At 38.9% G+C, this 65,024-nt stretch overlaps 3 protein-coding genes and 1 long non-coding RNA gene across 11 annotated transcripts in view; 2 read left to right on the top strand and 2 right to left on the bottom strand.

The window, feature by feature from the left end:
* Positions 1 to 1,703, bottom strand: part of LOC135205454 (uncharacterized) — a 66,065-nt gene extending 64,362 nt beyond the window's left edge. Inside the window, exons 1-2 of the long non-coding RNA XR_010312541.1 lie at positions 1,496 to 1,703; positions 662 to 845 (exon numbers count right to left, since the gene is read on the bottom strand). This is a non-coding gene — a long non-coding RNA (uncharacterized LOC135205454). The remainder of the gene's footprint in view (positions 1 to 661; positions 846 to 1,495) is intronic.
* A 2,631-nt stretch (positions 1,704 to 4,334) lies between these two features.
* Positions 4,335 to 23,830, bottom strand: LOC135205448 (UDP-glycosyltransferase UGT5-like). Of its 5 annotated transcripts, none has more exons than XM_064236043.1 (11): positions 23,810 to 23,830; positions 19,945 to 20,127; positions 17,106 to 17,378; positions 15,656 to 15,849; positions 12,203 to 12,298; positions 10,508 to 10,601; positions 9,382 to 9,473; positions 7,704 to 7,837; positions 6,551 to 6,770; positions 5,332 to 5,475; positions 4,335 to 4,846 (listed from the first exon to the last, which is right to left on the bottom strand). In XM_064236043.1, the coding sequence occupies exons 1-11, from the start codon at positions 23,813 to 23,815 to the stop codon at positions 4,714 to 4,716; spliced, it is 1,569 nt and encodes a 522-aa protein (XP_064092113.1). In that variant the 5' UTR covers positions 23,816 to 23,830; the 3' UTR covers positions 4,335 to 4,713. The 5 variants fall into 5 exon arrangements, with proteins under 5 accessions (XP_064092113.1, XP_064092114.1, XP_064092116.1 ...); XM_064236044.1 differs by lacking the exon at positions 23,810 to 23,830 and adding an exon at positions 20,683 to 20,781; XM_064236046.1 differs by lacking the exon at positions 23,810 to 23,830 and adding an exon at positions 20,657 to 20,753.
* Positions 23,311 to 33,343, top strand: LOC135205449 (UDP-glucuronosyltransferase 2B13-like). Of its 3 annotated transcripts, none has more exons than XM_064236048.1 (11): positions 23,311 to 23,402; positions 23,550 to 23,730; positions 23,862 to 24,134; positions 25,207 to 25,400; positions 25,756 to 25,851; positions 26,789 to 26,882; positions 27,722 to 27,813; positions 28,639 to 28,772; positions 29,443 to 29,662; positions 30,835 to 30,978; positions 32,140 to 33,343. In XM_064236048.1, the coding sequence occupies exons 2-11, from the start codon at positions 23,572 to 23,574 to the stop codon at positions 32,270 to 32,272; spliced, it is 1,539 nt and encodes a 512-aa protein (XP_064092118.1). In that variant the 5' UTR covers positions 23,311 to 23,402; positions 23,550 to 23,571; the 3' UTR covers positions 32,273 to 33,343. The 3 variants fall into 3 exon arrangements, with proteins under 3 accessions (XP_064092118.1, XP_064092120.1, XP_064092119.1); XM_064236049.1 differs by having other exon boundaries at positions 23,321 to 23,390; XM_064236050.1 differs by lacking the exon at positions 25,756 to 25,851.
* Positions 33,344 to 39,406: 6,063 nt separating this feature from the next.
* On the top strand, positions 39,407 to 51,616 carry LOC135205447 (UDP-glycosyltransferase UGT5-like). 2 transcript variants are annotated; one of them, XM_064236040.1, is made up of 11 exons: positions 39,407 to 39,545; positions 40,397 to 40,563; positions 41,600 to 41,872; positions 42,617 to 42,810; positions 45,881 to 45,976; positions 46,433 to 46,526; positions 47,083 to 47,174; positions 48,430 to 48,563; positions 49,495 to 49,714; positions 50,246 to 50,389; positions 51,356 to 51,616. In XM_064236040.1, exons 2-11 carry the CDS (start codon positions 40,405 to 40,407, stop codon positions 51,486 to 51,488), a joined length of 1,539 nt encoding a protein of 512 aa, XP_064092110.1. In that variant the 5' UTR covers positions 39,407 to 39,545; positions 40,397 to 40,404; the 3' UTR covers positions 51,489 to 51,616. The 2 variants fall into 2 exon arrangements, with proteins under 2 accessions (XP_064092110.1, XP_064092111.1); XM_064236041.1 differs by lacking the exons at positions 39,407 to 39,545; positions 40,397 to 40,563; positions 41,600 to 41,872; positions 42,617 to 42,810 and adding an exon at positions 43,841 to 43,975.
* The last annotated feature ends 13,408 nt before the right edge of the window (positions 51,617 to 65,024 follow it).

Raw genomic sequence — 65,024 nt, 5'->3', positions numbered from 1 at the left:
CTTGGAAAGAATCCGCTCTCGAGAGGTTCGTAGGGTTGCTTGCTAACTCTCATAAACGAATAATAATAATAATAAAAAAAAGTCATTAAAAGAAGGAAAACATTTGGATGTTCATGTGAATTAGAAATAGTGCAATGACTTGTACATACGCACGCATATATGCATACATACACACACATATATATAAGATATTGTATATATATATATATATATATATATATATATTAATATAATATATATTTGTATAATGTATATATATATATATATATCTAAATTTGATCCCAGAGGGGCTAGTACTAAAAGATTACGGGTTGCTCTATGAGCAAAAGCCCGTGTTGGCATAAGGCCTGCTTAATCTCAAATAACAACAACCTTGGTGCTACTTTAGGGACATTTGACCCCCGACGGGCTAGTACTAAACACGGCGAAACAGTGTAAAAACAGGCAGGTAGACCGCCTACTAAAGTAACATATATATATATATATATATATATATATATATATATATATATATATATAGTGTGTGTGTGTGTGATACACTAAAAAACTATTTGACATTCAATTACAGTACATTTCACCATGGGCAAGGCTAACTTGTTCTAAAAGTTGTACAACAAAAAGTTCAGATTAAATTTCATACTTTCATAATAAAATAACTTACGTGGTGTCCGCTGTCCGCAAGAGCTTTAACGATGCCTATGTAGAAGTTCGTATGGCTTTTAGTACCAAGTACTCCGATGAAGAGTACCCTATAGGCATCAGAGTCTAGGGCGGTTAAGGCAGCAACCGTAAACAGCAGTAAATACCTCGCTCTCAACATTTTCCCAGGTGGGTGTCCTTAGCTACTGCAATGAGTGAAGATGGAAAAGGTAAACAAAGTTTACAGAATGAAAAGAACTTAAAGGAGTCTCATATAATAATCTAATTATATGTGTATAATTATATCTATAAATACATATATAAACAACCATACTGCATATATATATATATATATATATATATATATATATATATATATATATATATAATTATATCTGTAAACTAAATACATATTTAAACAACCTTACTGCATATATACACGATCTAAATTTTGTCGAGGAAGCCTGCCTCACTAACAAAGATGCACAACTGCTATTGCTTTTAGACTCATTGCAGTGTGATTATGTATGTCTCGGTGTCCATCAGCCGTGTATCTTCATTATAACGAAAGACATTCTAAATTGAATGGCATACTGATTGAAAACCATGTCAACTAATCCAAAATTAATTTACGGCATCACCAACAATAAGCAGTAAGAAGAACACGAATGATCTTGGATTAATGCATAGAGAAACTTCAGTCTGAAGTAGAGGAAACATGGACACTTCGTCACCACACACACAAGCACACACTGAGAGAGAGAGAGAGAGAGAGAGAGAGAGAGAGAGAGAGCAATTCCGTTCCGTATTGTAACAGATCATGAAAAACGCTCGTCAGGAAAAAAAATTAACTTGCCTCATTTACAGACGAGAAATGCCCCATCAATCCACAAAGGCGTTTCCAACAGACTAACAGAAGACGTTGAACTGTGTTACGCTTTGGTAGTGACGAGAAATCATTCAAGTTTACCCATTAAGGGACCCCCACGCTCACAAACAAGAAACTGTATGTGACGAATCTCTCGGGAGACGGTTAGAAGGTTAATCAGAATGTGAAATGATAAGATTGCATCACTGGTAGCTTTTGTGAGACGGGACCATCTCGGTTACAAGGTCAAGCCAACAAAACAGATAGCAATTCTCGATGAGATATCTATCTCTATCTATCTATCGATATATATATATATATATATATATATATATATATATATATCTATATATATATATATATTATATATATATATAATAATCAAAGGAGCTCATAAAAAAACACCCAAAATATAGAGGGAAAATACTATATTTCAGAGACTGCTGCCTCCCTCTTCCCCAGAGATTAATACAACACAAACAATCAGTTAGGTATGATCAACTGATCTCAGCTATTTTCAACCATATAAATGAACATAACCACAGAATAAACTGGAATTTGTCGTGTATAATTCATAGCAGCAAGTGCTACTAAAAGAGTCAAATGATGGAATCGGCCTTGATTAAACAGAGACAGGTAATGAACATCTCAAAGGGCGCATGGGATACAGATGTCATTGACAAAGTTTTCATTCAACCAATGCTTAAGAGGATCAAAGAAGATTATCAGCAGGAGTGACCTAAATTGGCTTACCTGTGGATGGATCTCTTTGCATAAATACTACCTTTTCTGTAACTTTTCTCATTCATCTACCTGAAGAGGGAGACAGCAATCTCCGAAATTTAATAATTTTCTCTCTACATTTTGGTGTTTTTATGGGCTCCTTTTATTACATGGAATTCTGTTGTAACGGAACATTTTTACTGGTCATATATATATATATATATATATATATATATATATATATATATATATATAATATATATTATACACCATAAAATTATATATGTGGATATATACGTATATAGTGAGTGTTATAAAACCTACTGCTCACTTTCACCAGGTACAAATGTATTTTTATAGCTACAATAATCTATGAACTACCATATTTCTCTCTCTCTCTCTCTCTCTTCTTATACACTTAAAACTACTAGACTTTGACCCATGTGAACCAAATGAAGCAGAACCAACCTCAGGGCCTCAGTAGCGGAGTCTGAAGCCACATAGGCTAGGTTAGGTAGAGTACTACTTTGTTATTTTTTCGCTTTGCTCTCAAGCGTATAAAACTGCGTGTATCCATGTAGCCTACGGAAAACCATATGGCTTACACCTTCTGGGATCATTTAATTAAGAAACAAAGTGATAAAGGTAATAAATACGGTAATTATAAATATCAACTTGTCAAGGGATAGATCGGAGAGGTTTAGTCCCGTTAGCTGAAAACTAGGGTGGTAACAAGAACAGAATTTGCCAGAGAAAAATGAATGTTTATAATCAAACCTGTTTTAGTTACGAAAGTTAGTACTAGCTACAATGCAATGGTGGAAAAATTAACCATTAATACCACAGTTAATGATAATCATCTCTACTTACAGTGCGACAGGTTCTAGTGTGACATAGAGGCTATACAACCAGATTAAAGCTTCTACTGCCACACAGGCTGCTTACTTTTTAATACCAGTCGTCCGACATGTTATGCAATAGGCTAGACAGTAAGAACGATGTTTTCCGATTAACCCTGACGGAGGGTCGCGAGATCTTTTTGCGTACTCTCACATAGGTAGGCCTGACCTGCATTTTTACGTGTAAATGTAGCCTTGCTTACCTTTGCCGTTGTAATAATCGATTGATAAAGTCCAGTAAACCAAATCCTGGGCTGCGAGACATTATGAATGATAGTTAGGTAGGACAAACCAGCCAGGTTTCCCACTAGCTAGTAACAGTAGCCATATACCTACTACTAGGTTAAACGTATGCCTAGGCTTGCTTCTAGTAAATATAATGCTTTCAGACAGCGATCTAAATTACTCTATCGATCTTGATGCAAGTTATATTTTAACCTCCACTACTTTAACGCTGTTCCACTTTTCATTCAAGTCACGTTATCACACCTGATGTTTACACCGCGTCCGCGATGTCATTTCAGATTCAGGCGCCAAAAGACGACGTCATTAAAGACCGCGGGGTTACCATAATATTCATTTAAAATGAGTTGATCATAATCATCATGAAATGTTTCGTCACTGTTGTTGCTTATTTATCAATAGGACTTAATGGACTCAGACTTTTATATTTGCATTGATCTTTTCCCATCCTTCAAAGAATGCTACATTTCTAAACCACTTTTTTCTTTTCTTTTTTAGCTGTCGTCAAGGTCCATCAAACCTTAAGTGTCACACGGACGGTTCATATAATTGTTTATCTTTTTATTTATTTATTTTTCCGGTTTTTTTGCTTTCTATGAAGCCATACCAACCAGAGAGTCGGATCGCGTCTCTGGCTAGGCTATTCTTCCTGCACGAACCAGAGTCAAAGTATACTTCTACTTTGACTCTGGCACGAACACGATCGTCTCCATTTCTCTGAAGAAAATAAACTCATGTAACTTGTGTTAATGTAACTAGCGCTCTAGATGCTGATGCCACTAATATCAGCAGCTTCCGTCGCATAGTAATACTTACCTATCTTCACAATTGTCCCATAATTTTGGTCAGTGAAAGAAATGTTAAGTTGTTAACTCAATGAAAAAGAGAAACATTCAAATTCATACGAACTGTCAAAGAAAATAATGCAAAATTCAAATTAAATTCAGGAAATAAAAAACAAATCCCCACGAAATTTAATCAAATAAGACAAATGAATTAAGAAACATGAAAGGCATTACGTAGAAGAGAACTGAGAACAAATGTGCTCTGAATAAAGACGAAAATGTTTCAAGTTAAATAAGGCTTTGTACACACACACACACACACACACACACACACACACACACACACACACACACACACACACATATATATATATATATATATATATATATATATATATATATATATATATATATATATATATGTATACTTCCAGTGAGAGAGTTGGTTCTTGTGGAAAGCAAGATGAGTCGTTACCAGCTTAATCCTTTGACTTAATAACTGCATGGTAACGCTATCTTTATGGTGTTCATAAAATCCTCTTCTTTCATCCTCAACTCAGTCTTGTTTAGCTTTCACTTTCCTGATAAGGAATCTCGTGACTGTGAGACCTATTCTGCTAAATAGCCACGTGAACGCCACAGAAGTCATCACGAACACCAGCCACACATCTGTGTTGTAGACTTTGTACCTAGAATAAGAGAAGCACGAATAATCAAAGGTTTTTACGCAGCGGCTAAGCCAGCCTACCTTGAACAAACCACCCGCTAGTACTAGGCTAAGCCGCAGTGTTACAGCTTTCTCACATCATTACTTGTGTGATTGATTGATTGATTTATAGGTTTTAGGCATAATGCCAAGCACTGGGGCAACTAAGGACATTCAGCGCTGAAATGGAAACTGACAATGAACAGGTTTGAAAAGTGTAAGGGGAGGAAAGCATCTCAGTCGCACTATGAATCAATTGTTAGGAAGAGGTGGAAAGTAAGATGGATGAAAGATAATATGTAAGGTGGTACAGCAAAAGGAAAGGAAGTAATTGCAGCTAGGGGCCGAAAGGACGCGGCAAAGAACCTTAAAAGTAATGCCTACATTGCACCGCATGAGGTGCATTGACGGTACTATCTTCCTACGGGGATACTTGTTTGATAAATTGGCCAGTTGGGGGCAACGTACCAGGGCATCTCAGCAATTGGGCTTCGGAGGTGCACGGCTCCATTGTGGCGGACGATGTACTCTGTCCAGAACAAGGCCGTTTCCCTCGGAGTCAATGGCTGATCTCTCATCAGACGGTGTCTCGACTGTACTATTTCATGCATTCTGTAAAGGAAGAGAACTTAACTTACGTGCACAAAGATTCATTTGTATGATATATTTAGTTCTACATTCATCTATTCACAGTTTAGTGATTGGCAGGATTAGATAATAGAAATTATACTGGAGTGAGTGACAAGCAAGCTCTGTGGGAGGTACACAGGAAGGCTAGCCTAGTGGATGAACAGTGTGGTCTTAAATAACATAGAGAGCAAGAGAATCAAGTCTAAAAACAGCCATGTTAAGTGAAAGCACAAGAAAAAGTGTGACGCACTCGGAGCTAGAAAAATATATTGATAATATGATAATAGTTATGATAAGAATTATGTTAAGGATGAGCAGTGCAGATAGTTGTCTGTCAAAAGCACTATAATACCAATATTCTTGATGACGGCAAGGTTTGGTTCGAATGTAAGGCAAAATGAACTGTTAGGATAAAGAATGTAGAAATAAGTACTTTGTAGTAAAAGGGTAAAGTCGACAAGGCTAGTTCCGAGTATTTTGATAGTGCGAGATTTTTAGAACTGAAGGGTCTTAATATCCAGAAATCCTCAGAATGCTTGGCACAACGTTTATAATGGAATTTAAGTATATTCTGGAGAAGCAAGAAGCCGTTCTTGGTTAAGGATGACTTGAGCATAGTGTTTATTTTTCAAATCAGTGTTTATGGGAGAATGTGGCAGTGGCCATTGTCCATCCAGGTTTTTCATTGGAAGAACCACATCTCAGAGTAGGTGATTTGTTGGCGAATGCAGAAAATTATACTCTGATTTTTTTCCATCTGTCCACCCGCTGGTGGTGTGCGCGTGTGGTAACACTGCGTCCCGGGCTTCAGATGGTTACGCTATGTGTAAGTTTTAGGTAAATAAAGGTTATCTGGGTGTACATTTGCAACTGAAAAGTGCTTTGATAATTTACTGTATGCGAATTACACCGTTAATATTCGAAAAAGGATATTGTTATTATTGTTGAATGTAGCTGAATGTAACTATTTAAAGCCCGGGACGCAGTGTTACCATACGCAAACACCACAGGCGGATGGACAAATGGAAAAAACGGAGTATAGTCAAGTGGGAGTTACGTTCTGTTGTTCATGACCGAGATGATTTCCTTGAGGAGTCTTCCCTCTGTGAGGTCATCCCACAGGAGCGTCTTTCCCCACCCCTGACGCTCCACGTCTTTCATGTTGGCCATCTGGTCCCCAAAGACGGGTAAACCCAGGACGGGTCTCCCGTGGTAGACTGATTCAAGGGTGCTCAGGAGACCTCCGTGAGTTATGAAGAGGCGGAGTTTGGGGTGACCTGAATCAGTAAGGAATCTTTTTTAAAAGATTATATATATATATAATATATATATATATATATATATATATTATATATAGATATATATATATATATATATACAGTAATCCTTCAGTTATCCGTAAATCAGTACTGTACATATCCTTTAATTAATGAAATATCAATTGCTGTAAGATAAACATAACAACACGAAGCTAAACAAACCCAGGAAGTTCACGACACCATCGAATGAGTGTATGCATACATAGGTACATTGTTTGCCATATTTCCTTGCTTTGGTCTATTGTTTACTAATATATATATATATTATATATATATATATCTATCTATATATATATATATAATATATATATATATATATATATATATATATAGATTATATATATATATTACATATTCATGCATGTGCAATGTTCTTTCTTTTGAATACTAATATGAGGTTTTTTCTCCATTTTACAAGTTCTCTGAAAATTTTATTAAGAGCTATTCAAATTAACAAGTTTTAACTTTTGTCAAGTCTTATCTTTAAGATTATGTGGTAATGCCACTTCATCCTTCGGTGGGAAATCTTTTTATCCATAGGATGACAATTTTAACATCAACTCATAAAGATACATCAGGAAAATCACTGCAGGCACTGGATTACGGCTGGGGTTCGTTCCCGGCAGGGCGCTGTAAGCCGAAAACCGCCTTAACCTGAATCATCATAATTATTATGGGAATAAATAGGAACGGCCCTGTAAGTCTGGGTTACAGGCCATAAAGCAGATTAAAAGCGGCATGAGGCAAGCGCCTCAAGTCTGGAACGACTTAACCTGAATCTGATGTAACCTGGGGACTGCCTGTATTATACAACAAATGCAAATCATAATCATAAAATGAGAATACAAGTGAATGAATGATCAAATTTCTGAAAGTGCTGATTTCACTAACCAAGAATATCCTGCTGGGGAAGCCATTTTGCCACCCGCACATTTGGGGGCATTCCAGGTATAGATTCGTCGTCCCATTTCCAGAGTATTCGTTGTTTCAGGGAACCGAAAGCTCCGACCAACATCTGCCTGTGACTGGAGAGAAAAATGATAGAGGAGTAACATCAGTTTAGCTTCACTCTTTCACCTCTTCAAAATGCAGGGCATTATCGTTCGTTTCCTGCTCAGTCGGTATCAGTGGCGTAACTAAGTGAGGGCGGGGGCTGTCCACCCCGGGCGCCACTGTCTGTGTGGCTGGCACTCTGATATCTTTTGATGTTGTTATTAGCGTAATCGCTTCTAACGAAGCTCGTAGGGCTCCATTGTAAAAAATCTGCTGCGTTTTTTTTTTTTTTTAGCTTTATGAAATAAAGTAAATGACTGAGATGTTAAGGCTTAAAATATGCGTTTAATTTTCACCACTTTAGTATTCTTTAGCCCAGGAATGGGGCAGCACTTTCAGAGTCCACCCCGGATTCCACTAACGTTACAATATGGCCTCTAAGTAAAAAGAGAAAATGGATCTCTTCTCCTAGCCAACCTTTCAAGAAGCAAGAGGGTCAAGTGATTCTTCAACCCAGTTATCATCAGAAAATTCTGCAAACGTACAGGCCCATAAACCGTCAGTAAGAATTGTTGAATTTCATAAAAAAAAAAAGAGAATTCCACTCTGCTAAGGTTTTGTTACATGCAGATTTAAATAACTTGCCATGCACAAGTGGTTGGGTTTTACTTAGCTAACTTCATTACCACGTGTTCCTCTCGAGATTATCTTACCTCAGTTGAGTTAGAAATATTTCACTCTAACAGTCAAAATAAGCATTTGTTGAAACAGAAAATAAGTTTTCTTACTGTTGTGTCAGCTCATTTTATTCTTCAACTATGGAACATCTTTTACTGTGCAAGAATGCAACTGCCAAGATACATACACTGGCACAGTCAAAATATTACTTTAGTAGATTCACATCAATTGTGCATCTGATGTCTAGGCCAGTCCCTTACGAGGCTCCTGATTGGCTGTTGACAAGCCAATGACAGGGCTGGAAACTCTCAGTCTCTCTCGAGAGTGCACATAGGCAGGATGTATGCTCCACTTCTCCTGAGGGATACTTTTGAAAGACATATCCCTCAGGAGAGGTGGAATATAGATCCTACCCATGTGAACTCTCGAGAGAGACGAGAGTTCCCACCCCTGTGATTGGCTTATCAACAACCAATCAGGAGCGTCGTGAGGAACTGGCCTAGACACCAAATGCACGGTTGATGTGAATTTACTATGTCAAGTATTTTTGGTTCTGATGTAATAAATGCATTTTCTTATCATTAGGACGCTACGTATATCTTAGTTTAACCAGACCACTGAGCTGATTAACTAACAGCTTTCCTAGGGTTGGCCCGAAGAATTAGATATTTTTTACGTGGCTAGGAACCAATTGGTCACCTAGCAACGGGACCTACAGCTTATTGTGGGATCCGAACCACATTATATCGGGAAATGAATTTCTATCACCAGAAATAAATTCCTCTGATTCAACGTTGGCAGAGCCGAGAATCGAACTTCGGATCACCGGATGGGTAGCCAAGCGCGAAAACCACGTGTCCGATGAGGAACTTCATCAATAGGAAACTATCCTACCTACCTCTCTGGGAGGTCCACTGACTTGACGGCTGTTCCAAGGCTGAAGAAAATGAAGCCGTCTTCACCAGACTCTTCCGCCCACTTGCCGAGATCCTGAAAAGTTCAGATTTGGTCGTGAAACAGCGGACTACACAGAACCACTGATGCTCGTAAGCTCACCTCCACCAGCCTTTGATTATGTTACTGAAGCTCAGCTCCATTGACCTGTGGTCTTTTCACAATGTCACAGCCACTAAAATGTCACCCACATGGGACATATTTTAGTCGAACTGTCTATGACAATAAAAAAAAAAATAAATAAAATATGCTCAGCTCCGAAGTTTCTTCATCACAATCAAGTTCTCTGCACAGCGTCTAATGCTGTATGAGCCGCGGCCCATGAACCTTTGAGCCACGGTCCGCTGGTGGTCTGTCCTATAGCGCTGCCAGAAACATGATCATGGGTAAATTTAACCTTAGATAAAATAAAAACTAATGAGGCTAGAGGGCTGCGATTTGGGATGTTTGATGATTGGATGGTAGATGATCAGCATACCAATTTGCAGCCCTCTAGCCTCAGTAGTTTTTAATATCTGACGGCGGACATGAAGTGCAGACGGACAGACAAATAGCCATCTCAATAGTTTTCTTTTATAGAAAGCTAAAAAGGGAGAATTAATGGCAGATAAAAATTGTCATTCAATGTTATTCTATATAAACACATTCCTCCATGTTAATTCATGAATTTTTTTCTGCAGTCAGCTGGACTTAGCAACTAATTAATGAATCGAGGCATGAGATGGAAATTAGCACAAATGAGCAAGATGATAACAAAGACTATTTGTTGAGGGGTTTACGTATATCAGTGAAGAAGGAGGTATATTTTTTTATGCAATGGTCTTCTGAAGATAACAGACCTCAAAGGACGTTTGTAGTTCCACATTCTGGGAAGCAGTTGTAAAATATGTTTCATTCACCGAAGACCAACCTTCGAGACATGATCCCTTGGGTGTTATGAATCGAACTGAACATAGAATTTAGGCAAAAGGCTACTAAGAATCAATTGTTAGGGGAGGGTGTGGAAAGTGTGATGTTAGAGAGAGAACATGAAAGGAGGTACAGTAAAAGGAACGAGAGGGGTTGCGAACCTTTGGGAGTTGCTCAGCAGGCCGACAGTGGATGCCTCCCAGATGAATGACGGCGGGAACGTAAGGGCGCGTTGGAGTCTCCAGTTCTCGCACGCTGCAATTTTGGGCGAATCAGGGATGTCATGACAAGTGAGCATTTGGCATATTTTCTTCAGAATAATAAACGTATATCTACTGGACAATAAAGGCCTTGTCTAATGCAACACAGGTGATGGTCAGCCGTTGTATTTGCAGTGTATAGTAAAATATTATACAAGGTATTTAGATTCGCCTCCGCTTACTTGGGGAGTAAGCCTACAAACTACTCTATTGTTGTTCTTGCTGGGGGTTAGGAAAGGTCTATGGAAAAGTCTAAAAAGGTCTAAAAAAAGTGAGTTAAAGATACAGGAATTTTAGGATAGGATATTTATAATCTATTCATTAGAATGAAAATGTAAAAAACAAATAATGTGCATGTTAAACAGTACAGAATAATGATTTCTAATAAAATATAGCGTATTTATTTTAATTTTTGCTGGTGGAACAACTGTATTTGAATGTAAATTTTAGCACGTACCATGAGAAAGCTGGAGGTCAGATCACACCTTTTTTTATTTTAAATATAGCTTGAATTTTTAATCGGAATTCTGAAAACTTTTGATGCAACAGTAACGCGAATAATTTTAAATTGGACTAATACCAAATTTCAGCATAGTACACAATTTATATAAGTTATGGCATACTATAGTAGATTCACATCAAGTGTGCATCTGATGTCTTGGGCCAGTCCCTTACGACGCTCTCTGATTGGCTGTTGATAAGCCAGTCACAGGGCTGGAAACTCTCAGCCTCTCAGGAGAGTTTACGTAGGCAGGATGTATGTTCCACCTCTCCTGAGGGGTACTTTTGAAAGGCGTATCCCTCAGGAGAAGTGGAACATACATCCTGCCTATGTGAACCCTCTCGACAAACTGAGTTTCCAGCCCTGTGATTGGCTTATCAAAAGCCAATCAGGAGCGTCGTAAGGGAGTGGCCTAGACATCAGATGGACGGCAGATGTGAATATAATATTGTAGATGCGTACCAATCCAATGATTCCTATATTGCAAATATTGTCAGATGTATGTTTAGGTTAAGATTAATGTATTTTTATTTGTGTGGCTATTTTTATACATAACATTATCGTATAAGGTTTCAAGGGAAAACAAGTTGTATTAAAATTAACCGAATTTAATTTCTTAAAACTTGTGATTGTTTTTTCATTGGCATAAGGTTACTTGTGAAAAAACAAGGCGTGATCTGACCTCCAGCTTACTCGGGTCCCGTGCTAAAATCTGCATGCGGTTCAAATAGAACGTCGTTTAATCAACGAAAATTAAATTAAATGAGCTAGATTTTATCAGAAATAATTTTTCTGCACCTTTTAATATGCACATCATTTTATTTTATTTATTTTACATTTTCATTATGATAATAAATAGTAAACACCCTATCCTAAAATTCCTGTATCTTTAACTAAACGCGAACATCTTTTTCAAACCTTTATAGGCTTTGCTAACTTCGTCCCCAACACGAACAACAACAACATCAACAAAGTAGTTTGCAGGCTGACGTCCCGAGTTCCGTAAAAAAAAAAAAAAAAAACAACAACAATAATAAAATGAAATAAAATTTTTAAACTAGATTCCCTCAGCTTGAATGAAACGCGACCAATACCTGTTCAGAAAGACCAGCGAGACGTTCCGACGAACTTCTTCGAACGGAGGCAGACCTTCAGGACAGAGTCCACTGTTGCGAAAGTCCTTCTCCATTCTGAGAATGAAAATTAAGTCACTGGGGATAACTCAGCAGAAAGGTGAGTTTAAAAAAAAAAATTATTTTGGTTATGGAAAAAGAAACTTCGCAGTAATATGTTATGTACAGTAAGTTCCAGAAGTGAAGCGACAGATTTCAGAGGATTTCGTTCGAAATTCACTAACTGGCAACTACAACACGTAGCTGGAAAAACTTATCTTTTTTCTACAATGAAAGCTCTATCAAGCAAAGTAAAGCTAACATATGATGCACAAATATCAAATCTATGATATTTATAACAATCATAAGAAAAAATTACGGTAACAGTAATTATTTTAAAGTATAGTAATTACTTCAAATTATAGAAACGAAACAATTTGAAATTTCCGTTCAACACAGGATTACCAACATTACCAATGTATATTTCGAGCAATGTGGAAACACATATTTAATATCATAGTGTATTATAAATGATTTTAGCGAATATGCATAAAACCATGCTAGTATCAATAGAATGTAAAGGGAAAATCTCTGCAACATTAAACATAATCAACCATGAATGCACCTAGATTCAACAGAGAAGTTGGGTGTGGTTGGTAGTTCTGATTTTAGTTTCTAGGACCGAGCATAAACTACCATCTTCGAGAGAGACTCTAACTCAGTGTTTCTCAACCTTTTTTTACCAATGGCACACTTAGGATCTTATAATAATATCACGGCACACTTGGAAAATTTAAGAGAAAAAATTAAGAGAATATATACTTGTAAATATGAGATGGAACTACAGACTTAAGAAATAAAACACTTTTAAATATGAACTTACTTTATTTCAGTGTTTTTCTTAGAGTAAATTGTGAAGATGATTAGTGTGAAACTTGTGCCTGGTGTTTTTTGGTGACTTATAATATTAAACTTTTATTAATTGTAGAATTATTTTAAATATTATGACGAACTCAAATGGCTGAAAGTTACTTATGTAAACTGCAAAGTAGGCTATATTTTAAATAATTGTCAGTATCAATAAGCGTTACTTTTCATTCATGTGAAACCAAAATCTATACCCATTTTTCGTATTTTCTGGTGTGCCATGACTATATTTCGTGGCACACTTCAAATAATCTCGTGGCACACTGGTTGAGAATCACTGCTCTAACTGCTGCTGCTATCTTCAGGTGACTAGGCCTAGTTCTGGGCATAGCAAGGCTTACAATGCAGGGCCGCTGTTTGTTACTTAGGCCAAGATAGAACCATTAGGACCGACACCAGGACCTGTTTCTTGCACCTGGGAAACACACTCGCTATATAAAAAATAAGAAAGACGGTCGCAAGCAACCAGAACACCCGTAAAATCACCACCTGGTTACGTAGGAAGACGACAGACCCCAACCACCCCTCCCCCCCTCGACCACTACCTCTACCCACAATCCTAACTCCACCTTTTTCACTTCAACCTTTTACCTAAAATCTTCTAATATTCCAACCGTGAAATTTAAGACTGAATTTGTCTAAGTGGGCGTATCATAAGGGAGTAATATCACCCAAATTCATATTTCCACGGGCAACCAGTAATCAGTTCGATCCAGTCAAGCATTATTGTATAATAAGAATAAATTTATGATTTTTGGGGGATTTTATATATATACTATAATATATTTTAGGGGGGTACGATTTATTAATTATCTATATATAAAAAATAAGATATATATATATATATATATATATATATAAAGCGGCACCCAAGCGTGACCAATAGGCCTAGTGCTCGATTCTTAAAACAGGCCTCTGGTTATTCCTGATTAAATAAAAAAAGGTTCTGAGAGAGAGAGAGAGAGAGAGAGAGAGAGAGAGAGAGAGAGAGAGAGAGAGAGAGAGAGAGGAGATACTCGAATTAAAATAATGCTTGCCAAGCATATTCACACTCCGGATCGTATGGACAAGAATAGCCTCACTTATGCACTGGAAAAAAAAAGGTGGAAACCTACGAAAATTCTCAGTTTGATGCGACTCTGAACGCAATTCCACATGCAAAAATTTGCACAATTGAGGAATTCGATGAAATTATTAACTGACAAGCTGGAAAACATATTTCCTTGATTCTTGAATAGGCCTAACCATGTAGCCAATCCTAAACGCTCATATAACTTTGATTTCGATTTTTTTTCTTTTCACACCAACTTGGGTCTTATTTATATTTCATTTAATCAGATGCTAAACTTCTTTGTGACTTATCAAAAGAAATCATAATAATTTTTGATATGACGCTATAAAAGTAGAAAGTTAATTTACAAATCATATAAGGCCAATGGTTATGCACTCGGTTCCTGCTGCCACTCAATGGTGAACACTTGATATCACACATTGAGAGCCGCAGATGTTTCTATGGGGAATTTTTTTTTTTTCTAATAAACAATTATTGAACTAACATTGATAAATCACTGGGGAAATACTTTCTGTGCTTCTACAGTTAATCACTGATACGTATTATCAGGTAAAGAGGATGACAATAATTGGAATAAAATATACTAACTGGCAACCCCCGAGTTTTTCTAAAGAAGTACGATCAATTCTGAAATTTGTGACTTCACTTCTGGAACTTACTGTACAGAAAATTTTCGCCAGCTTGATCAGATGGCCTCTTCAGCCTGAAGACTTCAGCCTGAATAAGGCCAACTGATCGAGTTGGCGAAAGCTTTCTGTATACAGCAGTATACATACATACATACATACATACATACTATAGCAGACTTTATTTTTCCATTTAAGACCACAAGAAAGTGATAGCAAATAATTTTGGTTAGATTCTGTCTTCAAGGCTCACAGCTGGGATCAACACTTTCATTCCATGTTAATCAAGTTTAGTCCTATGTTGAAAAACTTGTGTACGAACCACGAACCAGTGGCGGATTTATAGGGGCTGGGGTCACCTCGTCGCGTGACCCCCACCTCAAAGATTGAATAATAGAACATTGTTGCCTTTCAATGAATCAGTCTCAGCGGCAAAAATTTGCTACTTAATGACTATTTCAATTAACGACAACAACTACTACTGTGTATACATACGTGCATAACATATATAAATATTGATATGTATGTTCCGTGTGTGTGTACATGTTACATATGTATATATGATAATCCTATTCGCCCAGCCCTCCTCCAATGAAACATGCCTAGACCCACCACCGGTAGGCTACAAACAAACTTAATTTTGACGTGAATCTGATTCACATTTGTTTCAAAAGCTTCTACATATGTCAAGGCCACAGTGTGAGTTCGGAAGAGAACCTCTCGTCTGTCTGAAAACTAGCAAGATCGAATGAATCCAGGGAGACTCGATTTCTGTACGCAAAGAAAACTCAAGTCATCACAAAAATTTACGTGTCCAGAAACAGATATTTCGTGATGAGCGTAGTCGCGATCGTTGCCAGTTCATTCTTTGCCCTTTGCACGAAGGTCAAGGGGTGGGAGTGGTCGTAAAGTTGCAAGGTCGAGAATGAAGGGAAGTCTGGGTTTCCAACGATGCCACCCAGGGTCGGAGATATGCCCAGTGGATTCACATAGATGAAGGGAGCCTGGAACGAAGATGATTGGTATTTGAGGTGACTTGAGTTCAACAATAAAAAAGGAAAAAAAAAAGCATTAGAGAAGGTATAGATAGATAAAGTAAAAATTATATTATTCTCCTCAGCGATAAAAGAGGAAAAAAGGATTAGAGAAGGTAGAGATAAAGTAAAAATCATATTCTCCTCAACAATAAAAAAGAAAAAAAATATTAAAGAAGGTAGAGATAAAGTAAGAATCATATTCTCTTCAAGATAGTCTCTGACGGTAAAAAAAAAATGCTAAATAAAATATGAAGAGATCACATGTAATGAAACTATAACAAAATGCTAAATAAAATATGAAGAGATCACATGTAATGAAACTATAACGAATAAGAATATGCTATAACGAATAAGAATATGAAAACGCGACAAAAAGAACTGCCATGTCCTCAGTTAGACTTATATAGCGAAGAGTGAAATTGTGATCATTGTTTTGGAACACAATCTTAGACATCTGGTAGGCCTACACAAAAACGCACTTATAAACAACAAATTTACAACGAATGTCTATTGCCAGTGAATCTTCAACCAACGTGCATATCAATTCAAGTAATTAAGTTTCAAGTCATGAATGTTTGTTTGTATGGTGCTTTTACATTGCATGGAACCAGTGGTTATTTAGCAACGGGACCAACGGCTTTACGTGACTTCCGAACCACGTCGAGAGTGAACTTCTATCACCAGAAATACACTTCTCTCACTCCTCGATGGGATGGCCGAGAATCGAACCCGCGACCACCGAGGTGGGACTGTAATACCATACCAACCACGCCGCTGAGGCGCTTCAGGTCATGAATGTTCACGCTCCCTATAGCGTTCGAGTGGTTTCATTCTTAGGTTACAGAAGGAACAAGAGATGCAATTGTAGATGATATAGTACTATAGTAGATTCACATCAACCGTGCATTTGATGTCTAGGCCAGTCCCTTACGACGCTCCTGATTGGCTGTTGATGAGCCAATCGCAGGGCTGGAAACTCTCAGTCTCTCTCGAGAGTTCACATAGGCAGGATGTATGTTCCCCCTCTCTTGAAAGAAGTATACCTCAGGAGAGGTGGAACATACATATCTTACCCATGTCAACTCTCGAGAGAGACTGAGAGTTTCAAGCCCAGTGACTGGCTTGTCAGCCAATCAGGAGCGTCGTAAGGGACTGGCCTAGATATCAGATGCATGGTTGACGTGAATCTACTATACCTGCATGACTGAGATACGAGCGCTTACCTGTTGCTGATAGACGATGGAGAGGTAACAGTCGTTGAAGGGAGACAGCAGAATGACGTCGAACTCCTCGCCTGCTAATCCCTGGACCTCGTCATTCCTCAGGGACTTTGTGCACAGCGGCGCCATCTCTGTTAACTGATTTAGAAATGTCGAGAAGGATATGTTGAACCGGTTCGGGCTGTTGTGACTGTAGTCGACCTCTGGAATCCAGATTTCACGGATGTTCTCGTTCGTTCTGGATTCTTTGGAAGAGTAGGCGGTGACGAGAGTTACCTGGACAAATAGATGCAGAATTTTGCGACAATTTTATATTGTACAGAATAGCTACTTCATTCTGAAGCCAACATCTCCCTTGAGATGTCGGTGCTTTTCTCAGTGAACGGAATATTTTGAAACGAGCATACCCAAGATGTAGTGATGGTGATATATCTTAGTTCTACCAGATCACTCAGCTGATTAACAGCTCTCCTAGGACTGGCCCGAAGGATTAGATATTTTTTACGTGGCTAGGAACCAACTGGTTACCTAGCAACGGGACCTACAGCTTATTGTGGGATCCGAACCACATTATACCGAGAAATGAATTTCTATCATCACTAATGAATTCCTCTAATTCCGCCTAGGCAAAGCCGATAATCGAACTTCGGACCACCAGATCGGTAGCCAAGCGCGCAAACCACTCGTCCAACGAGGAACTCCCAAGATGTAGTGGCGTAGCCAGGGATAGCGGGGGGCCAAGGGAACACGTCCCATCCAATTGACGTGAAATGGCTATTTTAATCACACTAAAATTATAAGCAGTTTTTTCAATGTTGTTGTTTTTTATTAAGCAGACCTTGTGTTAGCACGGGCTCTTGCTCACAGAGCAGCCCGTAACTAGTTTTTTCAAGGCTGTCGATATATTTTCGGGGGAAAATGGCCAAATTTGTGTTTTGCTTTTCCGTGCGTTCATTCATCTTTTCTTCTAACACACACACTTTTTGTTCTTAAATTTGTCAATACCCTAATGGCCTAACCCATCAGTTTTTTAGCTTGAACAGATAATGTCTGTTGTGAATTTCCCAGTTTATTATCCTGCTTTTTAAAAAATTCTTGAGTGGGATAAGGCTATATTATATAATGTATGTATGTCTATAGTCATAAAAATTTGTATAATATTCTAATACGTCTTGACTGTTTGGCCCCTTCCAATCACATGAGCTGCGCAGATGTCAATTTTTCAACTTTCCCGCGCATGACTTCACATGGTGTAACAGTTGGGTGGGAAAATTAACGAATTGTGACAATTCTGAGAAGTTTTCGGTATTTATTACGTTATTGCCATGGTGATATGTGCCATTTATGGATGCTGTAACAATGTTGGAAGTGAAAAGGGTAGCTTTTACCGTTTCCCTAAAGATTCAGAAGTGGATGAACAGCTGCTGAAAAAGTGACCATTAAACCAAAAAACGCAAGAGCGTGTTCGGTTCATTTCCAACAAAGCGATTATGCAAGACCTCTCGGGAATGAATTGATTAACTACTGCACTGCAAATGCAAGACAATTGAAGGATGATGCCATATCGAAGCAACGTTTACCTCTGCATGGTAGTGCCACTGTTGATTCAGGTATTTAATGTCTTGACTTTAGTGTGGTTTAGTCTACTTGTTACATTTAAAATTGTGGCTAAATATATTGACTATAGGCTTTATATGAACACTTCTATCAATTAAAGTGCATAAATATATCTTCAGTTCGATACCTAACACAAGTAAACCATATATGGTTGGTTAAGAGTGATACCTAAGTTAAAATTGAGCCTAGACCTATGTGTCATATATAGTAACAGAAAAGATAGAGAAACGAACATTTTATTATAATTGTTTTCATGTGGATGAAATGGGCCTATTATTTATCGGGCAAGGAAGTGGACGGTTGTTTGAGAGAGAGAGAGAGAGAGAGAGAGAGAGAGAGAGATAGAGAGACGAGAGAAGGAGAGAGCAGACCGAGACGAGAGAGAGAGCGTTTTGCATAGCTGAATGAACCAAGGTTTATAAGGATAATTCTTGCAATTAAAGAGCATATGCAGAATGCAATATTTTCCTTTCAATTCGTAATGCAGATAAACTATGTTCAGTGGTTAAGACTGACAAAATTGTTTGTTGAGAAGGAAAGATTATGAGAGAGAGAGAGAGAATTTTCTTGCGCATGGTGAATAAACCTACTTTTATGAGTTAGTAAGATGAAAAAGTTATATATAATATATATATATATATATATATATATATATATATATATATATATATATATATAACATGTATATGCATATATTATAGAGAGATGGGAAATTTATCAAAAAAATTTCATTCATATGAAAAGGCATTTTGCAATTTGTATTGTAAGGATATAATTATTTCTTTAGATGCAGATTTCATTATAGAACGAAAATATCAAACTCAAAAGGGAAACGATCATTGTAAAGTAAATGTAATAAAAATTTTCTATAAACATTTGATAGAATTAAGGCAGTAATGTTAAATGAAATATAAAGCTTGTATTATTTTCTAAAGTGCTTTCTCTTGTGGTTTTCATTTCCAATGTTTGGTTCGTATTTTATATTAAGGTTTATTGTAAAATAATGGTGTTAACATTCACCAAAACAACGCTGTAAACTGGAAAGGATGCAAGTAATTCTTATAAATGCTCAGCAACCATCCTCAATAAATAATGGCTGTGTTCGCCAGCACCCTTCATGAAGGATTTCATAACAAACATGGCTGTGCGTAGTTAAGCCCTTACATTGTCTGGGGAGTTATCGTTTCGAACAAAATGGCCAGTATACAATCTTTTTTAAACTTACGTGATGTCCGCTGTCTGCAAGTTCCTTGACGATACCCATGTAGAAGTTCGTATGGCTTTTAGTACCAAGTAACCCGACGAAGAGTACCCGGTAAGCATATGACCCCTGGAGGGTTAATGCAGTAGCCGCAATTAGCAACGGCATATATTTTGCTATCCCCATTCTCAGATGCCGACGCAGAGACTGGAAATAAAAAGGATAAAGAAAAATGTAAATACTATATGGTCAATCACTAACAAATTTCCAGTGAAATAGCTAATTAGACGTTTGGGGAGTTCCCATCGTCAATGAAGCTTGGTGTATAGAAACCCTTTAGGAAATATATATACATAGATTATTCAACTACACGCCTCCTGAACTTATTCCTGAAGTAATAATATTTTGGAATGAGATTGCTAGGCCTACGCCCGTCTTCAGACTAGCAGCGACCTGCTACAGTTAACCAAATAATTAATGGGTACGTAGTTCACTATTTAGGTCTACACAGGCACCTTGGGTTTTAGCAAAGGGCGTCTGGACAGTACCAAAGACATTCAAGAAAGTAGGTTACTAGGTAATCTAGATATCGTGAATCTAGAAGTACAGAGATACTGTAAGCAATTTATCATATGCTCAGAACGCAACATTAAAATAAAAGACGACATCGGCCTAACAGATCGGAGGTGAATTGTCACATCAGTCCACAAATTACCGCACTATTGTCCTAACTAACACATTAACTCGTCCACGCATTCACACACAGGAGAGAGAGACGGGGACTGAATATAATGATAAACGATCAGAGACTACTGGAGTATTGTGAATGAATACCACTGATAGCATTCGAGTGGAAGCAGTTTCCAAGGCCGTTCGCCATAATAGATAACAATTTAATGTTATCTGTTCACACATACAAGAATATCTATCTAATATATCTATAATGATAAAATCCGACTGGATCTGATCTTGTTTCTTCTCCACCGAGTGACAAGTAGGGGAGGCATGACACAGCAAACCACCCCATAGACTTGGTGGTGTCTGCCCCGGGAGGGGGCGGGTTATGTAGGGGAGCCACCCACCCTCCTCCGACAAGGGAATCAATTTTGCTGTAAGGTCCACGTTGTTTCTCCACCTTAGGACTAGGTTCAATTTTGACGGAGTCAATGACACTTATCGTTGATAATTTCCTGAACTTTCTATGGGTGCTTGCTTTGCATATATATAATGTGTGTGTAAAATCTCTCAAAAGGCCAAACAAACTTTCCGTTTATTTACAATAACCGAAATCTGGCTGGAAGTGAAGGCTGTAAAAACATGAATGAAGCGAAACAAACGTCTACGTACTTTATTGTGTTTGCTCTAACACGTATGACAAATGCTAAAATAACAGAATAGAAATCCTTCAGACACCGCGTTCCCTTGTAATTTGAGAGACCAGGATGTAGTAAGACATGAACATCGAATCTCTGAAGAATGATTTGTATCAATGTACAATAATGTTTTGGGCAAAATGCTCAAGACCGAAGCCCCTAAAGACGGTGGGTCAGAGGGCTGTGGTGTCGAGAAAGAGGCGAAGGATGTGCGTTTCTAGATGGCATCGGTGCTCAACCGTTGGTCATATTCGATGGAGCTGTAGTACTAGTAATAACAGTAGGAAGATATATGAAGAGTTCATGCAAGAAGTGACGATTGCCACTACCTCATTAGATGTAAAATGAAGGTTATGATATTTCAGACTATTTAAATCATGTAGATTTATTTTCAGTACGAATTCTTGTACAATTTTCCATAGTCATGCTGACAATCTTTTCCCGTTGTCTTTCTTGGACACTGGTAACATTTATCTGATAAAGATACAACATTGCCATCACCACTTGGGGTGGGGGGAAGACTACCGGAGGTACAATAATTCTTTTAATTACTATTTTAATAATTTGTGCAGGGATTAAGTCTTTCAAATACTCTCTGTTCGATTTTGAGGCAACTCTGAATATGAAATTATATATTGAAAGTTTCAACTATATCAGAGTTCTCAGCATGTTTTTGCCCCAATTTATGTGGTAGTGATAAATTTGTGGTTGAACCATTAGACAGGAGAGCTGTAAACACCAAGGATAATAAAAAAAAATTCTCAAGTGGGGCAGTTTTCATCTTAAGATCTGCTGGTTGGTACTTCGTTCTGTGTGTGCGTGTGTGTGTGTGTGTGTAACCACATGGTGAGACACGCGCGCTATTTCGCACAAAAATTACTTAACCCACATAGCACTTAGAATTTGGGAGGAGGCTTCCTGAATTTTGTGGTCTCTGAATTCTAGATAGCTTTCTTTGTGATGCTTATTAATTGAATTGAACAACATGTAGGATTTAGGTCAAAGGCCAATGACCTATGGGGTCATTCAGCGTTGAAATGGAAATTGACAGTAAAAAGGTTTGATAAGTGTAACGAGAGGAAAACCTCTCGTTACTCTATGAATGAATTGTTAAGAGAGGGTGGAAAGTAAGATGGAAGAAAGAGAATATGAAAAGAGGCACAGAAAAAGAAAGGGAAGGGGATGCAGCCAGGAGCCGAAGGTACACTGCGAAGAACCTGTAATGCCTACAGTGCACCGCACGAGTTGTACTACGTGATAGTGGAACTGGACACTGAACATTAGACTAATGCTTGTTTAATTTTGATATGACGTTGTATGATAACTACGGAACGTTTGGATACTTTTCGCTAAATTAATGGAGGTGTCTTTGTCGGGTCATTTGAACTTGTCCAATAATACCACTAAGGATGAAATAAAAGGCTATCTTCTTCCCCTCTTGAATCCTCACATATGCACAGGCTCGATCACACTCAAGTGACCCACATAAAGTAAAAATAAGAGTTATAGGAATAACCTTGCTTAGTTGGTCTCCGTTTTCTTCACCCTAACGTAGCGCTTTAAAAAAAAAAAAACGCCAATTACTGGTAATAGCGCAAGAAACGGCAGTCTAATTAGCAGATAATCAGATGCTCCGTAATGTGTGCTTTAATATGCAAATAACAATGTGCAGAACTTGAATACAGCATCACGAGTAAATTGTTATGCTTACAGTGTGCCTAAAGGTGCATTGCATTTGCAGGGTCCCTGTGGGTCCGGCTGTAATGCTTTCTTCCTTTTACTACATATCTGTTCACTTTGATTGCTTCAACTTTCAGTTTATTTTGCTTCACGTTTTCTTTTCATTCAAGGACATTTGTCTCAGTCCTCTCTCAACTAATACAACAACAATAATCATCATTATCGTCAACTCTGTGTTTCAGGGTCCATATGACTATTATATTCTAAGCCTCATCCAGAGGCTTGAGCTTACATTAATTGGTTGTTTTTTTGGCGTTATCTAATTCTAAAAGCTGCTAGTTGGCGTCGAGCTAACGAACACTTTCGGCAGTTCTGAGGAGACGGACGCTGTGAACGACGGGACCTTTCTGATTTTGAGTTTCGTTTCTAGTCAGTTGGATCTCTCGAATTGCCATCTCAGCCGTCTCTCACACTGCGTCATATTTAACGGTTTGCGTACATTAGCAAATATATTAACTGGTTTCCCCTTGAACTTCGTTCCATTTATTTTTCTGTACCTTCATTTATTTGTGACAGGAACTGAAATCCTTCATTGAGGATGTGGGGAGTGAGATATCTACCGATATACTTGGCTGCCATCGCAACCCTCCAAGAGTCGGAGGGATACCGGGTGCTCTTCGTTTGTTGCGTGACCACGAAGAGCCACTACAACTTCTACCAGGGAATCATCAAGGAATTTGCAGACAGCGGAAACCACGTGAGTTTATAAGCCTCGGTCTCGTTAAAGAGGAATGAGGTCGATGGACTAAGTAAGGAAAAACGTGGGAATAACTTACTTTCATAATACAGAGATGTTCACTTCTTATAACATTACTGAGTTTCCTACAGGTAACGGTGATAACACCATATGCCAGCAAAGATGAGAGGAGAGACGGAAAGATCAGGGAAGTATTAGTCCCCGAAGGCGATGTTGTGCAAACCGGCCCCAACAGGTTCAACATGACCATGATGACGTTTCTCCAGCAGATGCAGACGTTAATGCCTATTTGCGTTGAAAGTATGGGGAGGAGGGAAGTGCAGAATCTACGACGAGAGAAGTTTGACGTTGTTCTGTTGTCACCATTCAACGACTGCTATCTCTCCCTGGTCCAGCAGTTAGAAGTAAGGGAGAGTACTTTTAGCACGCGCGTTTTGTTCCATTTCCGCAGCGTTTTACGGCATTACGTACGGCTATTAGGCAATCTCGGCTGGTACAAATAATTGCCTTAGGTCATACGACCAACACTGTCGAGCCTAGGTGTGTGAAATTGAGTCTTGGGTTCGAGCTCCTTTCCTTCATGTTGCACAGTTTAGGGTGGCCAGACGTCCTGCTGTAGGAAGGACAGTCCTGTTTTTGAGCATTCTCTCCTCTGTCCTGCTTCACCTTAAGAAGGACGCTAATTTCTCCTGCTTTTTGGGTTTGCCTAATTAAAAATATTAATGCTAAAAATATAAACAAATACATATACGAAAACAGTGAGAACTGATGGGCAAAAGAACCATTTATTTTTTTTTTCATGAGGCCAATAATTTTATATAGTGGCTGTTGGCACAGTTAGGAACACTAGGCATGGAGCCGCAGTGTACTTGTATCTGTCCAGCCATTTACAAAAGACTTCTAGCCAACAGAAAACTCTTAGAGATGGCAAGGAAAAGGGCAAAATGCAAACATCAGATTGCTAATTCCTTTAGTTTCTGAAATAATGTTAAGTTTTTCATCCCAGTTATGTAATAAATTGTTCCATCTTCAATACAATTGAATATTAATGAATTTCAGTTCTTTATTCATACACTATTTGAGATTTAAACACTCAAGTCAAGTTTTATATATATATATATATATATATAATATATATATATATATATATATATATATATACACACACACACACATATATATAATATATATATATATATATATATATATATATATGTATATATATATATATATATATATATATATGCATTTTATATTTCAACTCCTCAATAATCATGCTTAATTTAGGTTAAATTGGTGTTGGCAAAAAAAAAAAAAAAAAAAAAAAAATGAGTCCTTTTTGGGAATTTGGAAATGGCCACCCTAGTTGCACTTGACATTTATCTTCTCTTGAAAATCCCAGCTGTCATAATAAATGTAAACAACAGAATTCAATTTATCGGAGTTTCACCTGACAACTGTTCATTAAACCGACAGGCTCCTTTGGTGTACGTATCTCCATACGGTTTGACATCCAATACCGCCGAAGTGGTTGGCAACCCTATCTTCCCTTCATACGTCACAACGGTCGCTCTGGATTATACTTACCCCTTGACTTTTGCGCAGAGAACCAAGAACGTTCTGGCAGGCATTGCGCTGAATCTTCTCTTCAACTATTACATGAGACCAAAGTAAGTTTAATGTGAGCTTTTGTTTTTTCTGAAACGATCTGACTTGCCAGTTGACAAATAATCTGAAAGTCAGGCATGTTATTTGCTGAACATTCACAAAGACTAAACGTTTGGTAAAATGAAGTTCTTCCATGTTTCCGATTACTTTTTTGGCAAACCTTTTTCGTAAGCGTCATATCAATTTTTATTCGGTTTGTACTTTATAGTCATTTGAGAAACTGATTCTTTTGTTCGAAATCCGTTTCCAATTACATTTTGCCTTTCGAGTTTACTTGAAAGTCTAGGGTTTCTGCTCTGGAAAATATCTTGAATAACATAATAGCTACAAATGTTTCTGAATCTTCGCCCGTTTCAGAATGGAGGAAGAATGCTACAAAAGTGGACTATGCTCTGATGGAACGCCATCATTCGCCAAAATTCAGCGAAACGCTTCCATGCTCTTTGTTAACAGGTGATAGTCGTGTGTCACTCCCATGCCTATTATGAGCTTTACATTTCAACGTTCTCCCTTTTCCTTCTAATTTAACTGAGCATTGAATTGTTTCCTTTTGAGATGACAATAACTAATGCAATACTAATGAGGGTATTAACAGCTTGAGAAAAATTCAAAATAAAAATTTTTGTACAGCTGAAAACTGCCGGGTTTCTGATTGAACTTACTGTCAATACATGAAGAGGTCGTTATGTAAGGACAACGCTTTATCCCCAATTTTTGTACATATTCATACAATCGCGTTATTCTTACTTCCATCCTAGAGAGCGTTCAGCGGGCTTCCCGCTAATGTATATATCGTATAAGATCATGTTTTGTATGCTTTTATATTCTTAGTTAAATGTCTCACAAGAAACACAAATCGGCCGTCGCCGACTCATTTTTACTCTCTCGCAGGTCGGATACCACATTTCCGCCCGAACACTGTATATTTGAATTGCCTTTTACCTGTAATAATTTTTACGGGCTGCTCTGTGAGCAAGAGCCCGCGCTGACACAAGGTCAGCTAAATCAAAAACAACATGTAATAAAGTCAGTACACTTCTACCTGCCTCTGTCCACAAATCACAGTTATTCTGCTTAAGAATTCCCACCCCTAATATTTGTAATACTCAGAAAATAATGAAAAATATTAGAATATTCAATAGAAACTGCACTCATTCCTTATTCAAAATCAGCAGATCCTGCTTACTGGTTTTTCTCTGCATTACAACACTGAATTCAGACGGGTCTCCTCATGCAAGTTAGTGGTTATCACACTTATAGAATGCGATCTTATCCTCATGTGCTTTTGTAGAATATGATTTTGCCCTCGAATCCTTTGACATAATACGATCTAACTCTCTTCTACTTTTTGTAGATTGTGATGTTATTCTCTTGTTTTCTTCACTTTCAGCGTACGTGAACTGGAAACCCCACCTCGTCCCTACATCACCAGCGTCATCCATTTAGGCGGGATTCACTGCCGACCTGCTGAGCCACTTCCTAAGGTTTCTCAGTTTTCTCTTTTTGGCATTTTCGCGTTTGTTCTTTTCTCACTTAAGTTTTTTATTCAAAATACGAACGTACTTGATACCTCTTGCAAGGCGATTTCTTTATTGATATTTATAAAAGCAACTTTTCTTTTAGTTGGTTTCTATTTTAGGCCTAGAGTCACAGACAGTAAATAGTGAATATTCGTCATGCACTCACCAATGAAATCACTGGTACTTCATAACAAAAGGTCCATTTAAAATTGAAAGAATTTCGTTGAGAACTAGAAATATCGATCGTCTAATCTTTTTGTTTCTTTGCTTTTTCCATCTCGCGTACTTGCCAGAGTAGAGATTAGCATATTCCGAATATATGACAGTGCTATAGTCAAATATTTTGTGAATGAATGATAATGACTTGTGAGATTGCAGTGTAGATACCTTGGGTTTATGAAAAAGGAACAGGAAATAAAAGAAATGAAAGGGACTGCAGCTATCCAGTGTTGCCAATTGGTGTGTTTACCTTCCAAACTGAGTAAAAGACTTGCACAAAACCGTGGAAAAAATTAAATTGGCGTATCTTTTTGTAGTATATTTACATATTAGAGCAATTTTATCATTACTGCATTACTATGACAACTAGAATTCATAGAAACAGTTTGTAAATGCATCAGCGTATGTGTGAAGCTCCACTAAATTGGCAACGATGGCTATGGCTCTATGGGACGCTGCAAAGGAATGCCTTCAGTGCACCGCGCGTGAGGTGCACTGAGGCACTGCCCCCCCCCCCTCCCCCACCTTAGGGAGACGCCTATAGTTGACGTCTGGTGAGAGTAACTCCACTGTACCACCCGTAGGATCTCAGTGATTGGGTGGAAGGCGCCGGAGAAGATGGTTTCGTTTACTTCAGTCTTGGCACCGCTATCAAGTCCATAGATCTCTCAGAGAGGTAAGTTTTCGTAAAAGTAAAATAATTATGATAATAAATGGTGCAATGGGACATAGATGCAATGTAGATAATAAATAGTCAATGTCGTTTCATATTACATTTTTCTCAGTCACTCCGAGGACATATGTATTAAGATTAAATACTCTTTCCCATCCTAAAATAACTCCAGTTGATTAGTACACCGAAAGCAGAATTAATGCTGATAACGTAAGCGTTTCCTGAACTGCAAAAGGATACTTGCAAAAATGCATTGCCGTCTATTGATATGAAAACAAATATTGTAAGTGGTAATGCAGATGCCAGCATTACATACTGCCAGTAACAGGTGACATTTGATATAAATCTTCTTGGATGGTCGTATCTCTTGATGTAGCATATTGATGAAATAAATATTGGAAGTAACTATCCAGTGAACGTGAACCAAGAACTTAAAATACAAATGCAAAAATTTATTATGAACTAAAGCCTGTTTATATACGAACAACATAAAACATCAAGTGCCTAAGTGGCGTGGTCGGTTTGGTGTTGGCCTGTCACCTCGGAGGCCGAGAGTTTGATTCTCGTGCATTCCATTGAGGGGTTAGAGATGTGTATTTCTGGTGATAGAAGTTCACTCTCGACGTGGTTCAGAAGTCAAGTAAAGCCTTTGGTCCTGTTGCTGAATAACCACTGGTTCCATGCAACATAAACACACCATACAAACAAACACAAAACATCAATCGAAAACATGAATTTCATTTAACAGTCGTAGGGTAGTCTGGCCATAGGTCAAAAGACAAAACCTTAATTAAATTTTGAGGGGAAACTGTCACTTTCTTTCTTCAGCCATAGGAAAATCTTGACGAAAGCCTTCAGATCCCTGAAACAGCGAGTCCTCTGGAAATGGGACGATGACTCCATCCCTGGGATGCCACCAAATGTCCGAGTGGCAAAATGGCTGCCACAACAGGATATTCTAGGCAAGTGAGAACATGACCATCTGCAGGAGGTTCTTATTTATTTATTTATTTATTTTTACATAAGAGTGTCGTTTAGTTACATAATTACTTAAAAAGAGCATTTGAATTTATAATATATTATTTCCGCTGCCAGGCTCAGTTCTTATGCATCTGTACCGAAATTATCCCCTTGCATGGTGCAGAGAAAGGGTTGTCTCATAAGATAAAATAACATTTCTTATAATCTCATAGGTAGGCACAGATATATGTATGACAAAAGTCAGAGGCCTGTAAGTTAGACAGACCATTGTAAAAGTATTAGAAGGATTATTGGGCAAGAGTTAAAAACTGTAAAATTACTGGGCTTGTAATGCCATTTGGTCTAGGGAAATATCATAGTATTCTAAAGAAACACTGAACAGGAAAAAAAATTATACATATATAGGTAGTCCTTGACTTATGATGGTTCGAGTTGCAATATTTTGATTTTACAGCAGCAATAACATTTACAACGTTTTCTATGTTATGATGACAATACCGAAATATCGCAGCTCAAATCATCGTAAGTCAAGAATTCCTGTCTATATATATTACCTGATATATATATATATATATATATATATATATATATATATAATTACTAAGGCTTTTCAAAAGTTTCCTGACTAATTTAGTCTTTGTGCTCATTCAGGTCACCCTAAACTCCGCCTCTTCATAACGCATGGTGGCCTCCTGAGCACCCTTGAATCGGTCTACCATGGGAGACCCGTTTTGGGAATGCCTGTTTTTGGGGACCAGATGGGTAACATGAAAGAAGTGGAGCGCCAGGGCTGGGGCAAGATGGTCCCATGGAATGACCTCACAGAGGGAAGACTCGTCGAGGAAATAATCTCAGTCATGAACAACAAGACGTAAGCCTTTTGAGAACATTTTTGTATTTGCTATTACGGCCTACTCCAAAGAAGTGAAAAATGCGCCAAAGTTTCTTAGGCGCAATCGAGTTTTCTGTCCAGTGGTGGCCACAGCCATGGCCTATAAACAGCCTTGGGTCTTGAAACTCAGCCACGGTCTAGTTGTGGTCTATGTTGTTGGTACCTATAGCGCTGCCAGAAATATGGTCATGGCTAACTTTAACCTTAAATAAAATTAAATCTACTAGGCTAGAGGGCTGCAATTTTGTATGTTTGATGATTGGAGGGTGGCTGATCAATATACCAATTTGCAGCCCTCTAGCATCAGCAGTTTTTAAGATCTGAGGGCCCAGCCACATTCATCCTCAAACTCACAAATCCAAGATGAGCCATCAGTAGGAAACCTACAGAATTCTTACAGTAACTTCATTCCTGTAAATTCGAGCCCTTCTGCTTTAATAGTTCCACTATTCTTCACCCTAAAAATATCTAAGTCTCCATCTCGCCCTTCCTTTAAGGACAAGCTGATTACCCATATGTTTATGTCATTTTTTTTTTTTAGTTTTCTGTAAAATAAAACTATTAAGATGGTTTTGTCTGTCCGTCCGCACTTTTTCTGTCCGCCCTTAGATCTTAAAAACTACTGAGGGTAGATAGCTGCAAATTGGTATGTTGATCATCCACCCTCCAATCATCAGACTTCCAATTTGCAGCCCTGAGACTTTCATACAGATTATACACTGTCCAGTAAACTCTATTGGGCCAAAAATACTTCAGCGCATTTTTTACTGGTTTTTTGTTCTTTTTACTTTAGCAAAATGTTCTCAAAACACTGATATTTTGCATTATCGACATTAACCTTTTACTGTATCTAGTCCCATGTCTGGCAGTTTTATTTTTTTTATTATTATAATTTTCCTTCATAGCTATTTCATAGGTCTTAACCCTCCAATCATGACCCTTATTTAGTCAAGGATTGCGCTTCCCTTCAAATTGTCATCCACATGTCACTGATCCCTCTCATGCCCCTCTCTAAGTTATATTAGGAGGTGTTATGACAGTATTTTACGTTGCTATATGTCTTCGTACTTTGCATTGGAGCTGTGACCGGAATCTATATACTATACAACCAAGTCTGTCTCCGCTTCTGTCTAAATTACCTTCCTTCACAGAATGCATGAAGTAGTAGCATCGAAATCTCGCCTCATGAGAGACCAGCCCATGACTCCGAAGGAACGTCTCTTGTTCTGGACCGGGTACGTCATCCGCCACAAGGGAGCGGAACACCTCAGGAGCCCCATTGCCCAGATGCCATGGTGCGTTGGCCCTAGTTAATTATTCCTGTGCTCTTTGATGCCTGCTGCAGAGATTTAGCGTCGTATTTCTTTTTTCTTCAAAGTGTGCATGAGGGAAGGAGGGGAAGTAGGTTGGTAAATTGAGTGAATGATCACAAATGAAAGCTAGCATAGTCAAAAGTTTGGCCCCGGTGATGCACTTACTGCAAAGAACAGAAAAGAATTTGCCATAGGGGGCTAGTGCTGCCAGTGCACCTCATGTGATACACTATAAGCATTGCTTTAGGTTCTTCTCAGCGGCCCTTTGGCTTCTTAACTGTAACCTCTTTTATTCCTTTTTCTGTACCGCCGTTCATGTTCTCTTTCTTCCACCCGACTTTCCATCCTCTCTAACAGTTGTTTCACAGTACATGGTGAACTGTAGGCATAACTTAAGGTTCTTTGCAGCGTTCCTTCGGCCCCTAGCTGCAACTGCTTTCGTTCCTTTTACTGTACCTCCTTTCACATTCTCTTTCTTCATCTGACTTTCCACCTTCTAACACTTGACTCATAGTGCAACTGCTTTGAGGTTTTCCTCCTGTTACACCTTTCAAACCTTTTACTGTCAATTTCCATTTCAGCGTTGAATGACCTCAATGGTCCCAATGCATGACCTTTGGCCTAAATTCTATATTCAACTCGAATCATTTCCTTTTCAGCGTTAAATGACCTTGTAGGTCCCAGCGCTTCGCTTTTGGCTTAAATTTCATAATCCGGAAAAGAATAATCAATACTGTTAATCTCAAGTTTATTACCTTGCATTACTGTCTCTGTTTTACTTTCAGTATATCTCATTATTGGAATGAAATGGACATACAGATTAGGCCAAAGGCCAAGCACTGGGACCTTTGAGGTCATTCAGCGGTGGAAAGGCAATTATGAATAGGTAGGTTTAAAAGGTGTAACAGGAGGCAAACCTCGCCGCGTCACTATGAAATAATGGTTAGGATAGGATGGATAGCAAGATGGAAGAAATATAAAATTGAATGGAGGTACAGTAAAAGGATTGAAAGGGGTTGCAGCTAGGGGCCGAAGGGACGCTGTAAAGAACCTTTAGTAATGCCTGAAGTGCATCACGCGAGGTGCACTAACTGCGCTACCTTCCTGCGGGGATCTCTTTATCGGCGTTTCTTGTTCTTTCAGGTACAAAGTCTACAACGTGGATGTCTGGATGACGTTGGTGGCTCTGTGCGCACTGATCACGTGGCTCTTCTGCAGGATCTCTCTCTCGGCCATCAGGTTCCTTCTCAGGAACGGGAAAGCGAAACGGGATTAAATTCACTTTACGAGGATACGTTCTCGACTCGAGCGGCCGACCCTGCTATGTAGTGGGGTTAAAAAGGTCGAGAGAAGAAGAAGAAGAAGTTGATCCTATACGACACCTTGGCATTTGTATGCTATGTTACTCAGTACAAATAGTCATACACGTTTGACCCTCACCCCCAATGATATTTATACCTGTTATTTTGGTTACTGCCGAGTAACGACTACAAGACGAGAACAATATGATTTCGAAGCCACTGTCTGCCCAGTGGGTTTCATATTTTACTTTTCCGTCCGCATCCTGCGACAAAAACTATGAAGTTTTAAATGCCTTTACAGGCTGTTATAGGAGCAAGAGATTGTGCTGGAAAAATTGCCATTTTAAGCTCAAAGAAAAACTTATAGTACCTACTACGGTAGAGGATCGGTCCTGAAAGTAGGAAAAGCACTATAATGCTGTGTTAATTACGCTGACTGTGGATAAAGGGGAAAAAAAGTCCGAATTTTTATTTTACAGCAGATCTCGTCTTGAAATAATGATCTGTTAAACGAGAATATTGAATATCCCTGCGCAAACAAATATAAGAGCAATAAAAACACCATTGGAGGAATTAATTCCGTTCTTGCGTATTGTAAACTTTCCTTGGTGATAAATGTTGCAACCTTATCTAGGAATTATGCTCTCTGATCACGATGGCCTCTCGTTATCTAAGCTAAACTTTACAGCTTGTCATCGTGATTATTTTGGAATGCATATTTCAGTCATCGTGATAATTGGGATTGCATATTTCAGTCATCGTGAGTAGTGAGGAATGCTTATTTCACGGATGTGGTCAAAAGTTCAAAGTGCATATATTCACAGCTGTAATTAGAATTTATTCATTTTTTGTTAAGACCAAAATAAAAGAAGAAAAAAAAATAGTGTTTGGATGAGTAGTCAATCATACCAGCGACTGTTAAGATAAATTCTTTTACATTAGCGGCCCCTACCCCCTACCCCGCCTCTCCCCACGTGCCGACCTGATGTATAAAGTCAGATTTATGTGGATAAAGAGTAAAGCTTCAGTAAACTTATTCAATGCAACCGTTATTTTTTTTTTACCTTCTCTGAACCTCAAGGCTATCTCGCTATTCCACGGATGAAGGGTAAGTAATATTGATGAAAGAGATAAATAGTCAATCATACCAGCGACTGTTAACAGACCCTACACACGATCAATTTTTTCGTCAATTAATTGATATCAATTTATTGACGACAATGAAATTGAGGAAATCACTGTGCCTACACACGGTCAATGATTTTACTTCAATTTTCAGTTTGATTCATAACTTCGAGATGAAAGCATCTGTGGCTCTAGGAATAGTGCTTGCTCTGGACACTCCAAAGCGAAAGAAGAGGAATAAGTGGGCGAAGAAATGGTATCTCTGTCGAAGGGAACTAGGACATACACGATTGCTGAAGGAATTAAGGGACGACGAGCCAGAGGATTACAGGAATTTCCTCAGAATGGACGCCGAATCTTACGATGAACTTCTAAATTTAGTGAAGCCAATGATATTCAAACAAAATACTACCATGCGAGAAGAAAATTCTCCAAATGCGCGTCTCAGTATCACATTGCGATTTTTAGCCACTGGAAATTCTTTTCAAGATATGAAAATTATTGAAGACCCATCAATAAATATCAAAGGATCTTTGATCTCTCAATGAATTGATTCAATGAAGTTGTTTCAATTAAATTGATATCAATGTCCCCTACACACGGTCAATTTCTCCATCAATTCATTGACGTCAATAAATTGATATAAATTAATTGGCGAAAAAATTGATCGTGTGTAGGAGATAACTTCTTTTACATTAGCGGTCCCTCCCCCTCCCCACGTGCCGACCTGATGTATAAAGTCAGATATAATTATGTGGACAAAGAAAGAGTAAAGCTTCAGTAAACTTACTCAATACAACGGTTTTTTTTTCTTTTACCTTCTCTGAACCTCAAGGCTATCTCGCTATTCCATGAATGAAGGGTGCAAGTAATACTGATGAAAGAGAATTTTGGTCCCATCCTTTTAGATTTTTTTTTTCTATTTCAACCTCGTTGTGGGCAGTATTTCACATATGAATAAAAATACACTCCGAGATAGATGGTACCTTTGCCACTAAGCAATAAACTTTTGCATATTAATTTTCTAATGGCAAACATATAATTATGTACTTAAGTCCAACAGGAACTCTGTAATTTCATAATAGCTGGTTACAAACGCTTCTAATTTATTACGGTGGTGTAAAACAAAAAAATCGAAATATTGGTGGATAGTGTAGGTGCGGTTAGGTTAAGGCATAGATATCCTCTATATCTATGGGTTAAAGGGCCACTCTGACCCTAGGATGGGATGGGCCGTGGGAATGTCTGGAAATACACGCAAGGATCACAGAAACGGGATAGTTTCTCCATATTTGCGTGATTCTACAGAATAATTTATTTTTATATGCTACAAAAGGGATCATTCATTTTGTGTTGCATGTGTGTGTACAAAATATATTGAAGTATGGGGGACTATCAGAAGGTGAAGTGAGCATGACATCGACGCTCATCACCAAGTTCCTTGATTACCACATCAGATTCAGACAAGGCCACGAGAGTTTGTTGACATCCATCTTGAATGTAGGGGGTTAGTGCCGTCAGTGCACCTCACGCGGTGCTCTGTAGGCATTACTTAAGGTTCTTTGTAGCGTTCCTTCGGCCCCTAGCTGCAACCCCTTTCATTCCTTTTACTGTGCCTCCTTTCACATTCTCTTTCTAACAAACCACCTAATTATGTCATTTAAAGAAAGAATTGAATACACTGAACTGAATATAGAATTTAGGCCAAAGGCCAAGCACTGGGACCTATGAGGTCATTCAGGGCTGATACGGAAACTGACGGTAAGAAGGTTTGAAAGGTGTAACAGGAGGAAAACCACGAATCAGTTGCACTATGGATCAACTGTTAGGAGAGGCTGGAAAGTAAAATGGAAGAAAGTGAATATGAAAGGAGGCACTGTAAAAGGAACGAAAGGAGTTGCATCTAGGTGCCGAAGGCACGCTGCAAAGAACCTTAAGTAATGCCTACAGTGCAGCGCATGAGGTGCACTGATGGCCAGGGCCAGGGAGAGCCATCACTGGGCCCTGGTACTGTGAGTGTCATTGGGCCCCTACCATTTGGCGAGCGAAGTGAGCCCATCCAGTGGGGGGGATCAGGATTTTAGAATTTGACCAATTTTAAGAGCCAATTTAAAGCCATAAATGTTCACTGGTAGGATGTAAATTCTGTTCATTCTTGCGTATTGGAGCTTTATTTATGACTTGCAGTTAACAACTTATTTTGTTATTACATTACGTATAATTTGAGTAATAAACCAAAACTTACTCATGAAAAAACTCATTAAAGTGGCATTGTGCAGTAAGTCACTGTTGGCCTGTTGCATGTTGTGTATAATTATCATGCATAATAAAGTTTTGATGAATTTGAAATTCAAATTTCCCTATATTAAATAAATCATAAATGTGACTGTTTCATACAAGTATGCATGTATAATTATTAAAGAAATACTCCTTTCCTTGCTTTTCTAGCAGCAAAACACTCAATTAAATCATCAAAATCAATCTTTCGTGCCAAATCACTTTCAATGCTTAAAAGACTTAGTGATGATAATCTCTCTTGTCCCATTGTGCTTCTTAAGTGATTCTTAATCAACTTTAATTTGCTAAGGCAGAGGCAACTGTGACTGGCAACGTCAAGAAAATTCTCAAGGCTATGCATATATTTGGAAACAAATCTTGTAGTTTTAATTTTGTGATCTTATTAAGAAGCAGAAGTGGAGAGAGAGAGTTGTCATCTAAAATTGGCTTATGTATATTCTTAAGGTACAGAATTTCCTCAGTTAGCTTGTCACTAGAGATGTCTTTGCTATACTCAGTGCTAAAGTTTTTAGAATCATTTACTATCACTTCATCAGTCATATCAAGATATGACCACAGAAACCCAAATAGTTTGTTAATCTGGAAGATGGCCTGGTAACGCTTGTTTAGTCTCTCACATACTGTGTCAATAACCTTAAAAAACACTTCTTTCTTAAACCTATGTTCGTCTGTCTGTATAAGTGAATCTTCACCTGATACCTTATCATCATCAGAGTCGGAGTCATCAAAAAAGGATTTTCTTTTTCCTTTCCGAGTGACTCGAAATACTGGGTCAATGTTCATGGCAACTGCAACAACTTTGGCTTCATCATAATTAAATGCCACTTCTTTTGAGAGACTGCAATTCAGTTTCCAAGTCCTCTATGTTTTTTACTTCAATATCTACAGTAGAAGACTGAGCTTGAATCACCTGATTTCTCTGATCTATTGAATTCAATAACTTGAACCAAAAAGCAGCCATCAAAATATATTCAAAAGAAGACACATACTTAATAGCGGCTGCCACATCTACTTTAGTTTTAGCTGTTAAACTCTTCAGTTGGGATATTTCTTAGTGAAGCGAGAATACCAGGTAAATGGTGTGCAAAGGGCCTGACACTAGCTACTCTATCTGTCCACCGAGTTCGAGATAAACCGTGAAGAGATGCTGCAATGTGACTCTTAAGTATCTCCCAGCGTTTGGGACTGCTCGAGCAAATATTATATACTGTCTGTACCATCCCAAAAAAATGTTTACTACCTCTTTGCAACAAGCAGCAGCATCAGAACCACACACGTTTAAGGAATGACAGCCACAAGGTGAGAACAAGCAGAGAGGATTCTTTCTTTTAAGATGGCTCTGGACTCCATTGTACTCACCTGACATATTACTACCATTGTCATATCCCTGACCTCTGCAATCTTCAAAAGGAATATGAGAATCACTAAGAAATTTTAATATCATCTCTGAAATGTCTGCCCCTGTCTTCTTACTGTCATCAATAAATGAAAGAAATCTCTCTTGTATCAGGTATTTACCACATTCATCACAAGTTAGGTATCTCAGGATGAATTGTACTTTGTTCAGTATGTGACATATCCGGGGTAGCATCAACCATTATTGAATAATATTTGGCCTGATCACGCTCATTAAGATACAGTCTTAACCTTTTCGGCACATCATTGAATGAATTCATTTTGTGACGAATAGGAAAGATAATGAGCCTGAAGACGCTTCCCATCCTTCTGAGCTTCTCTCACTTTAGATACATGATCTTGAAGAATGGCATCATAACGAGAAAGCAGCTCAATTATACCAAGAAAATTTCCGTTTTTTGTATCAACTATCATGCTAGACTCTCCTTGAAATGAAAGGCCTCGCTCTCCTAAAGTCAGTACAACATCCAAGATTCGTTTTAGAATTAGCTTCCATTTACTTTTCTCAGACTGAATTGATCTCTGTAACTGATCATCAATTCCAGATTCCTCTTTCAAACGTGCTTCTAACTGACGCCAGTCTAGATAACACTGTTTGTGGTAGTTTGTATGCTCATGTTCTGGAATGCGGTTATAAAGTTTTTTCCATGACGATTGTTTTCCAATGCCACATGAAGCCAAATTTGAAGGTGTTTTTGGCTGTTGTGTACATCCTGCAATAAACAGTCGACAAGGAAAACAAAAAAGTGCTCTTTTACGCTGACTATACACTAGCCAATCTCGTTTTCCAGTTTCACCATTTGGTCTCTGAACTTTCAAAACTGTATAAGGGAAACTGTTACCCTTATCATCTGAAGCAATTTGACTTGGTATTGGCTGAGGGCCCTGTCTAACAAATCTTCAATCTGCACTCGAGATGGCCTATCAGGGATCAAACCTATATCTCTTTGTTGTTCAGTGTCTTTGGGTTCTGCATTTATTACATCGGATTCGGCTTCCTGTTGGGCATCCTGGACTAATGACTGTGAAGTTGAGGGGTCTGACTCTGAGGATGAGGGCAAGATATTCTGTTCTTCTACATTAGTGTCTATTGTGTCTATTTTCTTAACACCCACTTCAAATAATGTTCTTGCACACTTTGAAACAGCCTCTTCCCTAGCCTGTTTTTCTTTCCGCTTCTGTGCACCTGATTTGTGAGAATACATTATGCAGTCTGAAAGAAGAGGAAAAAAAACTTTTACCCTAAAGGCTAAAGCACAATGGTGATAATGACATTATGACACTTACACCATTACATGGTACATACTCAACAGTTTTGGTCAATTTGTTTAAAAAATGTACATGTTGTTATTGAACAATTTCATTCAATTTAACAGGGATGGACTTGGACTCAAAAATCGACTTTGGAATTTTTTCTTTGAAGCAGCCTATTTGGTGAGCAAAGCAAGCGGCAAGCCTATAAGCTATAGACCTGTAGGTATAACCGCCTATTTAGGCATTATCCAGCTAAAGGGTAAGAACCATGCGATGTAAGCCTCCCCCTCCCCTCCCCCCAAAAAATTATGAAAAACAACCAGGTGTGACTGTCTGCATATATTTTAAAGGAAAATATGGATAAACTATCATAAACAAACTGGTGTAAATAAACAATGCACATAACACTATACGGTCCATACCATTTCCCCCAGGTTGGGAACCACTGCTGTAAGTTCTGTAACTTACTGAAATATTTGCCAAGGAATGAGAAAGACGATGTACATCCTGCCAAGCAATCAGAATGATGGTGACTGAGCGAGACGGAGAGTTGACATCGCTTATATTCCAACACAGCTGAGCTGCATTCATTTACGTAATTACGTGGTGTCACTCCAGGCTTAAGATTATTTAGAAAAAGTTTTTCAACAACTATTATTTTACTGATAAACTGTAGAAACTTCTATTATATATATACATATGTTTATGGTGTGTTTTGCATATTAGTATTCTCTCTATCTCTCTCTCTCTCCATTTGCTCTCCCATTTTTTTCCCTCCTGGTCGGGTGACTGGCCCCCTTTGAGACCGGGCCCTGGTGCAAAGAAACCAGCTTCACCCCCCTCTCACGGGCCCTGCGTGATGGCACTACCCTCCGATGGGGATTAAAGAAAGAGCAGATTTTTTTTTTCTGAATGTTCCATCTTCTCTCCCAAGCTATTATCCGTGTTATCATCTTATCGGTTTAAATGAGTTTCTGATAATCGTCCTAACAATCTGTCTTAGTGGCATCGGGCACCGTCAGTCTCTTGCTTGTGCGTGAGCGTCCAATGATGCTCATTGTCGAGAAAACATTCCTTGCCTCTGGTGGTAATATTGTTTATGCTGTTCTGTGCGAAACGTCTCCGAACTGGCAAAACAATATCGTTAAAAAAAGGGTAAGATATTTTCTTCTATGTTTTCCTTTTATGTAATAAATGGAATGAATTATATGTTGAAAAAAAATTCTTTTTCTTTCACTGTCTCCATTTCTCTGGTTCTGTAGACTAAAACAAGTGTATTTCAGTGATGCCAACCCCTTTAACCCTACCGGAGACAAGAAATTACCCTACATAACTGAAAAGGACCCAACATTCTGCGGCTATGATAATAAATAAATATTTAGATTATGTTTATATGCAATATCATGAATACTAATAAGCATATTGATCTAAACCTACCTTGTTACAATTACCCTACACTTGAAAATATTGCCCTGCTCTCTCAGATTTTGCCCAGATTACCCTACGCGTAGGGCAATTACCCTACAGTTGGCAACACTGGTGTATTTATCATTGCCTTAACAGGTCGCCGATTCAGGCATAATCGACACAACAGATTTATCACATAGAGATTTTTAGCAGTGATAAAGTAAAAATGTTACCTGCAATAATAAAGTGGCAGTTATTTACTGAAGCAGAAAATTCAATGGAAAAGTAGCTGGTAACTGGAGCTATCCTTAGTTTGTAGTAAAAGGTTAATGTTCAAGATGTGGATAAAAATATTAAATAAACGCTCCAAGAAGAGGTACATTGTAGGACGAAACTGTTGGGCATTTTCTAAGACGAACCAATTTCATTTTCCTATGTGGAATACAACTGAATATAAACTTTATACAATATATATATATATATATATATATATATATATATATATATATATATATATATATATATATATATATATATATAACGTATGTGTACTTTGTTTTAAACCCTTAATCACTCTCCCCCATTTCAATAACAAACAGCCAGAAAAATGTGGGCAGTAAGACATTGGCTCTTGTTTACTGCTGCCCTCTTGACCGTCCAAGCCTCAGATGGGTACAGGGTACTCTTCATGGGGATCCTGGGAACGAGAAGTCACACGAACTTCTACATGGGCATCATCAAGGACCTGGCAGATAACGGACATCACGTAAGGTTCATTGAGACTAGTAAGATGTACATTGGCACTTCGTCGGAAGCTACTATTGCTTCTCTCCGAGTATTCTTATCCCCCCCATCCCCCCCCCCCCCCCCCGCCTTCTCTCTCTCGTGTCAGCTATCGTGTAAGAAGAAATCTCTCTCTCTCTCTTCTCTCGTGTCAGCTACTGTGTAAGAAGAAATTTCCCTCTCTCGTGCCAGTAAAAGTATGTCTGTTGTTACAAACACATTCACTTTTGCGTGTAAATATCTATACTTTGTGGGAGTCCTTGTTCTATGTGTGGTTATCTCTTTTTTACGCAATAATAAGCAGCTGTTTTCACAAAATGGATTTAATTTCGGAATCTTACGGGGGGCCTGATTGCGTTCAGAGGCAGTAAAAAATGCGCCGAAGTTTCTTCGACGCAATTAAGTTGTCTATACAACATATAATACTAAATAAAACAATTTAACCATCAGCGTCTCAGTTGCTTACCAGATGCAGTAGAGGGTAGGTGCGTCCTATGCCTCCGGAGAGCGCTGCCAGATGCACGATCCATGGCTAAATTTAACCTTATACAAAATCAAAACTACTGAGACTAGAGGGTTGCAATTCATCATGATTGGAGGGTGGATGATCAAAATATATATTTGCAGCCCTCTAGCTTCAGTAGTTTTTTTTTTTCTTTATTTTTTAAGATCTGAGGGTGGACAAAATAGAATGCAGACGGACGGACAGGACAAAGCCGGCACAATAGTTTTCTTTTACAGAAAATGAAACGTTTGCAGACTATATAATGAAATAGAACATGCTTCAAATGTATCCTTGAGTTAATATTAGTCTTGTAAAAGCGCACTTATCATGCGAGTGTATTACTACTCATTTAGCTTTAGTCCTAGATTGTGGAAAAAGGTACCTAATATAACATCTCATTCCACTGTCATGCCATCATGTCCAAATGTTCATCTATGGCTCCCAGTCTTTGCATGGCCGGGAGGCTCTCTCTATCTTTCGTTTTATCTAATTAATACAGTCATTGTTCACGCAGGTAACGTTCGTGACTTCATATTCTTACAAAGAATCGCGGACGAACGAGAACATCAGGGAAGTGCTTCTTCCAGTATCGGACTCCTTTCACGATAACCTGAACCGATTCAAGATGTCGACCATCGCCCTAATGTTCAAGATGCGGGATTTCACGCCGCTGTGCATAAATGCTTTGCGAAAGAGCGAAGTCCAGGCATTATTACGAGAGGACTTCGACGTCGTTTTGCTGTCTCCCTTCAACGACTGCCTCCTTTCAATTGTCTACCAACTGCAGGTAATTTGAGGGCGCCGCTAACGCCCAGTTACAAACGGTCGCAGGCTTCTCTGCGCAAACTAAGCGTTAGTGGTGGCCTTAGCCAAGGTCTAGTCTAAACCTTGGCCGTTAGCATTCGCATTGTAGAACGGACCCTTCACCAAAGGTGCTTGATTGACTCTTTCTCCAATCATTTCCCCAAATCTGTACTATTCGTAAGAACTCCAGTAGAAGGTCACCAGTCGATACAGCCGTGAGTTTTCCTTTTAATATGGTTGAATCTATATTCAAGCAACCCTCTCTAATTATTTCATATTTTCCCCATGACACAGCTGTATCACAGCGTTAGTCTTTATCAATTACGAAAGCAAATCACGTTTATATTTTTTCACTCGTACCCAGGTCTTAACGTTATGTATCGTTTCTTGCGTAAAAAGTAGGTAAGACTACTTTGCTTACCTTCCTTTCAAAAAGGCTTACATGTATCAGCTTTCTTTCGTACGTATAATTCATTGTTTGTTTATTAACATAGTCATTTATTTACTTATATAATTGCTAATTTATTAATTAATTCATTTATTCACGCATTTATTTATTTATCGAGAAGGCCTCCCTTTTAGAAACCTTCCTTGTTCTGGAGTTGATGACCAGATGCTTTTTTTTTTTTTTTTTATCTTACGGTGACATCAGCTCGTTGAATTTCAACCAGTATTTCCACCTGAATGACAAAGCTTTAACGCGCTGACCAACGATCCACACCCACAGGCACCTTTCATCTACGTCTACCCGATTGGCATGACACCTTACCTGAGTGGCGTCGTCGGCAATCCAGACTTCCCATCGTTCGTGACTACGCTCCTCTTCGACCATACGCATCCACTCTCATTTGGGCAACGGACGCTGAACGTATTGGGAGAACTCGGGATGTCCTTTATCATGACGCTCATATTTCGTGATAAGTGAGTTACGCAATGCGCATTCGTTCTTGTTTATCTTTCAGTCTCTTTTCTGGTCTGATTTTTATCCTCTTGTTATTTATGTTTGTGAGAAATGAAAACTCTACCAAGCTCCTTTTCGGATCTTTAATATGAGATGGTTGTAATTTGTTTGACGGATTCACCAACAGATGAAAGCCAATGCTGATGGTGGCGAAGGAGAGCTCACAGAGCCTCTTGACACCGTAGTAATCCACGGAAGACATACAAAGGAGGAATAAACCGAGCAAGGGAGCCGTTTCAAAGGCAAATTCCGCTTACTACTACTATTGCTGTTACTGTGTACCGCCCCTTCCCCGGGTAATACTAGGGAAAACAACCGAGTGGACTATTTGCGGACCCACCTTTAGAAAATGTACTTTATGTCCTGACAGTCCGTAGATAGGCATCAGTCACGAGTAATTTTTTCTGAAGGTGGGTCCGAACACGGTTAAGGTGGCCGTAGCTAGTCCTCTCGGTTGTTTACCCTAATGTGGGGAGCATATTTCCCAAGTCTGGAAGAGTTTAAGGATGGGGAAAATTAGGACCAATCAAAGAGCGTGGAGCTGACCATGACGTCACAAGCCACGCCTTTAAGCTACACTCGGTCTCATAGCCATTACGGCCAGTAACAATATTGAAGAAAAACTTCCCCATTTCACAATTTACGGCTTGTATGACCAATACATTTTAGTCAGAGATGTATAAACAAAATGCAACACTAAGTGAATAAACAATATATTCTTCAAATGAGATACACCATGAAATATATTAAGCGTTATTGGCTTCTCCCTCTTGGTAATAGTGCTCAGTGCCTCTAAATCCTGCTCGCAAAGTCGATATTTAGTGAAAAAATAATATTTTCATTGGAGTTACTAAATTATATACTTGAAAATGCGTGTTTAATGTCATTTATAAAGAGTTCCGATAACACATGGTATGAATAAAAAATATACAAGATGATAAAATTGATGGTATGGTAAAAATGATGGTATATGACCTGTAATTAGCACTACAGACAGGAGTCCAAGAACTTCGCGGCACTTCGACTCCCATCAAGAATCTTGGACTTTGAAGGTGACGATTTTAAAAGCATGGAGCATGGAACGTTTTTTCAGCGTCACTGCCTGTTGTTTCAGGCTATAAAAAGGTATTATGTATAGAACTAAAATAATAATTGTCTTATGCTTAAAAGAAATGTGGAGGATACAGTTTTGGTGACAAATTTATGCATCCCTAGGGTGATAGCGCTGTCAGTACAGCTCATTAGGTGCAATGTAGGCATTACTTAAGGTTCTTGAAGCTTCCCTTCGACGCCTAGCTGCAACTACTTTCATTCATTTTACCGTTACCTCTGTTCATATTCTCTTTCTTCCATCTTATTGTCCACCCTTTCCTAACAATTGCTTCATAGTGCAACCGCTTTGAGGTTTTCCTCCTCTAACACCTTTCAAACCTTTTACTGTCAATTTCCGTTTCAGCGCTGAATGGCCTTAGTTCCCAGTGCTTGGCATAATGCCAAAAATCTATTTGTAAAAAAAAATAATGCACTTAATTTAACAGGGTAAGGCATACATTTGGCCATTGAGTGTGAGCTTGTATGAAAATTGTAGTATATTCATATACTACCGTTATCCCTGGCTTTAATTAATACACATTGAATATTTGCATAAAATTTTCTGTTGAGAGAGAGTTGGATAGAAAGTGTCATCTATATTTACTTTAAAGCATATCGCAGTTCTAATAAATTTACGCATCAATTCTGCTCTAGTTCAACTTAGTAAAAAGTCTACAGTAACTCTGTTAATAGGTAGTATTCTGTACTATAATTGCGAAAAGTATTACATACTAATTAGATACTCATTTTGATTCTTTGCACACAATGAATGACAAGTACGAAAGGTTTGCTAAGAATAATAAATAAATTAAATAATCAGTGTTTTCTTTGTACACAATGAATTTTAAGCAAAAATCATGTAAGGGCTTGCCAAAAATATTCAATACTGAATCATATTATCACTTTTTATTTGTTTGTACACAATGTATGAAAAGTAAAAATCAAAACAAAAAATTTTCAATAAAAACTTTTTATATATTTGTACACAATGAATGACAAGGACCAATCAGGTAAGGACATCTGGAAGGTTTTATGAAAACGGAATCCACCTCAAAAAGGCAATTTTTTACTACAGCTTATCAAGTACACCTTGAAAAACATCCGTATTCAGATTAGTTACTGACAGGATGAGTTTGTCACGTAACTATATTTGGTTACATTAGACTAACTTAGATCATCAAAACAACAAAACCATAGGTTTCCTTAGGTTTCCTTAAGGGCACATTAGCTCTTGAAATAATTTAATGAATAAAAGCTGATACTGTGTCCCTGTAAATAGTAGGGCCTAGATCAGTCTGCTTCTTGTTCATGGCCTAGTAATGATCAGTATATTGCTTTTATACAATGCCCAGTAATGTGCATTGCTACGAAATAGCATATGTCCATAAAAATCCCTAGTTTAAGCCTACTCCTTTTCTCTATCTTCCAATACAGACAGGTAAGATACCATCATTTTTACCATCTTGTATATTGTTTGATTCATCCCATGAGTTATCGCAACTCTTTATAAATGGCTTTAAACATGCATTTTCATGTATATAATTAAGTAATTCGCGATGTAAAAATATTATTTACAAGAGGGAGAAGCCAATAACCCCTTCTATTTCATGGTGTATCTCATTTGAAGAATATATTGTTGTTAAATTAGTGTTGCATTATGTTTAGATATATCTTACTATAATGTATACGTCATACAAGCCGTAAACTGTGAAACTGAGAAGAAAGTATTTCTTCGGCATCGTGACTGGCGGCAGTAATGGATATAGGACTGAGGAGGGAGCTAAAAGGCATGGCTTGTGACGTCATGGATCAGCTCCAAGCGCTTTGATTAGTCCTAATTTTCCCCATCCCTAAACTCTTCCAGACTTGGGAAATATGCATACAGGGACTACAATTACCGTGACGCCTGCCTTGACAAGGGCCCTTTTTTACTTTCAGAATGGAAGAGGGCCTCCGCAGCAGTGGATTATGTCCGGACGGTATGCCTCCTTTTGCCGAAATTCAGAGGAATGTCTCGCTGGTCTATATGAACAGGTATACCGATCACGGTTTTTTGCAGGAGTTCACTGAAGTAATTTTATGTCTCCCTTATTCCAATTCTCATTGCACGAATCTTGGGAGCGAGTTATTTGTTTCAGTCAGTTCAAAAAGTGATTTTCCATTTGCAGATTTGTAAGATCACTGAGCAAGGAATGGCTTTATTTACATATTTAGACTTGCAAGAGCTTTGTGTTGAGGAAGTGCTGAGAATGGACAGATCTGAGTGGCGAAATCCGTACTCAACTCCCTAAAACACACACAAAAGAAAAAAATCTGACAACTTTGGGGAATATTGAGACATTTAATAGGCAAAATTATTCAGAGTTCCCTGTGATTTTTATAAAGTAGATACAATCCACATTGTATAGAAATGGGCTCTTCCTGTTAGGAAAGTTATACTTTTTCTTGTCACGCTCGATCGTCGCGTTCCTGATTCTCAACTGATTCCAGCGTGCGAGAACTGGAGACTCCAGTGCGCCCTTACGTTCCAGCTGTCGTCCATTTAGGGGGGATCCACTGCCGACCTGCGGAACCCCTTCCTAAGGTTTGCTGTTGTTGACTTGTTCCATCAATAGAGTAGCACATTTGATCCATAGTTTGATCGTGAGTTTAGAAAGCGATTCACTAACACTCTTGAGATTTCTATGTGGGACATTATTTTAAAGAAAACACCTAGAGATTTTTTCCTTCATGTATACTGATTTCCATCAGTCATCGGTAAATAAGTATAATTTCAGAATATATTATAGAAGTAGCTTGGATTATGGAGCCATTAGTGTGTAAATTAGATAATAATTTTGCGATAACTGTCTTACCTTCGTACTTCCTTTAAATTTTCGTAAGGTTATCATACTGAAAGACATTACAGTGATGTAACAAGACATCCCAGCCAATTGGACTTAGTCGGAAATGGCTGCTTAAACAAATTGATAATAATAAAAACAAGACATTCACATAACGCATCAAGTAAAAAAAGTAACGCAGTAAGTAGAACTCAGTTCTAGGCATCCAACCTCTAATCCCGTAAACAGCAGGGTGGTGAAAATAACATGTCAATACTGAATGATCTTCTCACGAAAAATCACGTTTTGAACTGGCAGGATCTCGACAACTGGGCAGAGGAATCTGGGGAGGACGGATTCATTTTCTTCAGTCTTGGAACAGCCATCAAGTCAGCTGACCTCCCAGAGAGGTAGGTGAGACCAAGGTCCTTAGACTTAAGGTGGTACACACTTCAAAGTAAAGGTGAGTTTACACTAGGCTTCACCCCACGCTGCATGCAAGACTCATCACCAACTCCTCCCAAATTCTTGTTAGCCCCGCCTACTGTACTGCTCATTAGGGTGGCCTAGTGGTGTGGCGTGACTCTTGATGAGCAGTCCAGTAGGTGGGCTAACAAGAATTTGGGAGGAGTTGGTGATGGGTCTTACGCATGCAGCGTGGGGTGAAGCCTAGTGTAAACTCGCCTTAACACGAAGTCTGTGTTCTTCCGGTGTCAAATGAACATGGCTGCAGGGCCGGTTTTGAGCCCGTTTGACCCATTTGATCAAATTGGGCCCCACGCCAGAGTTACTATCTGAGGCCTTTTCTGTTTTATAAGGGGAATAAACCGCTACTGAAGACGTGAAATGAAGAATGAGGAAATACGTTGCCACACATGATTATGCATGCTATATTAACAGAAAATTTCTACTTGGAAAATCATTTTTATATTAAACATAGAAAATAGATTTTTTTTGGTTAAAGACAAGTATACTACATGAAAATATAAAAATACATCAATTTTCAATTTCCTAATTGGGACCTGCAATTCCTACCACCGGCCCTGCATGCATGCTTACCAAATCTACATCAGATGATCAAACATCTCATCGAACGATAAATCTAAAGGTCTGGTTGTCATTTGGGATCCCACAAGGGGAGGATGTCATACTTGACCACTGTGAAACGATTATCAAATTAATATTACCTTAAATTCTCAGTGCCTGAAGTGTCGATTTTGATGGTGACTCATTAAGGATACTGGTTGTATTTATACAATCGACAAGAAAGGTGACATCTGATTATGATTAAAGTTTAAAACTAAGATGGTATTGACATTGGGCATATGTCAGATACAGCAGTAACTATATTTCTTTGATATATAATTATTGGGTTATATAGTTAATTATATGATATAATTTATGGATTAATATAAAAGGGACAAGTAGAAGTGTAGAAAATACACCGAAAGTGAAGTGTCTTTTTTGCATATATAGAAAATGCTCCTGACTAGCATCAAACATCATTGTAACAGGGCGTCGATAAAGTCCCAGTACCATTCAGAGCAATAAATATTGTAATGATACTGGGATTTTATGGACACCCTGTATTTTTCATTCAGTCATCAACAGGCGTTTCTTTTTTTTACTCTCAGCCGCCGACAGGTGTTTCTCTTTTACTTTCAGTCACCGACAGGTGCTGATCAAAACTTTCGGATCGCTGAGGCAGAGAGTGCTGTGGAAATGGGACGACGAGTCCATGCCTGGAATGCCACCAAATGTGCGAGTGGCAAAATGGCTGCCACAGCAGGATATTCTCGGTTAGTGAATTCACTGATCTGTTTTCGTTCTTCGTGCTACATTAATTTTACGCTGTTCACGAGGTCTTGCAGGAATCAATCACTTGGTGATGTGCTTCGTGTGGTATATTAAACTGTTTATGGCAGGTCTGGATATTTCACTCATTACCTGCCTTTTGTATTTGTAGACCAGTTGATTATTTTGATGATCGTGTTAATATGGTTCTGATGAGAAGAGAAGAGCAACACATGGCAAGAGAAGTGATGGACGTGGAGGTGGATGGAACACGAAGGAGAGGAAGACCTAATACCAGGTGGAGAGAGGTGATATGAGGGAGAAGGGCGTACAGGAGGAAATGACACAGGACAGTAGATGGAAGAGTCTCATTAAAAACGGCGACCCCGAATAGAGATAAAGCTGGGAAGAAGAAAAAGAAGTTAATATGGTTCTTGTGGTCAAGCCAGGGACTGTTATTTGTAACTTAACATTTCAAAAGTAGCTTGTAACCGGGGGAAAATAATAATGCTCAAGCTATAATCATAAAAAAAAAACCCACGCAGGTCCTAGTATTTCATGTTATTAGGAGTTAAAAAGATTATATCAAACCTCATGAGGTGTTGCACTGTAGGCATTACTGAAGATTCTTTGCAGCGTCCCTTCGGCCCCTAGCTGCACCCCCTTTCATTCCTTTTACTGTACCTCCACTCATATTATCTTCTATCTTGCTGTCCATCTTCTCCTCACAATCATTTCATAGTGCAACTGCTATGAGGTTTTCCATTAATTTCACTTTCCAAATCTATAACTACTCTCAATTTCCTTTCCAACGCTGAATGACCTCATATAGGTCCCAGTGCCTGACCTTTGTCCTAGCCTCTATATTCCATTCAATTCATACTTAAGAGAAACTAGCTTATTTTGTAAGATTTCAGACTACCTAATCTTCCCCAGGTCACCCCAAACTTCGCCTCTTCATAACCCATGGAGGTCTGCTGAGCACTCTGGAATCAGTGTACCACGGGAGACCCTTGTTGGGTATTCCTATCATAGCCGACCAAAAGACCAACATGAGGGAAGTGGAGCGCCAGGGCTGGGGGAAGACGCTCCTGTGGGAGGATCATAGCGATGGCAGACTCCTGGAAGAGATCCTGTCTGTCATGAATAACAAGACGTAAGTGAATTTCTCTTGGCTGGACAATGTCAACATTGGCTTCATTAAAGTCCTCCAACTGGCAATCACTGCCAACTGTGCAATGTCGACATTGCTTTCATTAAAGTCTGCCATACTGGCAATCACTATCTACCGTACCATGTCGACATTGGTTTCATAAAGTCCGCCATACTGGCAATCAATGTCAACTGTACAATGTCGACATTGGTTTCATTAAAGTCTGCCATACAGGCAATCACTGTCAACTGCACAATGTCAACATTGGTTTCATTAAAGTCCGCCATACTGGCAATCACTGTCAACTGTACAATGTTGACATTGGTTTCATTAAAGTCCACCATACTGGCAATCACCATCAACTTTACAATGTAGACATTGGTTTCATTAAAGTCCGCTATACAGGCAATCACTGTCACCTGTACAATGTCGACATTGGTTTCATAAAGTCCACCATACTGGCAATCACTGTCAACATGAGCCCAGATACATAAACCACTGCTTCAGTATCCTTAAGTCCTCCTTTCGTTACAGAATGCATGAAATAGCACGGCAGAGATCTAGTATAATGAGAGACCAGCCGAGGACTCCGAAGGAAATGGCTTTGTTCTGGACAGAGTACGTTGTCCGCCACAGGGGAGCCACACACCTCTGGAGCCCAATTGCTGAGATGCCATGGTGCGTTGCCCTTAATTATTCCTGTGTACACTTGTCTGCTCTATGCTCAAAGGAAGGAGTGGGGGAAGGGAGGGTGATAAACAAAGAGAATGACTGAGATGAGGAATGAAAACTAAAGAGAATGATTGAGATGAGGAATGAAAACTACTTCGTAGGAGGATAGCGCTGTCAGCACACCTCACGCGTTGCACTGTAGGCATTGCTTAAGGTTCTTTGCAGCGTCCCTTCGGCCCCAAGCTGCAGCCTCTTTCAGTCCCTTTTCTCTACCTTCGTTCATATTCTCTTATTTCCCTCTGACTTTCCACCCTCTCTAACAATTGTATCACAGTGCATTTAAGAGGTTTTCCTCCTGTTACGCCTTTCAGGCCTTCCTACTATCCATTTCCTTTTCAGTGCTGAATTACCTCATAGGTCTCGGTGCTTGGCCTTTGGCCTGAATTCCATAATCCAACCTGAATGAAAACTAGCATAAGTAAATAGATTACATCGATATTATATTATAGTTGGTAAGGTCACGTTGAGAGAATTGCTGGTTAAAAGTTAGCATCATTTGAAAGTCTTTTAAGAGGAAGAACAGGACACCTAGAAAGTACTAAGTAAATAGGAGGGCAGTGGTGATCAGGTAGAAGTCAGACCAGAGTGCAAAAAGAGGTGAGTGGTACAGTGTGTGTACTTGTGTTTGTCTGTGACTGCTAAAGACCATTTTGTTTACATGTGTACTATAATATATATATATATATATATATATATATATATATATATATATAAAGTGCGAGAGAGAGAGAGAGATAGGAAAATCATATTATCATTTAATATTCTTTGTAATTTCCGTTTGGTTAAGGTACAAAGTCTCCTAACTTAAATGTCTGGCTATATTATATATATATATATATATATATATATTACAGGACAAGATAGGAAAATCATTACATACATAATATTCTTTTTAATTTCCATTTGTTTTAGGTACAAAGTCTATAACTTAGATGTCTGGCTGTCGATGGTGACAGCGTTCGCGCTGATGACGTGGCTCATCTTCAGAACACTTGGTGCAGTTACATGGTTCCTCTTCCGAAAAGTGAAAGCTAAACAAGATTAGGCCCAAGTCAAGAGAACGCGGTCTCAGCGGCACACTGTTATGTAAATGCGTTAGCAGAGACATTCATAGAATCATAGACATACTGCAAAATAATTGTCATCTCAACACTATTAAAACACCAAAAGATAGTCTAGGTTTCGCTGTCCTGATATCATTGTAGTATAGGTTTTTAAGCTCAAAAATCTACATTCTAACTGCATCTTAGTTCTAGCAACTTGCTACCTTCTGTAGCTTGTCTTGCTGATTCCATTTATTGGCTCTTCACTACGTACAGTGCCAATCCTTTACATACCTTGAGCATTCAGTCTTGAATAGTCATTTCATTCTACCTTTGACAGGCAGTCAGTGCAACTCAAAGGGTAATTCCATCCTCAGACATCCTTTATTTATCTTACCCCTCTGTTTAAGTGCGTTTTACATCTTTAGTTCCTGTGGTCCAATCTGTTCAGTAATGAAATATTTATTCATTTGTTTCTTAATGAAGCAATATTTCAGCACGAAAAGTTTCTTGCTTCAGTTGTATTTATTTAGATATGCATGTTACATTCAGGCAATTCGTTTTCTCTCATATAAATATTTGAATATTTAGTTATTTTCTCCCACCTGAATTCGTACACTTTATTGCCATAAGCAATTCTTTCTGACACTTAAATTAGATTTTTATCTTCAGTGACGTTCATAACTAAATTTTTTGCAAAAGAAAAAAAACGGAGGGATGGGGTTCCAGGAAGCAGGCGAAACGCTGCCCGGAGATCTAGGATAATCACTACGAACATTTTGCAATAACAGCTTTCTGTAGCTGATTTCATGAGAACAAAGAAAATGCTTTGCATTAATAAGTTTAATTTAATTAAACTCATTAATTATAAAGTGAGAATTTGTTGTTATAATCTCAGCCTTGGGTTAACGCACTTAGCGGTCTTTGATGACGTCACGCGTTACCATGTAAGTGACTTCGTGTTTAAGGTCGGTCAAACGTTTTTATATAGTGACCATGATACTGAATATAAAAAACAGAATTATTATTGTGACCGACGAGGACATGATGGTGGGTTATTAAATAAGCAATCACTTCATAAATGAGTTACTTTAATGGAGAATGTGGGAGATACAGCAGTACAGAGTACCTTCGGCGGTCAACTTGCCGGTTACACTACTTTCAAAAGCGCCAAGCGGCGTCATGCCACGCACATCATAACGTAAGAATTATGGGTAAAAACAAATGACTGCACCCAAGCGCATAATCAGCATTACCAATGCATCATAAATAAAAGTTTAATATTCTAACACCCCCTCATCAACTTTTATTCTCATCAATCTGCAAATTACTACACATCGAACAAATATATGTATCATGGTAATAAAAAACAAAAATACATAGCTATCAAAGGTCAATATTACAAAACCATTAATGACACAAATTAAAATAAATCAACTTTGTTTTAGTTACTGGATTTGTAAACATATCGGCTTTATTTTCACTTGAGGGGACATACACTAAATCAACATTTCCACTCATAACTTCATTACGGATAAAATGATAGCGTATGTCTATATGTTTAGACCTTTGATGGTAAACAGGGTTCTTAGCAAGTTTAATTGCCCCTTGGTTATCAACAAATAATATGATGGGTTTGACTTCAACATTAGTCATATCAATCAACAACTGCTGCAAAAATTTTGCTTCTTGGATAGCAAAAGTCAATGAAACATACTCAGCTTCACAAGAACTTAAAGCTACATTGCTTTGTTTCTTACTTTTCCAAGAAATAAGAGCACCATCAGCATTCATTTGGTAACAATAACCTGAAATACTTTTACGATCTTCAGAACTACCCCAGTCTGAGTCGCAGTAACCAGAAATCTCAATAGTATCATAAGACTTCTTAAAAACAAGACCATGTTGTTTAGTACCTTAAGAAATTTCAGAACATATTTACACATAGCCAAATGACTTTGAGTTGGCCTAGCCATATACTGTGAAAGTTTAGACACAACAAAACTTAAATCAGGCCTAGTACAAGTCATGATATATATCAAGCTTCCAACAATGTTTCTGTAAAGAGTACTATCAACTAGTTCAGGACTTTCCTCAAAAGTACACTTATTAACACTTAGATCACAAGGAATTGACTTTGGATTGCTTTCATCCATTTTGAACTTCTTCAAAACTTTCTCAATGAACTTACTCTGGTTAATTTTTATACAATCTCCATCAAAAACAAACTCAATACCCAAAAACCATGAAAGTTTCCCTAAATCTTTCATCTCAAATCGATGACATAATACACGTTTAGTGTCAAACAGAGCTTTCTCATTACTACTGGCAATGATCATATCATCAACCCATACCAAAATAATTACATGTGAGTTATGTCTTTTATTGACATACACACAATGATCACTTAATGACTGCTCAAAATGATTTTGAATTAAGAAATCATGGAGCATATTATTCCAATTTCTGCCCGATTGCTTTAAATCATACAGAGATTTATTCAGTTTCCAAACCAATTGTTCACTATTACTACCAGTTTCATTGTAACCTTCAGGCTGTTGAACAAATATTTCACAATCAATATCAGAATTAAGATAGGCAGTTTTAAAATCCATACAATGCACAATTAAATCATGTTGTACTCTAATTGAGGTCATACGCACAGTAGGAGAAAAAGTATCAGTATAATCAACACCTTCAATTTGAGAATACCCTTTTGCAACATAGCGAGCTTTATATTGCTCTTCACCATTTAACCCTTCTTTAATGGCATATACCCATCGTCCACCTACAATACAACGGTTGTTTGGTAAACTACACAATTCATAAGCATTGTTATCTCTTAAAGATTGAATCTCATCATCCATTGCAGCTTTCCATTTGTGAGCCACATGTGAATTTAATGCCTCTCTATAGCTTTCAGGAATTTCAGTTACTTTACAACAGTAATGAACAGAATAGCCCAGTAAATCAACATTATCAGGATCAACATATTCTTCAAGATATTTGGGAGCAGTTCGCTCTCTATTTGGACAACGGGACTCACCTTCCCTTTCAGTCAAATCTGCATTAATTTCACTATGCTCATCTTCAACAAGGATAGGTTTAGAAACAGGATCAAAATGTACAAATTCCATTTTACTCTTTGCTCTCTCATCTGGTAATCTGTTCCTAGATAAATGCATTTTACCTTCATGACAAGTTATGCAATCAAAATTACTTTTGTCACTAATTTTCATACCTTCAGCTTTATCTTCTAACTTCAAAATGTCTTTAACATTGCAGTGTCCCAAAACCTTATGCCACTCCTCTAGTGAACGAGATAGACATGAGCTTACATTATTTAGATAATACAGCTTACCTTTCTTATTTATTTCAAAAGACACACCATTTGGGCTTATCAACTCAGAATGATTAGGATTAAAGCTTACTGTAGCTCCTTTACTAACAGCTGATTGTACAGAAAATATATTCTGCTTAAAAGTAGGAATATACAAGGCATTATCAAGAACAACATTCTGTTTTATACCATTTGTATCATAAAGTACAATTTTAGCTTTACCTTTAACAATATTCTTGCATCTTGCACCATCTGCAAGTTCAATCATATGTTTTGATTCATCAAAGTCTTCATCAAAACACTTAAACTTGGATTTATCAGTAATGATGTGGGTAGTAGCACCACAATCAACAAGAACATTACATACATCTGTAGATATGTTATCAATAGAGCAACTCATTTTGAAACAACATTCTTCATCACTATAATTATTAGTGGATCTAGGCTTACAAACATTCACAGTTGCACTAAAAAATCTAGCAGGCCTATTAGCCTTTCTACATTCATCAAAATTGTGTGTAATGGATTTGCATTCTTTGCACCACTTACCTCTGTCTTTCTTCAACCTACACTCGAAAGACTTATGTCCAGGCTTACCACATGAGTAACACCTTACTGAGCCACTGGCAGACCCACCACACTGAAAATCAGGATTTTTATAATTCACCTTAAGGACGTTCTCATTCTTCACATTAGGCCTGTATGCCTCTCGACTCCTCAGTCCTCAGGCTTTCTTCATAACTCCGTAGCAGAGACTTGAATTCCAGAAACGTAGGCTCACTATCCTTCTGCATAACAACAGCATTAAATGGAGTAAATTCCTCTGGAAGACCCTTCAACACCATAGCAATAAGAAGGCTGTCGCTGATCGTCTCATCAGCTGACTTTAATGAAGTAGAAGTTGCCTCCGCTCGAAGAAAATAATCCGTCACACATTCTTCCCCTCTCATTTTTAGTGACGTCATCTCCGTGTAGAGGGAGATGATTCTTGGTTTGCCTGTACCTTGGTAATGATCCCGTAGAATTGCTAATGCCTTTTTTCCATCTTTGACTGCATCTCTCATTATTAATTGGAGGCTCTTGTCATCTAGAACTTGAACGATCTCGGCGAAAATGTCAGCATTTTTGTCGATGAATTCTGCTGAAGTTCGATCTTCACTTTCGTCTAGGATAAGCTTTCGAAGTCTCAGATGGGCTAGAAATTTTATCTCCCACATCTCATATTTCTCCTCATCACCATCAAAATACAACATCCTCTTGCTTGAGCTGGGCCCATAACCTGTGACCGACGAGGACATGATGGTGGGTTATTAAATAAGCAATCACTTCATAAATGAGTCACTTTAATGGAGAATGTGGGAGATACAGCAGTACAGAGTACCTTCGGCGGTCAACTTGCCGGTTACACTACTTTCAAAAGCGGCGTCATGCCACGCACATCATAACGTAAGAATTATGGGTAAAAACAAATGACTGCACCCAAGCGCATAATCAGCATTACCAATGCATCATAAATAAAAGTTTAATATTCTTAATTATACCTTATGGGAGAGAAAGAAAAAATAAGATAACCGAACGAAATATCGGAAACTATAAAAACCCAGGTCAGTAATACCTACCTACTAATGCCTCAGCGGTGTGGTTGGTATGGTATTAGCGTCCCACCTCGGTGGTCGCGGGTTCGATTCTCGGCCATTCCATTGAGGAGTGAGAGATGTGTATTTCTGGTGATAGAAGTTCACTCTCGACGTGGTTCGGAAGTCACTTAAAGCAGTTGGTCCCGTTGCTGAATAACCACTGGTTCCATGCAACGTAAAAGCACCATACAAACAAACAAACAATACCTACCTACTAGGCTATGTTTGTGATTTGTGTATGGAGAAACCGTTGCCATCAACAATTAGGTACTCCACATATATATATATATGTCAGTGGAGGCAAAATTGGTAGTTTTTTTTATATTTGCCAGAAATGCAGAAATAAACTTAGCTCTAGTGACTGACTGGCATAGGTAAACAAGCATGTCAGGTTAGGCCTATTGTAGTCGTACCCAATTTCGTACCCTACTAGGTTATTTTATCTCTAGGCGAATTGGCCTTAGCTTGTATAGTATAGCTACCTTAAATTTCATAGTTTCTCACTCAGAAATACTGGAGAAATGGCAATGTACTCGCTGTCCGTTATTTAAGGAATTTAAAAAGCCTAGCCCAGGGTGACCAGATTTTGAAAATTGAAATACGGGACACTTAAATTGAAGAGGTAGTTGAACAATATAGACTCAACTTATGCGAAGTTATGCACGCAATGACGCAGGCAAAGTCCTTCTCAGCCTTCTTTATTGGCTTTTCTTTTGTTTTAAAGTGCATTCGTTGTAGATTTTGTTACAAACAGCTGTTCATAACATGTGTCAAAGCATTAGAATATTACAATCAAGCATGTTTTGCAGCTTTGAAGGATATTAATAACTGTAAGCAGGTTGAGACATACTCGGGACCAGTTGATTCCTTTAATGTACAAGAGTTGATTACAGATCAAGGGATGAGCGGGAACTGACTTGTCTTTTCCCGAACCCCGTGCAAAGAGATACACATAACAGGGAAAACATATCGTACCTCAAATGGAACATTCCTACACCTCCCCTTTAAGATCAAAGCTCCCCATTCAAAGCAAACATAGTATATTTAAAACATAAGTATAGATTTCTCCTTTTAGTTGCAAAAATAATAAAACTGGTAAAGGTAGTAACATATGAAGCAAAGGGAATTCAGCTATAATAAAGATAGTCCTTTGGACACAGCGCTGGAACATACATAAATGGTAAACATGACAAGGGGAACACTTATTAAACCCAAATAATCAGGATTAAAGTATATGCACAAAACTTGACATGTTTAGGGGATATTTATTAAACACAACTAAAATGAATTACTCTGTAATATAATCATTGTGCCATTGCGGGGGACGACGTACCCTAGTGCTACTTCTCTCCTGGGTGGGTACTGGGCCAGCCTCCCCCGAGGCGGTGGGAGTAGGTTCTCCCTCAGGTGGTGTGGGTGGTAGGGTTCTCAAATGCTTGCGATTTCTTGTCGAAATTCTTCCGCTCCCGTCTAACCTTATGCGATATTGGCGGTATCTATTCTTTTCAATAACCACCCCGCTTCTATTCCAGGCTCGTGTAGTCACATCTTGGATAGCTACCCTCTCCCCTATTTGTAGGGGGGAAAGATCCTTGGCTTTCTCATTATACTTGGATGATATTCGTTGCTCAACAACGCTTCTTTCCCTCTCTCTTGCGGACAAGGTTTCCGACCAATGCTCGGTGACGAAATGATAACTTTTTAACATTGGCACCGAATCTCGAAGTTGGCGACCCATGGCCAGCTGTGCAGGAGACTTATCTATACCACGTAATGGTGTATTTCTATACTGCAATATCGCCTGAGCTACCTTGACATTGTCTAGCCCTCCATCAGGTAGAGTATTGCCCATTAATGTTCGTTTGGCGGTGCGCACAGCAGCTTCTGCCCGCCCGTTGGACTGGGGGTAGTGAGCAGACGACACTCATAGATACCCCCCACTTACCAAAGAAATGTCTCATTTCCATGCTCGTTAGATTTGTGCCCTCGTCCACTGATATTTCTTCAGGTGCTCCCCACTGCATAAAATATCTTCTAAAAACTGGGATCAATCTCGCGGATGTAGTTCCGTTAGCGAAGAAATAAATTTCCATCCATCCAGTCAGTCGATCGGCGTAGACCATATACTGCCTCCCTGCTACTTGAAATAAATCTGCAACAGTTCTCTGAAACGGATATTTGGGAGGGGGAGTGTATATAATACTTTCCCTTTGTTGCGAAGGTGCCGCAACGTTGCAATCATGACACTGTGCCCTATAATTTGCCAAGTCACCCTCAATCCCAGGCCAATAAACTGCCTGTCGTGCTCTTCTGATCATGGAGTCAGTTGATTGATGACCTGAATGTAAATTGGTTGCAATGCGTAAACGTAGTGCCTCCGGAACTACCAGACGAACATGCCCCTCGTCATATGCATATGTGACTAATCCTTCAATGACACTCAGTCTATCACGTACATTGAAAAAAGGTTTTAGGCAGGGCTCCACTTGAGACCTTGACGACGGCCAACCCTCTTCGCTGACACGTCGCTGCAATAGTAAATAATCAGTATCCTTCTCTGCTTCCCCCCTCATGGTAGCCCAGTCCATAGTAATGACGTCATCCGCCAGCGATGACGTCATGGAGGCAATACAAACTTCGTTCATAAGTTCCTCCTCTTCTTCGTCTTTGACGGTAGTTTCACTGCGAATCACTGGGTATCTTGATAACGTATCGGCTGCCGAATTCTTCTTCCCCGGCAAATATCTTATGGTAAAACTATATTGCATAGTTTTCTCCTTCAACCTTAGTAGTCTCGGGTTTGCAATGTCTTTTAGGCTCCTATCCCCAAAGAGTTTTACCAAAGGTCTATGGTCCGTGATTAAAATGAAATTCGGGCATCCCAATAAAAACAATCTCGATTTCCTAAGGCACCATACTACTGCAGCCGCTTCCCCCTCAATGACGGCATAGCCGGCCTCCGCCTCCGTCAGGTGCCTGCTGCCACATAATGCCAGTTTCCATCCCCCCTTACAACAAAAAGGGGCATTGAGATCCTCGCAATTGCAATATTGTTGCAATATAACAAATCCCATTCCTTCTCTGCACCAATCGGTAACAACAGCAGTGCGCCTTGTCTTATCATAATATGTCAGTCTGTCGCCCAACATCTTGCAAATACTGTCCCCGGGCGCAACAAAAACTGTTTTGAAGGCGTTGGTCCCAATAAACTTTCCGATGGGGGGATTTCTTGAGAAGATCCCTGAATGGTTCCATTACCGGTGCTACAGCCACGAAAGGTGCAATTTGGTTCACAAGTCCAAACCAAGATCTTATATCCGTGATAGTTGGGCTTGCAGGCATGGGGAAGTTCTTAATGGCACTCATACGCTCATTAGAAGGTCTATAATTATCCCAATCAAGTTCGTACCCCACAAACTCTACCTGTCTTTGACAAAATCGGAATTTATCCGGATTCAGCGTAATACCATTATCTCCACATAATTGCAAAAAATCATAAGTATGCCAAAAGGCTCCCTCAACACTGTCGTCATATAACAACACGTCATCTATGCACTTGTAACTCTGTGTACATCAATATAACGTCATCGACTTTTCGTGTATGCATCGCGCGCGCAATGACCCATAGGTGTTCGACAATACTGGTATCTCCCCCATGGTGTAATAAACGTTGTCAACTGTCGGCTCTCCTCATCTAATGGCACCTGGTGGAATCCGGCATAGGCATCAACTACAGTCTTATATGTAAGAAGTGGCACACCCGAGACCATGTCAAAAGGAGCACATGTGTGATGCGTTTCTCGTTTGCAATTCTTATTCAGCTCTTGATAGTCCACGGTCCTCCATGGTTTACCATTTTTCTTTGCTACTACTACCATCCTCGCACACCAGTCCGTAGCTGTACCAGCAGGGACCTCCCTAATTACTCCTAATTTGACATCTTTGTCGAGCTGAGCCTTAACATCGGCCTCCCAATGCTTAGGAACTGGTATAGGTGTATGACACGCATAGGGGATGGCACCTTCCCTCAGGTGAATGTGGTGAGGGGCTCCTTTCATCATCGGCAGAGGGTTTCTTGAAACGCTGAACGTAGTCTTCGCAAAACGTTGCAGTAGCCAGTCCCTCAGCCTAGGGACATTCTCCTCCGTGGCAGCGTATGGCATCTCGCGCTGACGACCACCACCCCCTACCCGTGTGAGAACGTTTCTTCAGGCGTTTGGCGGGGGTTAGTCGACGCAGAGGGTTTCCGAGTGACGTCATTCACGGTAGCGACAGTATGATGGGGAAACTTTGTATGCACTAGACCTAGTGATTTACACACTCCTAAAGACATATAAAAACGGGTAGCACCTTGCACAACGATAACACTAGTGCTCACTGATTTATCACCCAATTCTATTAGCATATCAACAGACCCATATATTCTCAATGACTTCTCCCCTGCGTGATTTACAATGACATTACACCGAGAGAGATTAGGTACCTTCAAACCCAATTTTGGTAACAAATCTACCCCTACTATACACACTTCTGCCCCTGTGTCTGGAACAGCCTCAACAACGACACACTCACATGAAAACTCATGCTTAACCTTTATTTTCACCATCGGCAGTTTCCCCACTGCCGCACATTGGCCTACCTGGCGATTGTCTGCAGGTGGATAGGCAACAGTGCATGACGTAACAGACGCGTCCACAATAGGCGCCGTTTTGGCGGGCTGTTGCCCCCCTTGACAACAGAATTTAGCAAAGTGCCCCACAATACCACACTGAAAACAGTTAACATTATCAGCAGGACATTTTCCCTGCAATGAGAACGACCACCACACTTTTTACACCTGGTATCTGACGTACTGTTACCAGTAGGTTTCGAGCTACTACGGCCACGGCCGTGTCCCTTGTCACTATTATTAGACCTATAGCTAGCAATAATTTTACTTTCACCTTCTAACCCACTTTCAACTAGGCCTAAGCCTATCTCATCCCCTTTTACCAAACTAGCTACGTTTGCCCTTCCACGAGCGCTAATACTATCCTTTTCTGCAGATTCATAAATTTCACATTTACGTAACAATTTCTGCACAGTATTGAAAACCTCATGATCCTGTAGGATCTCTTGCTTAAGTCCCACATTGCTTAAACCACTTGTTATCTGCTGAACTAACACAAAATCATTCAGATCAGCTCGACAATGGGGACACTTAAACCCACAATCTAAGGCCAATTGTTGGCACCTATGCACAAAAGATTTCGCGGTTTCTTGATCGCCTTGTTGCGCTGAGAAAAACTTGTCCCATGCCACTGCCTTATTCACAGACTTCGTCGTGATCTCCTCCAGTCTGTCAAATGCCTCAGAGGTCGTTAATGAGTTCCACTGAACCTCTGAGTGGTCCCATTGCATCTATAGTTCATTCCATTAACTTCTCATCGCAATTTAACCGGATACTGATAAGTGCATTCTCTCCTGAGACGTTTCCTAAGGCCAGCCAATCACTCATAGAGCGACACCATTCTCGAAAACTGCTTTGTGTCATCTCATAGCTACACTTCTCAGGGCACATCGCCCTAACACCTGCCGAGGCTGAACCATGTGGTCTTCCTTGTGCCATGAGGCCAACCAAAGCCTGTAACAAGTCCTGTCCCTCGTGGTGCCGGCGTGCCGGTGTTGCATTCCTGCTTGCAGTGCCCCTGGGGGAACGTCTTGCTGTGCCCCTGGGTGTGTTGTGATGGCCTCGTCTCAGCATCTTGTAGGTCCTGCTTTGGAACGAGAATCACTGCGCCATGTAAGCAGGTTGAGACATACTCGGGACCAGTTGATTCCTTTAATGTACAAGAGTTGATTACAGATCAAGGGATGAGCGGGAACTGACTTGTCTTTTCCCGAACCCCGTGCAAAGAGATACACATAACAGGGAAAACATATCGTACCTCAAATGGAACATTCCTACAATAACAAAAGTGACTTGCCCTAATATATTGAATAAATTGCAGACAAGAAAATACATATGATGAAAACCTTTCAATAATCCTTTTAAAATTATTTTCCTCATTGTTGTTAAGTTATTTTCCATTTGTCATATTTTGCACTAGATCCAACTGCTCTCAAGAGATGGTGTTTGGTTTGAGCATATGTGATGAACTCCGAACAGGACAGTGTGAAATTGCACTTTATCTGTAGTTCTGACTTGATCAGCTCTACTGGTTCCTACACCCAACCCATCGTTGGCCGAGAACACTCGCTCCACTTGAGCGTTTAAAGGGGGAATGCTCAGTACAAATTTCGCTAGTTTATTGTATTTTTTTTTTTTTTTTTTAGATATTGAAAATACGGGACAAAAGGCGTCCCGGGGAGGGTCGATACGGGACACGGGACAAATGTCATAAATATGGGACAGTCCCGTCAAATACGGGACGTCTGGTCACCCTGGCCTAGCCTTAGTATTACCTAGCCTATAGGCTATCCATAGCACAGGCAGCTTAGGGTAGGCCTAGTTTTACCTTGTTGATGAACAATGGGTTTTAGGTATTCAGACTTGCTTAAACTAGCATAGTTAGGTTGGATTTCTACAAAATGGGTATACCTAATTATATATACTGAGCCATTATATACGAATATATAAGCAAATTAGCAAAATTTGCAATTTACATAAGTAGCCTAGCCTAAGCCTAAGCCTAGGTGAAATTACCGATTTTAAATATTAAGGAACCGTTTAAGAACGTCTAGGTACAGCTATTTCCATCCTGTAGGCCTAGATTTTTTATTTGTTATTGTCAGCCTGGACACTTGACGTAGCAAGTAGGTAGTAGTAGTTTGTGGTTCCAGTATTGCTCATATACTACCGAGAAAAGGATGTTGCCCTTATGCTTTTGATCATAATTTATACAGAGAATTTGATATTATTTGAAGGTTTTTTGGTATATCTCATAAGTGGAGGTCAAATTTCCTTGGTGTGAGGAGCATATTTTTAAGGATTTCAGTAAGGTGCACCCCACAATCTCAAAACTAAACTTATGGAAAGGGTGCTGTGGACCTATTTTGCACAGTTGAGTAAGGTAAGACATGGCAATATTGGTGAGATTGGGTTGATAGTGAAGGAGGATTTAGAGAATGGTTTAGTGGCCAAAGATACTTTTGTTAGGAATAAATGAAGATGCATCAAGGCAGCTGACCCCCTACCATTGGAATAGTGGTGGGGATGGTGATGATGAGAAAGTAAGATAAGTAAATGGCTCTAGAGTTATGGGAGGATTTAGGAGAAATTGGAGAGGGGGGATAGTGTTAGCACTATAAATATTTTACCCATCAAAAATTTTGCTTCATGCCGGTTATTGCTAGCTCAGCCCTTGCAAAAATTGTTTCATGCCGGTTATAGTCAGGATCCATTTACACGATGAGGATAGGTATTTGCCTAATATTGTGGCAAGAGAATAAATGGGTGCTGCCATTCCTACATTGGTGTGACTACAACTTGCCTCTCCGAGAGGATCACCGCACACCCACAAGAGGCAGTCTACCAGCACAAAATGAGGGAACAATGTAGTGTCCACCAGTGCCTGTAGATGTACAGCACAAAAATTCAGGGTGGCACCAACCATAGACGCCTCCAGTAAGTATAATGAGACCCTTGCCATCCTTTGATGGAAACCATCACTAAACATGACCCAGAAGACCCCTTAGCAGTTAGGAGGGTTGCTAGTTAACTGTTATTATTAATTAACTCTCCTTCCATTCAAGGAAAATGGAAGGTGAAAGGAAGGAGAATGTTTAATTGTCTTAAGAATGACCTTGTATGAAGCCATGTAGGTAACCATATGAAACGGGTAATTTTGTCCACAAGCATAATTTCAGATCGTTAGGAATGAAAGGATGACTGGAGTTATGTTTCAGTTTATGAATAAATTTGGGCACTGTATGGTGTCATTTTTAACTTTGTATATTTTAGACTCGAGCATTTTATGTAAATTGTATGTAAAATACATTTTTATTATTTGTTATACTTTTTGTAAATTTTACCTCAAACACGTGTACTGATAAAATTTTTGTGATTAAATATTTTTTTTATATAACACCTTCTGTTTTTCAGATGTACATTAATTTTTTTTTAGACAAAGTTCTGTATAAAAGTTTTTGTTCAATTCTTATAAAGTCTATCCCATTTAGTTAGCTGCTAACTCTTCAAAAGCAGCTTAAAAGAAATGGTTGTAACAAATATTCAAGAATAATATAATTCATTGTCCTCTTGGTTGTATGCCATGTCCACATAACCCACTGTAGAAATTGAATTTTTTTTTTACTAACAAGATATAGAAATTAAATTTCTAAATCGATAAGAAGACATTTACTGCATCCTCTCTCCCTTTCCTTACTGTCTCATATATAGGACTTTCCCCTCATTGCAAACACAGCACAACATGGAAGTTGCAAAAGGGCACTTTTTTCACTAGAAGTACGTAGTTATAATCACTTGAAACACTGGAGCAGGAAAACCTGCCTAAGCAGTGGATAAGTTCATGTACTTTATGGAAACTTTTCTCTAAAAATGCTACTGAAGTCATTACACA

This window comes from Macrobrachium nipponense, chromosome 24 (genome assembly GCF_015104395.2).
Source record: "Macrobrachium nipponense isolate FS-2020 chromosome 24, ASM1510439v2, whole genome shotgun sequence".
NCBI lineage: Eukaryota > Metazoa > Arthropoda > Malacostraca > Decapoda > Palaemonidae > Macrobrachium > Macrobrachium nipponense.
Note: the sequence above shows the minus strand (reverse complement) of the source record. Positions and strands in the feature narration are given on the sequence as shown.

Bases quoted from the DNA above. Each gene is read 5' to 3' on its own strand.
- LOC135205448 (XM_064236044.1), bottom strand. From the start codon at position 20,766: ATGCTATCAGTGGTATTCATTCACAATACTCCAGTAGTCTCTGATCGT. The intron at 10,602-12,202 runs GTATTGGTCGCG...CCAAAATTGCAG, and splicing joins TCGCTGGTCTTTCTGAACAG to CGTGCGAGAACTGGAGACTC. The intron at 7,838-9,381 runs GTAGGTAGGATA...TTTTCTCTCCAG, and splicing joins TCAGTGGACCTCCCAGAGAG to TCACAGGCAGATGTTGGTCG.
- LOC135205449 (XM_064236048.1), top strand. From the start codon at position 23,572: ATGTGGGGAGTGAGATATCTACCGATATACTTGGCTGCCATCGCAACC. The intron at 23,731-23,861 runs GTGAGTTTATAA...AGTTTCCTACAG, and splicing joins TTGCAGACAGCGGAAACCAC to GTAACGGTGATAACACCATA. The intron at 27,814-28,638 runs GTAAGTTTTCGT...TTCTTTCTTCAG, and splicing joins TCCATAGATCTCTCAGAGAG to CCATAGGAAAATCTTGACGA.
- LOC135205447 (XM_064236040.1), top strand. From the start codon at position 40,405: ATGTGGGCAGTAAGACATTGGCTCTTGTTTACTGCTGCCCTCTTGACC. The intron at 41,873-42,616 runs GTAATTTGAGGG...CCACACCCACAG, and splicing joins CAATTGTCTACCAACTGCAG to GCACCTTTCATCTACGTCTA. The intron at 45,977-46,432 runs GTATACCGATCA...AACTGATTCCAG, and splicing joins TCGCTGGTCTATATGAACAG to CGTGCGAGAACTGGAGACTC.